The 61,820-nt window shown below is 41.8% G+C and overlaps 7 protein-coding genes across 9 annotated transcripts; 3 read left to right on the top strand and 4 right to left on the bottom strand.

Annotated features, from left to right (window-relative positions):
• Positions 1-11,346: 11,346 nt before the first annotated feature.
• Positions 11,347-13,798, top strand: LOC125288779 (C3a anaphylatoxin chemotactic receptor). Its single transcript, XM_048235410.1, has 2 exons — positions 11,347-11,438; positions 12,372-13,798. The coding sequence occupies exon 2, from the start codon at positions 12,381-12,383 to the stop codon at positions 13,503-13,505; it is 1,125 nt and encodes a 374-aa protein (XP_048091367.1). The 5' UTR covers positions 11,347-11,438; positions 12,372-12,380; the 3' UTR covers positions 13,506-13,798.
• Positions 13,799-13,890: 92 nt separating this feature from the next.
• LOC125288780 (centromere protein Q) lies at positions 13,891-23,448 on the bottom strand. The gene is made up of 9 exons (XM_048235411.1): positions 23,362-23,448; positions 22,808-22,955; positions 21,959-22,013; positions 20,899-21,007; positions 20,677-20,745; positions 18,718-18,847; positions 18,317-18,436; positions 17,184-17,261; positions 13,891-14,431 (listed from the first exon to the last, which is right to left on the bottom strand). The coding sequence occupies exons 2-9, from the start codon at positions 22,907-22,909 to the stop codon at positions 14,285-14,287; spliced, it is 810 nt and encodes a 269-aa protein (XP_048091368.1). The 5' UTR covers positions 22,910-22,955; positions 23,362-23,448; the 3' UTR covers positions 13,891-14,284.
• A 116-nt stretch (positions 23,449-23,564) lies between these two features.
• Positions 23,565-25,934, bottom strand: mrpl16 (mitochondrial ribosomal protein L16). Its single transcript, XM_048235412.1, has 5 exons — positions 25,721-25,934; positions 25,489-25,560; positions 25,186-25,337; positions 24,755-25,048; positions 23,565-24,074 (listed from the first exon to the last, which is right to left on the bottom strand). The coding sequence occupies exons 1-5, from the start codon at positions 25,782-25,784 to the stop codon at positions 23,883-23,885; spliced, it is 774 nt and encodes a 257-aa protein (XP_048091369.1). The 5' UTR covers positions 25,785-25,934; the 3' UTR covers positions 23,565-23,882.
• Positions 25,935-33,465: 7,531 nt separating this feature from the next.
• Positions 33,466-36,067, top strand: si:ch73-41e3.7 (uncharacterized protein LOC572312 homolog). 2 transcript variants are annotated; one of them, XM_048235046.1, is made up of 3 exons: positions 33,466-33,505; positions 33,702-34,228; positions 35,453-36,066. In XM_048235046.1, exons 2-3 carry the CDS (start codon positions 33,725-33,727, stop codon positions 35,888-35,890), a joined length of 942 nt encoding a protein of 313 aa, XP_048091003.1. In that variant the 5' UTR covers positions 33,466-33,505; positions 33,702-33,724; the 3' UTR covers positions 35,891-36,066. The 2 variants fall into 2 exon arrangements, with proteins under 2 accessions (XP_048091003.1, XP_048091004.1); XM_048235047.1 differs by having other exon boundaries at positions 33,495-33,505; positions 33,707-34,228; positions 35,453-36,067.
• A 12-nt stretch (positions 36,068-36,079) lies between these two features.
• On the bottom strand, positions 36,080-37,086 carry txnl4b (thioredoxin-like 4B). The gene is made up of 3 exons (XM_048235048.1): positions 36,915-37,086; positions 36,599-36,750; positions 36,080-36,458 (listed from the first exon to the last, which is right to left on the bottom strand). Exons 1-3 carry the CDS (start codon positions 37,044-37,046, stop codon positions 36,293-36,295), a joined length of 450 nt encoding a protein of 149 aa, XP_048091005.1. The 5' UTR covers positions 37,047-37,086; the 3' UTR covers positions 36,080-36,292.
• A 205-nt stretch (positions 37,087-37,291) lies between these two features.
• Positions 37,292-39,368, top strand: trmt10c (tRNA methyltransferase 10C, mitochondrial RNase P subunit). Its single transcript, XM_048234875.1, has one exon. The coding sequence runs from the start codon at positions 37,601-37,603 to the stop codon at positions 39,053-39,055; it is 1,455 nt and encodes a 484-aa protein (XP_048090832.1). The 5' UTR covers positions 37,292-37,600; the 3' UTR covers positions 39,056-39,368.
• A 2,279-nt stretch (positions 39,369-41,647) lies between these two features.
• On the bottom strand, positions 41,648-47,766 carry blzf1 (basic leucine zipper nuclear factor 1). Of its 2 annotated transcripts, none has more exons than XM_048235573.1 (7): positions 47,240-47,766; positions 46,632-46,739; positions 46,038-46,492; positions 44,621-44,820; positions 44,126-44,254; positions 43,442-43,667; positions 41,648-43,027 (listed from the first exon to the last, which is right to left on the bottom strand). In XM_048235573.1, the coding sequence occupies exons 2-7, from the start codon at positions 46,654-46,656 to the stop codon at positions 42,842-42,844; spliced, it is 1,221 nt and encodes a 406-aa protein (XP_048091530.1). In that variant the 5' UTR covers positions 46,657-46,739; positions 47,240-47,766; the 3' UTR covers positions 41,648-42,841. The 2 variants fall into 2 exon arrangements, with proteins under 2 accessions (XP_048091530.1, XP_048091531.1); XM_048235574.1 differs by lacking the exon at positions 47,240-47,766 and adding an exon at positions 46,913-47,156.
• Between the last annotated feature and the right edge of the window lie 14,054 nt (positions 47,767-61,820).

Genomic DNA, 61,820 nt, shown 5'->3' with positions numbered 1-61,820 from the left:
AAACCGGCAACCCTCTAGTTACAAGTCCAAAGCGCTAACAGCCACAGCCACGTTGCCTCACCAAAAATTGGAGCGGAGCAAGATATTTCATTGGAGCGGAGCAAGATATTTCATCAGGAGCCTCTTCCGGGAACCCGGATCGCACGAGGGGGGGTCATAATCCCCCTTTATGCAGAGCAGAGGCAGCGACTATGGGCATAGCTCAGTCTATGGGCATATGGGCATAGCTCAGAATTTTACCACATATGCTAAGGTCTTGGTTCTATAGTTAAGAATGTGAATTTCGGGCACGTTTTCATGATCCTCAACCCCTTCTGAACATTTCAGGTACATTTTTAGCATTTTTGAGCATTCCAGTCTGGAGAAAATCGACTTTATTTTGGATTGGAATTTATGGATTGTATTGAATGCACTGGAAAAGTAAAAAAAAAACTCTACTCTCCAAAAACAAAACAGTACTCTCCAGGTGAGAGAGAGAACGGTGGAGGAGAAAGTCTATTGCATCCTCCACAGGGTCCAGCTCACTGCCCACCAGGCAACGGAGGTGATCAGGACAATCCTGTCCATGCTCTTCATCAGGTGTGATGTCAGCCTGAAGTGATTGGGCTCCCTGGGTGTGCTATCTTGGGGACAGGAACCACACAGGAATTCTTCCACAGGATTGGGACTCTCCCCAGAATGAGGCTGATGTTAAAGATGTGCAGAAAGACATCTGCTCTGAGTCCCTGAGCAGTCTGGGGCTGATTCCGTCAGGACTGATTGTAAACAAAAGCAAATAATAGTAAATAAAACATAAAATAATTAAATAATAATACAATACACTACAACAATTAAAAGACATAAAAACAGGAAATGCATTTGAGTTAGCAGAGCAATTTGGTCTTAATGGAGAATTCCGGTGTGATATTGACCTAAAGTGTATTGAAACATGATACCGAGTGTGAACGTATGTCTCATAGCCCATCTCGGCTTGTCCCCTGCACTCCAAAATCTGGCGCTAGTTAGCCGATGCTACCAACAGCTTTTTCAATAGTGATGCTTCGGCATCGGGCTAGCCATGCAAATAAATCACTGTTTTACACCCATTTACGAGGCTCAATGTATCTCCACACTTCATTGGTAGACTTCCGAGGGCCCTGCCATTTAAAACGAGACACTGAGAACTTTGAAAAGCACTGGTAGTTTACTTACAAGACGATTTATACAGACAGTATCTTCAACGGTTTAGCGTTTGTAGCCATCTTGAATTTAGTCATAATAAGTCGAAATAACGAGTAAGAATGAACAGGTACAGTATGATAAGGGATCAGATTCCAAAAATAATTCAGTGGAAATGCATGGATTCCAGTTGCTGCTACTGGAAGAAACTGAAATCCATGCATTTCCACTGAATTATTAATTAAAAACTTACATAAATTATGAATCAGCTTATAACAAACAGAGGACTTTTAGGGTGTGGAAGGAGGTTACAGATCATGGGAGAATAAAAATAACAACAGTAGAAAGACTGACATCATCTACTATAGAAACAGCTAAGAAAATGCAACCAAAGCCAGTTTCCATTCTTCTTGTGGTGCACAATGCAATAGAATAAAATCACAGGTGGGTTGCTTTCATGTGGTGCACAATGTTTAGAATGTGTATGTGTGTGCAAAATGTGCTTTGGGCGGCGCTTGGCTCTATTAATAGGAGGCGTTCCCCCACACCCTGTGTTCCTCTTCTTTTCTTCAATCTTTCCTTCTCCAGTTAAGGTATACCAACAAATAAAATTCTCTAGTCTGAAGGTCAGGGTCGACTACCTGGAACCTTCGGATCCTTGCTGTTTTTGGGGGTTATTCTGCCCACAGCAGGTCCACTATTCTAAATTGATCCAATTTTTCTCGTGATGTTCTGACCAAGGTCCTTTTGTGGGATGGTACACAAATACACTTTTGTGGGATGGTACTCCAAATGCTGCTCTCCCAGGAACACTGTGCTGCTGGGGTCTTCAGGGGTGGTGTTGGATATCAGATCAAAGGGCTGTCCCCCTTTCGATAAGCTGTGTCTTCCACCATCACACTTCTGTCCCATCCATCACACTTCTGTCCCATGAGAAGCCAGCGGGGGAAGTGAGACATGCGTCATTAGGATGTTTCTTGGGTCTGCGACTTCAGAGTCTGTAAACAGATCTTGAAAATACATGTAGTCTTGGAGCAAGAAGTTTTAGCTGTCATTCCAGTACTAATAAGCAAATGATCATTCAGTGGAGTTAAACATTTTTCAAAGATGACGTCAGCTGCAGTCAGGTCTGTCTTGACCTCTCAGTTATACCTCCAAACACGCAAACAATACGGTACAAGAACTTCGAGGCTTGTGAACAGAACAGAACAGAATTACTAGTAATAATGTAAACATTTCTAATGACAGTGGTAACAAAACATCTCGTCCAAATCTATTAAACAGTGTTCTTGAGAAGTAAAGTTTCTTGAGGAGCCCAAGTCCTCAACCTATAATGTAACAGGCTATCTACACACATCACCATCACCATTGTTGTCAACCATCCATTGTTATCAACCATCCCCCTTCGGATCGGTGGCACACCCTTGTCCACCAGATCCGCCTCCGAAACTGATAACAAAACAAACTACAGGAAGACGTCATTGTATGAAATAACATGGTAAGGTTCTGCTTGTAGACATCAAATATCATCCGGTGATGGGTGGCTAGGAGCAAAGCTTGTAAATGTATGAAATAAATCATTACAAAACAACAAACAAACAAACAACATAAAAAAAAATGAAATCTCAACCCATAGGTTTTCTAATGAAATTAAAATATATCAGCAGTTAAGCAAGCAAACAGACCATCAGAAATGTTTATAAACCAATGAGAACAAGGAAAAAAATAAAAAATAAAATAAAAATAAAATAACAACACAGCCAGGAAAGGCTCAAATGGGGATTATATAAAAACGATCCTCCTGTTATCTTAGCACCTATAATGGAATTGGGAAATCTTTAACCATATCATCTGAGCAACAAGTATTCCTAGTCAGGACAAACTGAAAAGGAAATCAAATGAAATAAACCGTAACATAAAGAAATAAAGGTGCAACAGAATAACAAAAATAAAATTCAAAGTCAAAGAGAATCAAATCAAAGAAATAGAAATGATATTTGTTACTACCAGCATCTGTATAGCCTAGGTGCTTTAAAGCCACAAAAAAACTTACAGAGTCTATGCTCTTAGACCAGAGCATACAACCAAAAAAAACAGTACATAACTTATTATCTTCAGCTTTAAGTGACTAGAGTAAAAATAAACTAAGTAATCATGAGTCAAACTTAGTATTACAGAGGGGGAAAGGAAGTGTGTAAAGGAACAGACAATAACACTAGATACATGCTCATTGCAAATGTTTACCATTGTGTTCCCCATATAAACCATAGAAATAAAATACAGTAAGATAAGGAAAGTAACAGTAATCTGGACTTGCCCTGGTCAGAATGCCAGACATGAAAATGAATAAATAAAAACAAAACAAAACAACAACAACAACAAATAGAACAAACAAAAATAACAACAATTGTCAGTCTTGATTGCATTAAACATTGGCTCACCATTAAAGAAATCACCAGCCAACCTGGAAATCAATTTGTCTTATAAGCATATTATAAGAAAGCAAAGAGTAAGAGACTTGCAATCATGTTGTGTGGAAGACAAAGGTAAAAAAAAGCAAACAACAAAGCCACTCTGACATGGCAGAAATTCATAAAACAATATTCAAAACATTATAAAAACAGGAACGTGATTGTAGATCACCAAAGAAATTAAATCTGTGTTACGTTTATAAAAAGTTCCCTTTGGTACAAAGCTATTACCATTGGAATTAAGTTTCCACATTCACACATGCTGGCCAGCACATACACTCACACATTCATTCATTCATTCAGGGCCCATGTTGACAATAGCAGTGACAAGACAAGACCAGACAAACTCATCATGTTAGTTACACTGAACATAGAAAACTCCATCTTTGCAGATGGGCAAATATTACTTGGATCCTGATCATCCATCATAAGTCTCCATAATTTAAAAGTTGCATTATCAATACAATTTCAAACTAGTTGCACATTTATCAATTTGAAGAACACAGTATCATACCAACTCCAATGTCTTTACTTTAAACGGTGGAAAACGTCATTCGACGCCCAACTATTAACATTACGCTTTCAGTTCAACATCTTTATAGGCTACTTCAAACTGTAATCTTAGTTACACAATCTAAAGATGGTTTCGTACATCTGTTATGACCAGCAACACTCTTATGCAATTTCATTTTCAGGTGAGAGATTCTTAGGCGAGCAGTCCCCCTTTTTGGTAGACTTTTACAGGAGATTGGTCATTTTTCCCAACTACCCCAGAATTTCGACCCCAAAATTCTGAATAGTGTCCATAGGACCGACTGCATTTTAGTCTTAAATGCATAGGCTATTTCCAGAAACACAACTGTTTCTAACGCCGAAAGCTTAGATTCATGGAACCGATATGGTATTTATTTCAATACCTAGAGCCATTTCCAGAAACAAAGACTGTTTCTAACGCCCGACCAGTCTGACTAGAACTGTTTAGGAGCTCCCTAGATCTCACCACCAGAAAAAATCAATTACCTTACTTTAAGAGTGTGCCGTCAAACACGATGTTGAAGATCTCTCAGCAAAATTTTAATCCAATTTAAATCCAAAAATTTAATCTCGGTGGAACCTCCATAACTGATAGTATATTTTTACTACCATATTTCTCTTAAGACTCAATCAGGACGATGCAAGATCAGGATCCAGGCTTTATTCTTTTCAATGAGGGGCCAGTGGCCCTCAAGGGAGAGAAGTACATGTTTGTTTCACCCCATCATGGATTTCACCAGATTCTCAGTATTCTCTGACTTCTCAGAAACAGTCTACCAAATTTAAGTTACACACAAAGAGAAGGAGTGACTTACTAGTATGAATATGCAAGGTAAAGGTGTGGTGTGTGGGGGATGTGGCATTTTGGGTGACGTCAAGTCTGGCCAGCTTCTATTGTCTTTTAATTAAAAACTACCCCCTTTCCTGGGAAGTCCTTCAGAGGCCTGGACACATGCTGTTCTACAAACACTAACATTTCACACCTGGTGATAGGCAAAAGGCTATAGACAGGCAAAAGACAAGCTTTCATTGAATTCAAGGATAAACAAAGGATGCTTGCATAGGACAAGGACAGGAGAAATACAGTAGACTATGAAGCTTATTCACAATTCTTTCACAGCTCACATAAACTTACAACTTACATACAGTAAAACAGTACCCACATACCCAAAGTCCAACATAAGCAAACTAGGTTATTTCTCCCTAATGTGGTTTGTATTCACCTGAATAAAAACTAGATGTACAGCATAGCGCACAGTCCTGTACATTCTCTTGCAACTCATGTGTATGTAAATGATTGTGCGCATGTGTGTGTTTGCTTTTGTTTATGTGTGTGCGCATGTGTGTGTGTGTGTGTGTGTGCGCGCACGTGTGTCTGTGTGTGTGCGTACGCTTGTGAGTGTGTGTGTGTGGGGGGGGTTGTGTGTGTGTGTGTGTGTGCATGTGTGCATGCGTGCATGCATGCATGGAGGGTTGGGTGCAAATCACTTGACTAATGTTATTTTGGATGGATGGAATTAAATGGATGGATTATATTTTTCATAAACATGACCCCATGGCCATTTTTGACCTTGGTATTTGAGAAATCGTGGCTACGGCTCTGTTTGCGACCTGATGTCTGGAGGATGTGTAGGCTACTGAAGCATGTCTGCTAGGTAATTAGGCCATGTTCCATTTAATGAACAATAAATGAATACACAAGCAGTAGTGCTTTAAAGTCAATTATATGAATTACATGTAAGCAAGTGCAGGGACTTAAGGGAGAAATCCGGCGAGATTTCACAGATCTCCATTTCTCGAGGCCACTGTACAAAAAATCACAAAAACAATCATGTCCATGAGGTCCCTTTTACATGCCCACAGAGTGTTGCACTATAGCTGCCTGGCTGCATTAGCTGCTGACTGTAGCAACTCGAGCTAGGTTAAACTGATTGTTTTTGGGGTTTTTTCTGTACCGACAGTACTTGGTGACCTCAAGAAGTGGAGATCTATGTGAGAAGTCGCCGGATTTCTCTAAGTATCAGAGTAATGTGATTACTCTTTTATTTACATTTTCTGTGAGCACCCATCTGCTACATTTTGTATCACCTGAAGCTGTTTTGTGGTCTTTTTAGGAAGGCCTGTGAAAAGCCCACTGCAGTAATCAACCCTGCTAGAGATGCATGAATGAGTTTTTCTAAATCATTTCATTTCACATTTCTAATTCAATGTTTTGATACAAGACCTCTATGTTTGGCTTGTAGAGTGCACATCGGTATTCAGATTATTCAAATTAAGTCACCAAATGATGGAGAAGAGTGCACATCAGTATTCAAATGATTCAAATGAAGTCACCAAATGATGACTCTTTGCCCGGAAATCATTTTTGAAATATCGTGGCTATCCCCCCTCCTCTTTCATAAAAATTACATTTGGGGGAGCTGATTTGATGAAAGTACTGTTTGCTTGATCTAACCATGTTTCACTTTAAAGTAAAAAATGAAAGTTGTGTGTGCAAAAAAGATCATTAATTGAAAATGTTTTGAAAGAGATCTAATATTCAGAATTGTCCAGTGTTACTGTAGAAGTAATATGATCCGCTGGGGAATTCTGATGTTTTTGTGGTGAAGGTAGCAGGAGATTTGACTAGTTTACTCTGTAAGCTGTTCACTCGATCTCTTCTATTTCTTGTCAATATGACAGGAATAGAAAATGCCACAGGCCTACTGAGTTCCAGCTTGTTCTCAAAACTACTATCAGTGCCATACCTATTGCAGGAACCCGGACAATATCCTATAATCATACCAAGGCTGTAGTCTTGTAGTCTATATGAACATAAATATGTGCATTGGTATAGAAAATAAGTCCAGATATCGTGGCTAAAGTAGCAAGTGCGTAAAAGAATAATTCTCAGAAACAATGACCAATCTGTACACCTTTATATATGCTTCCTTTTTCTCACAGTCTGAATTTGACTACTGAAGTCGTGGGCAGTTTAGATAGATAGATAGATACATAGATAGATACTTTTTTGAAATCTTGAGTTTGCCACAGATCAGTTCCAGCAGTGACTTCGTTGTCACCTTCTTGCTGGTATTTCCCAGTATTTGGGCCTACAGTGCATTTCTGTCCACATGGTGTAATTCTATTAAAACACATTACATCTAATAATGTTTAGCACCACTAATTATATAAACAAGCCTAGACTTTTTTTTTATGGCTACTCTTACTCATGATTTTGAAACATTTTATTAGGGTTTTGTGTTAGTGCCGTACCACATTCGGGTCCAAGTGCCTGAGTCCAGCCCAGGTCATTTCCCGATCCCACCCCATCTCTCTCTCCCACTCGCTTCCTGTCACTATCCTATTTGAATAAAGACAAAAAACCCAAAAGCTTGCCCCTTCCTCCTGTGCAACTGAAACTCTCCTGAACGCACATCTCATTGGTGAATGGCTGGGAAAGTTTGTTATGTTTCATGGTCTAGGCTGCACCAGGCTGTTTTTGTGGCCGTTTTTTTGAGCCTGGGCTGTCTACAGAGATCACATTTTTTTTTACAGTGTATTTAGGGGACATGCAGCTAGTCGATTGTAAGGAGATGTTTGCTAGCCTATGTGATAAAAAAAAAAATGTTTTAGCTTAGAAACTGTGTAATATCGCTTAGAGCACCTTTGTCAGAGTTGTTTGAAAGTAAGGTGTGCCTCTCTTGGTGTTGAGAATGCTTCCGTTGTGTTGGGGTCATTTTCCTGCATTGTGGGAACTTGCAACAGACATCGTTGCATGTGCTATAGGCTGTTTGTATGTGTCATGTGTTGTCGAATTGATGCAAGTGTTCTCTGTTTTTGCAAGGGTTGTCTGCATTTGTTATGTTGACTTAATTTGAAAGTGTTTTCAGGCCACTGTAACACCAATACCTCTAAACAGGATATCAGGATCAGGATATTCATTGGCCATACACAAGTGAACACACAACAAGGAGGAAGGAAATGTCACCGCATCAGTATCACACAAAGGGAAAGCAGACAAATTGCTTACTCTGTCTGCTATTTGGGGGCAGCCGTGGCCACTGGTTAGCACTTTGGACTTGTAACCGAAGGGTTGACGGTTCAAACCCTGACCAGTAGGAACGGCTGAAGTGCCCTTGAGCAAAGCACCTAACCTCTCATTGCTCCCCAAGCGCCGCTGTAGCAGGCAGCTCACTGCGTCGGGATTAGTGTGTGCTACACCTCACTGTATGTTCACTGTGTGCTGAGTGTGTTTCACTAATTCACGGATTTGGATAAATGCAGAGACCAAATTTCCCTCATGGGATCAAAAGAGTAAATACTTATACTTATATGATTCCTCACTAAGTAGAGCTGAATTGCACATTAATATTCAATCAATGATTGCACTTTTTTTAGCAGAGAAAGTTAACTGGATGCAGATCCCAAATCTTTAGGAGTAGAGTTTAAATTAGGAATAACACCTGTGTGTGTCAGTGATATTTTAGTAGCAGACAATACTGATGAGACATATGAGATTCTCGAGAAAGGAAAAAGGAAGTGACACTGGGGCATTAGGAAACATGGTGTACACACACACACACACTCTTATCACATCATACTATGGTACATACGACAATGATAAGATCAGTCATTTCAGTAGCATTTATTTTGAGATACCCAAGCCCCTTGCATACTTGCATACCCCAATAATACACACACACACACTTGAATGCTTTTATGATTTGAAAGGCATTGCAAGGAAAACAGTCATTAGAGTCATGAACAAGGTGACAGGTCTACATGGCTCACATACTTTTACAGGTCCTTCCATTTATAATACTCAGCACATTAAGGATTATCAAAACATCTCCGTCTCCATATTTGCATGCTCCCTATGATGGCTGAAACAGAGCAGAATTCTTATTGCCTCCTTTTTTTGCAGCCCCCTAACTGCATCCCCCTGATCACATTCTTATCACATTCTTATAAAATTCCAAAATACCAGAGTTATTAGTTTACAGTTGTATCCAAGTTGGTGAATGAGATCTGCCAGTGGTTGATATTTCAATAGTTTGGAATAGTAGCAAGTGTCCATATACAGGTCAAAACAGCAGCCCACCTAAAAAATAAATACAGATTTCATAGCCTCATTTACAATTGCAATGCCAGGAGTGTTTGGAATGTTTTTGAAGTAGTCACTGTCAGATTTTACAGTGATGTGCTTGTAAATCTTGCTGTCAAGTCCATAGTTTATCTTTTGCCAGTCCTTTGCAACCAGATCAACCACATGGTCATGTCTGGCCACATACAGTCCTGTATAATTGTAGCATCCATTTTGATGGGTACAATGTTGCCAGATGTACCTAGTTGGGCAGCCGTGGCCACTGGTTAGCACTTTGACCTGTAACCGGAGGGGTTGGCGGTTTGAACCCCACCAGTAGGCATGGCTGAAGTGCTCTTGAGCAAGGGACCTAACTCCTCACTGCTCCCCGAGTGCCGCTGTTGTTGCAGGCAGCTCACTGCGCCGGGATTAGTGTTTGCTTCACCTCACTGTGTGTTCACTGTGTGCTGAGTGTGTTTCACTAATTCAGGGATTTGGATAAATGCAGAGACCAAATTTCCCACATGGATCAAAAGAGTAAATACTTATACTTATATGATTCCTCACTAAGTAGAGCTGAATTGCACATTAATATTCAATCAATGATTGCACTTTTTTTAGCAGAGAAAGTTAACTGGATGCAGATCCCAAATCTTTAGGAGTAGAGTTTAAATTAGGAATAACACCTGTGTGTGTCAGTGATATTTTAGTAGCAGACAATACTGATGAGACATATGAGATTCTCGAGAAAGGAAAAAGGAAGTGACACTGGGGCATTAGGGAAACATGGTGTACACACACACACACACTCTTATCACATCATACTATGGTACATACGACAATGATAAGATCAGTCATTTCAGTAGCATTTATTTTGAGATACCCAAGCCCCTTGCATACTTGCATACCCCCCCACACACACACACACACACTTGAATGCTTTTATGATTTGAAAGGCATTGCAAGGAAAACAGTCATTAGAGTCATGAACAAGGTGACAGGTCTACATGGCTCACATACTTTTACAGGTCCTTCCATTTATAATACTCAGCACATTAAGGATTATCAAAACATCTCCTGCTCCATATTTGCATGCTCCCTATGATGGCTGAAACAGAGCAGAATTTTATTGCCTCCTTTTTGCAGCCCCTAACTGCATCCCCCTGATCACATTCTTTATCACATTCTTATAAAATTCCAAAATACCAGAGTTATTAGTTTACAGTTGTATCCAAGTTGGTGAATGAGATCTGCCAGTGGTTGATATTTCAATAGTTTGGAATAGTAGCAAGTGTCCATATACAGGTCAAAACAGCAGCCCACCTAAAAAATAAATACAGATTTCATAGCCTCATTTACAATTGCAATGCCAGGAGTGTTTGGAATGTTTTTGAAGTAGTCACTGTCAGATTTTACAGTGATGTGCTTGTAAATCTTGCTGTCAAGTCCATAGTTTATCTTTTGCCAGTCCTTTGCAACCAGATCAACCACATGGTCATGTCTGGCCACATACAGTCCTGTATAATTGTAGCATCCATTTTGATGGGTACAATGTTGCCAGATGTACCTAGTTGGGCAGCCGTGGCCTACTGGTTAGCACTTCGGACCTGTAACCGGAGGGTTGGCGGTTTGAACCCCGACCAGTAGGCATGGCTGAAGTGCTCTTGAGCAAGGGACCTAACTCCTCACTGCTCCCCGAGTGCCGCTGTTGTTGCAGGCAGCTCACTGCGCCGGGATTAGTGTTTGCTTCACCTCACTGTGTGTTCACTGTGTGCTGAGTGTGTTTCACTAATTCAGGGATTGGGATAAATGCAGAGACCAAATTTCCCTCACGGGATCAAGAGTATATATACTTATAGTTGGGAGACACTGTAGTCTTGCTCTCTCTCTCACACACACACACCTCTTTTTGATAGGCTGAACATGCTTTGCCATGACCATATCTATACATTTCCTTTGGTTCCAAGTGTTGCAATCAAAAGAGGAAGCACTAGCAAGCAAGAACACACACACACACACACTAATGCACACTCCTCTTACAAAAAGTCAAATGTAATCACACCCACTATGATTCTACTGATAAGTCAAGACCTGAAACACTCCCTCTGTGCTTGCCAGTGTCTTAGTCTCTCACCACGCGGCCCAACACCATCTCGGGCTCACAGGGGAGGAAAAAAACAAAACATCTATATCCTCTTCTGCTTTCCAAGGTAAGTTGATATTCTTCCTCAGAGCCATTTGATCTGTTTTAGTGCTCTTTTCTTTTCTGTTTATTTTTGTTTAAACACTGTATCATTTCCAACTGAACTGAGCACACTTTAGCACTGATAGGACTTTCTTTTTAAAGGTGTGTTCTCATACCATACACGCATATTGGGTAGGCGGACACTTGTGTGGAAACGTACAGTGTACTTAGCACTCAACAGAGCCCAGAGGCGAGAGAGAAAATTCCTTTCACCTGACTCCACATTTACTCAACTGTAACAATGCCAGGCCAACAGACGCACATGATCTACAGTGCTTGAGAGAGAGATTCATATTGGAGAAATCAAGACATTGTGTCTATTCTTAATTATCAGAATGCATTAAAACACCCCTGTAAGGTCCTGAGAAAATACTTGAAAATAATGTTTTTTCTTTTCTTAAATAGGCTACACTGTTTTTCCCCCTCATAGTTAGAAGACAAGAGCCAGATGCAGAACTAGTTGATGTAGTTGTGTGGTTTATCTGTTCTGCATTCATAATGTTATTTTAGAGCTTTCCCATCCATTCGTCTCATACAAAAGCTATATTTCTACATGCCTCCAAAGTAAACATCAGAAATGTTTGGCCTGAGCATTTAATCACATCAAATAAAATATTGCCATGTAAACCACCACAGTAGTTGTGTTTCCATTGGAATAGGTTTTAAAGGCTTAATATGAATACAAAGCGACTACACAAGTGACTTCATAGATATTCACTGGATAAAACTAGGATTTCCATTTTTTCCTGTTGGCTGTAGCCTACTGCACCAGCCAACCCACTTTGTTATTTTGACATGGTGAATTGAATTTCATTATAAACCCTGATGAAATTATAAGACACAAGCACCAACTTGTGCCCTGTGTGCTTGCCTGGGCACTTTTCTCCTTCCTCCTCAGAGCCTCCCCATGTCTACCCTGGCGCCGCCTCTCAATGGCAGCAATATCACCATTACGGCAGACCCCTGGATGTCGGAGACGTCGCGCGTGCTGCAGATCATTGTGACATTGGTCATTATTTTGGTGGGCGTGCCGCTGAACGCGCTGGTGGTGTGGGTGTTGGGCGTGCGCCGCTGGTTCTCCAGGTCCAAACATCAAAGCGGAGAGACGCGGGGCGCCAGCAGCTTCCGCGTGTACGTGGTCAACCTGGCGCTTGCCGACCTCGTGCTGTTGCTGCGCACGCCCCTCATGTTGGGCTACCTGGCACACCACTTCTCCTGGCCGATGGGGCTGCACGCGTGCCGCCTGGTCATGTTCCTGCGCGCCCTGGGGCTGTACGCCGCCTCGTGCCTGCTGTGCGCCGTGGCGCTGGAGCGCTGCCTGTGCCTGCTGAGGCCCGTCTGGGCCAGTCTGAAGCGCCCGCGCTGGGCCGTGCCCCTCGCATGCGGCCTGCTCTGGCTGCTGGCGTTCTGCCTGGCCGCTCCGTACCTGAAGACCGCCGAACTGAAGAACTGGGGCGGCAAGTGGCAGTGCCTGGAGAGCGACCCCAAGTCCACTACGGGCCACGGCTTCTTCATCACAGAGACCATCTTCGGCTTCCTGCTACCCGTGGTCATCTTCTTGTCCTGCAACCTGGCGGTGCTGGTCAGCGCCAAGCGTGCCGAGACCAGCATGATGTCGCCAACTGCGTCGGCGACGAAGCCGCCACTGGGCTCTGTCTCGACCTCGATGTCGGCCAGTCAGAGCTACACAGCACGCCGCCTGGTGCGCCTCTACCGGGTTCTGCTGCTCACCATGCTCCTCTTCCTAATCTGCTGGGTGCCGTACTTCACCTTCCGCTTCCTGCGCTGGCTCACGGCCATTCGGGCGGACCTGAAGTCCATGAACAATGTGGCTGTGAAGGGTTACTACGTGTCGCTCTTCATGGTCTACGTGAAGAGTGTGTTTAACCCCATCCTGTACGTGTTTGCTGCGAGAGGCCTCGGACGGACAATGCGCGCCTCCCTGTTGTCTGCGGTGGAACGAGTCTTCAACGAGGATAACTCAGAGTCACTACGCAGGAAATCGATGCGTCGTAAAGACTCCCAGATTTAACACTGTGAGTAAGAGATTAGGGTAACTATAAGGACTGTATAGAAGGGCACTGAAACTGTTTGTTTTGTGAGTTTGCATGGACTGGATTTTTAAATAACCCATTAAATATATAGTGCTTTATCTAGATACCCAAAGTGTTTCACCAAGCACGACCAATGCGTAGCACCCACCTGGCTGATGCACGGCAGCCATTTGGCAGAAAGCTCCAGCTCGAGAGAATGTATGAGAATGTATATAATGAACGTAATGTCGTCTTTGTATTCTATATATGTTCTTTCTGTGAATTGTCTGTTCTCATGTTTTGTTTTGTACTTATGTCTACAGTTGAACAAGAAAACAAGAGCAGTGTTTTATTTTTGCTAATGATTTATATTTTGCATTTTGTATTAAAACTAAAAATGCACAGACAAACGAAAAACAACAGTTTCTGGTGTTGTGAACATTGATTCAGCTCTGATCATGCACTACACAGGTGACGTGACAAACACAGTGGTGAGATATCTGATAAAGAAGATCCTGTTTGAAAGTGACAAACACTTTGATGCAAATAGAGCAAAAATGCCCCAGAGTAGGATGGGGCAGTACAGCAGGGTTTCAGAACTACACTCAATGCATATGGGGCAGTTAGAGCAGGGTTTTAGAGCTACACTCAATGCATATGGGTGCTTAAAAAAGGGGTTAGGGGTAAGTGCAGAAGCCCAGTCTTGATTAGAAGGAGACCACAAGGAGCATAGTTGGTGTAAAGGCACTATTGAGAGGCAGACCACAGGGTGGTTGAATCATTTATGGCTGTTGAGGGCGGCTAGGCGCTGGTCGGTGTGTTCATGCGCAAGCTCCATAAAAGTATTCAGCTGCTGGATTTCTGGCATGTTCTGCAGCGATTTCACCATAGCATCCCTGTTTGGCAATAACTTCATCAGCCTCTCCTGAGTGACAGATAGAGACAATGTTAATGCAATCATAGCCCCTGAAGCTAAAAAACAAAAACAAATCTAACCAATGAGGGGGAGCCTGACTGTAGCATTCATACATAAAAGATACAGCATACATCAGATTATCAGTTTACATGATTTAATTTGTCTAATGGAATTGTATTTCATTTGTCTAATGTCTTGAATTTCCCCTGGGGATCAATAAAGTATCTATCTATCTATCTATCTATCTATCTGGACACAAATGTAATTTATAACAAGCCACTGAACTTATTGGATGATGACGTTTCCCAGGCAACTGACACAACCTTGTCTTGACCTTGTCTGATACGACCCAATTGTTGCTATGAGTTTTACTGGCGAGACAGCAAAATCTGTAGGTGCCATATTGTTAATCACACATCCAGTTGAAAACACTTGATTAATTTGAGTTTACAACTGCGCACTGAGTGCTACAATAGTTGCATTAGGAACTTCCTGTGATTGTACATTAGATTTCCTTTTTCTACAGAGAGAGAGCAGTACCCACTGACCACAGAACTTCCTGTTTCTTGGAACCATTTTTTCACTGTTGTGTTATCACCTCACTGAAGTCCTTAAGGTCTTTCTGGTAATACTGCGATGGAGGCCTCTTTTTGCTGAACCGTGTAAAATTCTCTATAGAGTGTAGTAATACAAGTTCTGCTTTTAAATCCTATCTGTCAAAGAGAACCATGGTGTTGACCACTCCAGACTGTTTATGCAAGAGCGCAAGACTGTGGTATTTTCTTTCCTCACTAGTGCACATGACTGGTGAAAAGTAGTTATCCAATTCCGAGGGCCCCTGAAAAAACATGCAATACAGCCAACTAACAAACACAGAGAACTGTGCCTAAAGGGGCACAGGATCATTACAGTTTTGCTGAACTAGATAAAACCTTCTGCTTAGGCATGGGCGACTGATTCGGTCAGAAAGAACGAATCCCGAAGGTGAACGACGAGAACTGATTCCCAAAACAAGAGAACTGGTTATTTTTTAACATACAAAAATATGGTCAGGTAATAAAAGATACAAACGAATAGAGCTTCATCTCCCTCGACCGTATATCGCGATTGAGTGTAAAACGTGAATGAGAGTACTACAGCAGGTAGCAACCGCGTTGCCATGGGTAAACAAATGATAGGCCTGGCTTTACTTACGTGCCTGCCTGCCAGCGCTAGAACTTGGAAGACGCCATTTGATTCTTACTGCATTCCATTCAGTATATTTATGAAAAGAGGCATGTATGTGCTTAATATTATGCTTGATATTTACATAAATGATGTAACAGACCATATGACAACCAGAGACGGTGTTCTAAGGATATTTGACTTAAGACAACCGAGATGGTGTTCTAAAGCATATACTGACTTAAGGAACTGAAGGAATGGAAAGAACGATTTGTGAAGGTGAAGGGAACTGAAAGAACTGAATAGAATCATTTGGCCCATGCCTGTTCTGCTCCCTTATGTGACAACAAGATGCGGTTTCAACTCATACATTGTGAAGGAACCATTTTAAATTCAAAGTTTGTACTGTCACCTACCTTTTTTTCCATCGGTCGCTTCACCGAAAGCCTAGCCCTCAAAAAAGGTAATTGAGCACTTTAGTGGTTATGACCATATTGAGCACAGTAGTGGCTATGACCATATCAGTGACTATGTAACTACATGGAAACGGTCCAAATGATGCCTGTGGCTTGCACAGTAATAGCGTTACTGAAGGCTATCTCTAGTCTCACGCTGAAGTCCTGTGGGAATTCAGTTGTTGCAGGAAATGGTACACAGTAGTGTGCAGATCGGAGCGTAGTGTGTGAAGAGTGAAGATCGGAGGTGTTCACAAGGGAAGAAGCTTGGAGTAATTTTTTTGCCGATCCAATGGAAAACCTAACTATGGAGACTATAGCTGATATAGAACACACGGAAGAGGCTTTCGAGTTTGATCGTCATCCTTATTTATTCAAACCAGAGTATACTGACGAAGAACTAGCCTCACAAGAGTTGGAAAGAACAAGACAGACAGAGGGGCAACAGGCAGATGAAGCAGCTGCTCCAAGAACACAGAGTTCGGGCAAATGGAAGTGTTCGTGTGGGTGCTGTGACCCAATGCCTTCATTAACGCTATTTGGACCGTTTCCATGTAGTTACATAGTCACTGATATGGTCATAACCACTACAGTGCTCAATTGCCTATATTTGAGAGGGAAATAAACTTTTCATTGCGAAGGCATTAGCTCTGTGATCGAGTCTTCTAGGCTTTCGGTGAAGTGACCGATGGAAAAAGAGGTAGGTGACAGTACAAACTTTAAATTTAAATGTTTTCTTCACAATGTATGAGTTGAAAATGCATTTTTTTGTCACGTAAGGGCCCTGTTCATGTTGCCTGGCATTGTAGCTAACTGGGGGCTCTGGCCATTAGCTGCAGCAACTCCAGTTTGCTAGCACTGATTTTTGACATTTTTTCCCCCTACAGACAGTACTCGGTGACATCTAGCGATCAAGATGCAGGTAAAATTAGTTATCAGAAATTTAAGGCCATTATATAATATCATCCATGAATCATTCTGAATTCCAGCACAGTGCCTGAGAACTTTAACCCCTGCAGTAGACAAGGAGACAATTTATTCAACACTCTTCATGGACATAAACCTATACATTTACAGCTCTCCATAGAGCCACTGATCACCTCATGGAACATTACAAAGCATAGCCACACGGCAGTTCTAACCTGCAGCGGCTGTTCCGTTTCAGAGCGAGGAGGCAGGGGAGGAAGATGGAGAACCGTCTGCTCTCTCCTCTGTAGAACCTGAAAGTAAGTAATAAGAAAGTGAAAGAAAGAAAGAAAATGAATTGACATGCCGATGCCCTGCAGCAAAGCAATTTCAGGTATCAGGATGGCCATGAAAGTTTTCTAATGAGTGGGTTGCATGGAGTGACAGTATATGTGCTTGTTTGTTTGTTTGTATGTGTGATGGTGTTATTTCAGTTAGCCTATTAGCTGGTTTGATTTGCATTGAGCTCAATGAGCATTAAACCAGCTAATAGGCTAACTGAAATAACACCATGCCAATCTCTAGGTATGGTGAAGTGTATGTGATGATATGGGGCTATTTTAATTCCAAAGGCCAAAGGAAAATTTATCAGGATGCATTGTATCCTGGATCCATGAAATAACTGGCCTTTAAAAATAAAAATCTGCCTGCCTCTATGGGAATTTAATATAGGGGTCGAATACTTATGACCCCTGTATTTTAAGGAAGAACATTTGTGGGGCAGCCGTGGCCTACCGGTTAGCGCTTCGGACTTATAACCGGAGGGTTGCCGGTTCGAACCCCGACCAGTAGGCACGGCTGAAGTGCCCTTGAGCAAGGCACCTAACCCCTCACTGCTCCCCAAGCGCCGCTGTTGTTGCAGGCAGCTCACTGCGCAGGGATTAGTGTGTGCTTCACCTCACTGTGTGTTCACTGTGTGCTGAGTGTGTTTCACTAATTCACGGATTGGGATAAATGCAGAGACCAAATTTCCCTCACAGGATCAAAAGAGTATATATACTTATACTTATTTATTTACGATACATTATTCATTCACAAAGAGAATTGGATTTTAAAGGTTGGATATTTCCTCATTTTTTTACTTGAGGCATTAAGATCAATTTCCAAAAGATAATTTTATAATCCTCTTTTTTAGTCAACTTTAGCATGGGTTCAAAAACGTATGAGCCTAACTGTATGTATGTATGTGTGTGTGTGTGTGTGTGTGTATGTATGATTCATAGACTGTATAGAACAGTCTATGGTATGTACCGTGTGTACAGTGTGTGTGTGTGTGTGTGTGTGAGTGTGTGTCTGTCTCTCTGTTTACCTCGTGTGATTTCTCCTCCTGCTCCTCCATCCTGGATCTCAGAAGCCTGCATTCCTCGTCCATTCTGTCTCTCGTCACCTCCAACTCTTCCAGGGTGCTGACCACAGACCTGTGGTTCTCCTGAGTGTGCAAACACACACACACACACACACGAACACACACACACACAGAAAGAGACACAGACACACACACACACACATCAAAACGCACCCAAAGAGTTTAACTCACATTTGGATATACTGTACATGTGTACAAACACTCAACATATCAATAAATCCAACCGCAGATGGAAAACTCACACTATTAAACACACTCTGCCTGCAGCACATTTCAGACATGCCATCTCTTCTGATATGTCACCTCTACTGATATGTCACCTCTACTTCCTCTGCCTTCCTCACCGTCAGTGCCCCGAGTCTCTTTTCCCCCTCTTCCGCCTTCAAGCTCTCTGCCTGGTACTGCCGTGACACGTGCCCCAGGTCCACTTGTTTCCGTGGGGGCACTGTGAGCTGGACACAGCGGTCCAGGAATCTGTCCAAAGGGGAGTGAAAGCATGTGATATCCATGGCCCTATGGACATATCACTGTATGCTCCAGGTGCGACTGCAGCTGCGGCTTGTTGTGACAGGTCTATGAAACATTAACACAAATTGACTGCGGACATAATTCTAGGTGAGCCTTGGACGAAAGTATACAGTGTATAGTGTTGATATTTGAGTAAAACAGCCAAACAATCAAACCCTCCGTTCCATACTAAAGAAGGAACATGCTGTTTGGCTGGAAAAGTGTATGGATGTGTCCGTGCCAATTTGTTTGCCATATTTTTGACCACTTTTTTTTCCCACAAACCAGATGGATTGCGGCACGAGGAGAATTTTGCTGAATCTGACTGCAATCTTCAAGCTGCCAAGTGATGGGAGGAAACTGGCCCCGGACCCATGATGAGTGTTGCTTGCTGAAACTTTGGTTAACAAATAATTTAAAAGACAAAGGAGTGTGCGGCCACTCCTTATTTATAGGGCTGGGTATCGTTCAAAATGTTTCGATGCGGTGCCAATTTCAATACCTTGATTTCGATGCCGGTTCCTACACGATACTTTTTCCGATACCATATGTTTGTAAATGAAATTCAACAACAAAAATAATACATTCTCCTTTAGCAGTGAAACATCTGTACATCTGTAAAAATATTACAAATAAACAATATATAAGATATTATTGCTACTTAACATCTGCAGCATTAAAGTGAAGAAATGTAAATGCAGCCTAACAGATTAGTGCAAAATGTTTTAAGTACAAGTACCATTTTGTTTTGTTGGCATCCATCTTAATGAAGTAGAGCCACACTTTGATTTCTTTGACATTTATTACACTACGTGAAAAACAATACACCTCTCCGGACACACACCCCTTTGAATACAATGTCTCCATGCTTTTTTTCCTATGGCAAAATAACGCAGATTTTAGATAATCACGCCTTCCAAACTGTCAATATAGAGATCTGAAATGCAGTCAGATGTTTTGCTCTACACACATTTGTCATCTGACATGTAGTGGCTTTTTTGTTAAGAGAGTTAAGTTCTCCTCAGCACCAAACTCCTTAGCACCATAGACAGAAGCATGTCACATTTTAAAAGGAGTTTACCCACAATTAGCAACTTTAGCATAACAATGCAGCTGCCACGAAACAGAGCGTGATGTCTGTGGATAAAGCCACACTGTCACACTGTCTTCATACTATGTGGAGAAGAGATATTTGTTCTAATGCAAGCCAGCATTGTGAATAATGCTTGTCACTTGAGGGAAACCATAAACCTTTAAATAGCTAGCATAATTAGCTAATCAATGCTAATCGGTGGCCAGCTATTTAGAGACAAAAGGACACAATTTAGCCCAGAAACCATTCATTGTGGTGTGGATGATGTCGTAGCTGGTGAGAGAGAGTTCTCAAAAACAAAGGGGAGAAGTCTTATATCTTGGTAATTATGCTAGCACCACAGATGGCATACCTTTCTGTTTCTGAAGTAATGTTCAAAGATCGTTCATTTCAACCCTCCTTCTGTGTGACCTGTGTAACTTTACGTGAGGCAGCCAATCACCAGCCACTTTAGATCTCTTCACACAATTGTTAATTGGCTAACAGACGCTAAGATTTATTTCTTTGGGTATCGGAATTTGGCACCGAAACAAAATATTTTTTTCGATATACGATAGGATCGGAGTGTTTCAGTCGGTGCCATAAAAGCATTGACATTCGGTGCCCAGCCCTACTTATATAGTTCATGATATCATCCTTATCAGCACCTCTGTTTGGCTATGCGCTTCCTCATTTAGTCTTTCATCTAAATTAGTCCTCTTACCTTTCTTTCAAAATATTCAGATGTTTCTGAGTCTCCTCTTTCTCCTTTATTCTCATTGACAGGACAGAGCTAAACAAGGTGAAGAATGAGAAAACAAGAGCGAGACAGAGAGAGAAAGAGAGACAGAAAGAGAGAGAAAGAGAGGACAGTATGAGTAACACATCAACACAGCGGTGACCACAGTAGACCAATGATCAAAGAAATTCTCATGGTAGCACTCACAGCACTGACAGCCCTAGCATCTTATCTAGGGCCGCAATGATAGGCTGGGCCAACGCTTTCCATTTCTCTCGGCCTCTGAACTTGTTTATGTCAGCTGATGATGGAGGCCCTGATTAAAAAATATGAATACAGTGATTAACAAATGCTGCATCTGACGCACTTCAAAGTATGAATGCAGTAGTGATCTTTGGTTGGCATGGAGGGAATGCACTTAGGGTGGCAAGGCTTTGGTGACAGAACTAGATACCATTTACTGTAGATAGACTGATAGTACAAAAGGTTGCTAGTGTGGTGATTTTATCTAGACATAATAACTTGTGTAACTTGTGTGGATAGGAACGCCTCCCAGGCCCCTGAGAGCATAAAAGAAAGAGCTCAAGCACACTCAGATCAGATCTCATCGGGGTAGCAGCTGCCACTCATCACTCTATTGCCTGACGGTTCAGTCCTGACGCTGTTTGGATTGTATTATCACTGCAATACGGTGAATAAAGGATCAACAGTCTTCAGCTTCTCTCGTCTTGGTGTTCTCCTTCGGGTCTTTGACATCAGAGTGCTAGTTGGATTGGAGGTTCGGGAAAGTGGATAGTTTTTCCACGACACTAGCTAGCAAGCTTGCGAGATAACTATTCATCCAGCTATAACTATTTAGCTGCAGCACATTATTTACACAGAACAGAGACAAGGCAGACACAAAAGCACTGTACAAAAATATAAATATACAAACTATACTTCCACATGAAAAATAAATCTAATAAAAAATAATTTAAGATACCCTGATAATATGTTAATAATATTGAGTAAGGCAGGGTGAATGGGTATATGCCTATCAAACGATTTTGGTTTTCCGTCATTTAGGATTTTTGCGATTTGCAATATGGATATCATAACATATGACTCAAAATATTTGAAAAATGATTTAATAGCAAAAATGAAAGTAAAAAGACTGTGACAGCATACAACTATGGATTTGCATATTATTTCGAGGATATTTTAACCCAAGACCCCTTCCATCCCACCAATGTTCTTAAACATGTTCTTAATTTCATAGGCTACTTACTTTTCCTTTTCTTCACCTGCTGTTGCTTCACTCCTTCACTGCTGGTACCAGGCTCCTGAAACATTTCATGGTGTGAGGTATTATCATACCATTATTATAAGGTGGTAAATTCAAATACAGTAGCCATGCCATGTATCAAAATAAAATACTGTATTTTTGCAATTTAAAAATACTAAAAAATTAGGATGGATGATCATGCCACTGATCCTGTTACATGCTTACAGATGATTACATTTCTCAAGAAAAAGCAGTTGCTCAATATCAAAGGGAATGAACCAGAACAACAATACCCAGGAACATTGCCTAGCAACATTGCTCAGAAAGGTGCCTTGTGTATCATCAGCTTTGGAGGACACATACACTTCACAGTCAAAGTTGCTCCAAAGTTCTAAAAAAAATCTACCAAAAACAGGCAAACCTATAAATGTGGGTGAACAAGTAATCAAAGTAATGTGGCTGGCTGAGTGAGTGGGTTGGTGTGAGAGAGGGAGTGTATTGTGTGTGTGTGCGCGTGTGTGTGAGCAATCTACACCTTAGGCTACTCATCTACACTGGATCATATTCCTGAGTCAATACTCTGATCTGGGCAAATTAATAAGTCAGCACCAGTCAGAAGCTAGCTACATTCATTGCTTTGCACTTTTATGATGTCATCACATGATCAAAAGTATAGGTTTTACCAAAATATTTGGCAGTATTTTTAAACTACACTAAAAAAATACACGCCTATAAAGTGTGTTGAATGATAGTCATTTTCTTCAATCCAGTACAAGTGACAAAATACTACTTTGTATTTGAAAAACATGTAGGCCTATCATACTGCCCCCACCATAAAAAATTGCCCCCCACCTCAGAGGTTGTCGGAACATTTTTTGTACTCCGTCCTCTGCCTTGCGGGGCTTTGGTAGATTTTCTTCCAGATCCTCTAACCGGCTTCATAATGATTGGCATCAAATCATCAAAGCCACTCCATGGAAACAGGCAAGTTTATGATTTGCTGATGAAGCATAGCATAATGTTAGGTTTGATAACAGACTGACCGTATTCAACAACGCTAAACAAATGTAACGTTAACTTATTTCCAGAGTTAACATGTTGTTACCCAATTACATTTGGGATACGAAGGATTTTCATGATATCTGATATATCTAGGCTACTAGCCGACTGTTACCAATGGCAAAAAGTTCATCTTTACGTTAGCATAAAGGGCTAACGCCACTGCAGACAGTACACAAACTTCGCGAAACTGAAGTTCTTTAATGGTTCGCGGTCGAATATACGTCTACGCGATTAAAACACATGTGATACAATGTTGTCATAGAAAAGTAAGAAATGAAGTTGTTAATTGTAAATGGCGATAACGTTATACACCATTTAACCAGACATTCTCTGATTCAACTCACCCCTTCGCGGGAAATTCTTCAAACTGCTGTGTTCTGCGCATGCGTACATAGCTAACTAGCACTGACACTCGGCCAACACTCATGCGTCACTGTTTACGTCAACATTTGCAGATCCGTGTTTCACAGTGGCAAATAATGTATATCTTGTCAATGAACATAATAAAACATCGTTAAAAACACAGTGATGGTCATGCACAGAAACGAACTTTGTATATCTTTTATTGGTGAGACATCTTTTATTGGTAAGTCATCATCTGTGGTGAATGAAAATGATATCACAACAATGATAGATGTTAGATAAAATCTTTCTCTCCACATGGGTCCTAGAGACAGAGGATCTAGTCCAGTCCAGTCGGCAGCGGTATTTGTTCATGTATCACCATCTGACGGTTTATGACTTCATGTACATTTACATTACCACACTGGAGGTAAATCACAAATGAAAGAGTGTTTCAAGTCCATTGCAATCTGCCTTTGGTTGCCTCTCTCCCTTGGGTTTACACAAGTGCAAGGTCAGCAGTTCAGACCCTGTCTGGGTAATAGAACTTTCCAGCATAGCGGCCATGGTTGTGCAGATCGGAGGGGCTTAGGACCTTCCGAATCCCCATCATGTTTCCCTTGGCAATCTGTTCAAAGGTCCAGGGATTCTGATTATTCGTTGCCCTGTCCTCCTGCTCCTTGTGCAAGGCAGCCAAACTTTCCCTGCTCACAACCTACAGGAACAGAATTCACAGGCTAGGTCAGTGGGATATTCAGCATTTAAGTGATGCAAAGATGGTTTCTGAATTAGCTTGGTTACTATATTTGGTACAATCACTTGCCTCAATATTGAGCTAGTATTAACCAAGCTAATTCAGAAACCATCTTTGCATCACTTATATATACGGTATATATATAATACCATTCAAAAGTTTGGTGTCACTTAGAACTGTTTTCATCATTAATGTTGAGTCTGAATGTAATTAGTGTCTACACGGACCCGGTTGGGTGTGGCACCTAGTGAAGCACGCTACGATAAAGGACGTGTAGACACAAACTACATTCAGGTTCAAACACCTGGCTCCACAGGAAACAAACGAGCCCACCGAGAGCCTTTCGTGCAACTAGTCAATAAGGAGAATGGAGTCTATGACATTGTTGTTGTAGGTAGGAGCGTAACCATTTTCATTGATTTTAGACTAAGTAGAAACCCCCTTAGTGCTAAATGGGTACTCCGGTACATTTAAAATTGACAAAAAGGGGAATTTCTACATTATGTTACTCTAAACACCCTTCTTTTCTTTAGCTTTTTGAAGATCACTAAATGTTTTTTAAGCGCAGACATGGAAAGGGCAGACAACCAAGATAAGATCATGCTTCATTGCCACAAATTGATATCAGACAGTCAACCAACCTTGGCAGGGAACGGTAGCTTCTTGGCCACTTCCTTGAGCACAGGTTCCACCTCCCCAAGCTCGATTCTACCTCCCATCTCCAGCACCAGGCGGCCAGCACGCACTGGCGAGACATAGTGGTCAATGGCACCTTTGCCCCCTCCCATTCGCTGGCCAAGGCCCTTGCGAGTGATTGGTTTATATGGGGCGTTGATACGCCAGTTGGCGAAGGTTGTTCGTGGATCCATACGCCGGTTTATGCTCAACCTCATCATTTCTATATGACCCCAGTGCAGGAAGCCTCCTCCAAGGGCCTAAAAAAGAGCAGCTGTGTCAATTTATGACCCATTTCATACCTATAAAACTTTGAAATGCATGTAAATCTGATTATGTTCATATTCGTACTTTGCATCAAAAACACTTAGTTGCACAATCTATGTATAGGACTCACAACAATGCCATATTGACCCTTCCCAGTGAATTTGTCAGCTCCCTTTGTAGGGCCCTGGATGTCCTTCATTCTCTTCATCTCTTTCTTTGCCTTTTTGAGATTGGGCACTTTATTGATGAATTTCAATTTCGGTTTCTCAGGTAACACCACATCTGTAGGAGTGGAGCATCAAATCACATTCATGATTATGATTCATGACACATCATGATGATTTCAGGTTAACCACAGAAAGTAGAAATGTGTAACCATATAGAATACTTAAGTTAGGGTAAGAAAATACATGTAATTGAAATGATAGATTACCAGCATAGTCTGGAGGTACTTCATAAGTCTTCAGTCCCACAGATAGCACTTTCATATGGGTCAACGCTCCACCTGCAAATACGTAACACTTGCGCATGACACTGTTACATTGTTGCACGTTTACAGAATGATTCTGAATTTGTAATCAAGTTGCTTAATTTGGCAGCGAAAAATACTAACATACGTGAGGTACTGGGTAACGTTAACTTAGCGGGCTAACGTTATAACTTACCTGAACATCCTGTTGTCCTGCCAATTGCCAATCCACAGAACGCAGTTCTGAGGCTGGCAAACATGGCTACAACAACTAAACAATGTGTAGAATTAATTTAAAAATGATAAAGTATAAATGCACGTTACAATGTATTTGAACGGTTTACAGTATTCATTTTCATGCTTTCAACAAGGTCGCCATCGCCGTACTTCCGGTTCGTATGTAAAAGGACTCGATCTGAAACACAAGCCTGATTTTTTTTGTTCCCGACTTGTAAACGTATTTTGGTTGGAGATATTCAAGATTTTTTTTTATGCAGAAGTCTGTAATGCATCATTAGCAGTGGTGGAGGAAGTACTGAAACTCAGTACTTACAGGTGCCATGTGTAAGAATTGAAGTAAAAATATCCAAAAAATGAGCTGCATCAAACGAATGAGAAGAAATAAGGGCGATGATGTCATTAAAAAAATGCCAAGGTATAGAGCTGCAGAGATATCAACCAGAATTAGCATGCTAAATTACTAGCCACAACCTGACAGGTGTCTTAATACCAGTTTCGGCCATGGGAGGCGGTATGCGGGCAACATAACCGCCAGCTAAACTGCAATACACGTTTCTCGGTTGTTACTCTAGGGTAGACCAACTCACTTTCTGGAGGTATACTGCCCCCATCTTTTATGGAATGTGGAGTATGAATTGATTTTTGGCAGATATTACACATGGCATCTTTAAGTAAAAGTACAAATAACCAGAAAAATATTTACTCTAGTAAAAGTACCACAATTACAACCCTACTTAAGTAAAAGTAAAAAGTGCCTGCTTTAAAATGTACTTTAAGTATTAAAGGTAAAATTATTTGCATAACGATGCATTTTCTTAATCTAATAAAAGCAATAGGCCTATGGGCTGTAGGCTAGTTAGTTTTAGGCTAATGTTATTGTGTGTTATTACTATCTGTGGCCCATGTTTACATTCTGACTTATAATTCTGGGGACTGTAATTCTGGTTATCTACTAGGGTGATCTGCAGAGTTAAATGTCTTTAAGCAAAACACGAGAGTACAAAGTTTAACAGGGTTTAACCAGCACCTAGCTTAGCTACCCAGCCATACAGCACTCAGCCACCCAGCTACCCAGCACCCCTGCCATCCAGCTGCCCAGCCACCCAGCTGTCCAGTTACCCAGCTACCCAGCCACCAGTTGCCCAGCTATCCAGCACCCAGCTACCCAGCCATCCAGCAACCCAGCCACCCAGCACCCCATCTACCAAAACATATAATAAAGCTCCTTAAAACATAACAACCTGTTCCAGCAGATCACAGACTAGATGCGCGTTTAGGAGTTTCAATTGCACAGGAGCAGGAGGGAGGGGGAGGAATTAGCGAGTTAGCTCTCTGTTTTGTTTGAAAGTCAACAGAAGTGACGTTACCCAGCATCACTTAGAGCACCTTTAAGTATATAGTGAACCTAGACTATAACCATTAAATCAGCAATAAAGTCACAATTACCAGCAATATACGCATACAGATGCTTGTATAAATTAAATAAATAAATAATTTCTATGTAAAAGCAAACATGTGGCACAATTATGGTATCATTTAGGGTCAGTTATGGGGCAGCCGTGGCCTACTGGCCACCTAACCCCTCACTGCTCCCCGAGCGCCGCTGTTGTAGCAGGCAGCTCACTGCGCCAGGATTAGTGTGTGCTTCACCTCACTGTGTTCACTGTGCTGAGTGTGTTTCACAAATTCATGGATTGGGATAAATGCAGAGACCAAATTTCCCTCACAGGATCAAAAGAGTATATACTTATACTACAGTTTAGCTGGATTATGGGGATTTAGGATTCTTTTTGGGACCTGGCTATAGTTTGGAAATCCAAAATTGGTTTTGGGTGAGCTTTGGCCTACTTTTGGTTGATTTTGGCATGCCCAATTTGGGCCATTTAGGGCCCATACATCCACCCAGAGCTTTACCAAAACGGCAAGCCAGTTTTGGGCCAAATCTGAGCCATAATAATTGTGCTGTCTGGGTACTGCTCTATGGTGCTTTCTGCCTCTTGCAGAAATCCATGTATAGATTCTACTTAATCAAAGTACAGATACGTGGAAAATGTACTTAAAGGAGAATTCCGGTGTGATATTGACCTAAAGTGTGTTGAAAGATGATACCGAGTGTGAACGTATGTCTCATAGCCCATCTCGGCTTGTCCCCTGCACTCCAAAATCTGGCTAGTTAGCCCGATGCTACCAACAGCTTTTGAATGGTGGTGCTTCGGCATTAGGCCTAGCCATGCAAATAAATCACTGTTTTACACCATTTACGACGCTCAATGTATCTCCACACTTCATTGGTAGACTTCCGAGGGCCCTGACATTTAAAACGAGACATTGAGAACTTTGAAAAAGCACTGGTCGTTTACTTACAAGACGATTTATACAGACAGTATCTTCACGAAGTTTAGTGTTTGCAGCCATCTTGAATTTAGTCCGCGATAAATCGGCGACGACAGTAAGAATGAACAGGTATGATAAGAGATCAGATTCCAAAAATAATTCTGTGGAAATGCATGGATTCCAGTTGCTGCTACTGGAAGAAGGTACTGGTCTACCAATGAAGTGTGGAGATACATTGAGCGTCGTAAATGGTGTAAAACAGTGATTTATTTGCATGGCTAGCCCGATGCCGAAGCACCACCATTGAAAAAGCTGTTGGTAGCATCGGCTAACTAGCGCCAGATTTTGGAGTGCAGGGGACAAGCCGAGATGGGCTATGAGACATACGTTCACAGTTGGTATCATGTTTCAATACACTTTAGGTTAATATCACACCGGAATTCTCCTTTAAGTAGGCTACAGTAACAAAGTATTTGTACTTCGTTACATTCCACCACTGATCATTAGGGACGGTGATTTGAATGATTACCACTTACTACTGCACTGCACTGTTTCTGTTCACTATAATAATGATAATGATCCATCTTCTCTTGGGAGTTCAGTCGTCTGAGCAGTCGTTTTAGCCTGTATGAAATTCTGAGAGCAGTGCCAAGACCCACATGTTCATACATGGTCATTGTGGAAGTGTATTGTAGGGCGCAGGATGATTTCATCATAACCTCATAACCTGCCAAATGCATCTCCACATAGCCTATACAAGCACAATACATTTAGCAGTAATAAGAAAGAAATAAAGTTTCTCAATTATCTACACTCTCGCAGAATTGAACTGTAGGCCTATGTCTTATTACTTCTAAACTCATTGTTGTGTTTTAGTACGCTATGTGGAGATGCATGTTTCTTTAGCTCTACTCTGGAGAGTTACTTTTTTGAGAAACAAGAGTGCTCACTCAGTCACTCCTGGCAACATCCAGGAAATTTGACAGCTTCTAAAACAATTCCAAAAAGCATCATGAGCATGCCAAGAACTGCCTGGTCTCATTCATGTAGTGTGTTTTTCAAGAGAAATAGCTGATCTAATAATTCCTTGCTCATGAAAGAAATATGCTTTATGTGGACACATCCTCGTTGAACATGCATAGTCCTGATTTGGGTGTGTTTATAATGACTGTTAACACTTGAATGGCTTCCAAGATAGATAGAAAGGTTCTGATGAAATCATCCTGCCCCCTACAACACACTTCCACAATGACCATAGATGGTCAAGATGTTGTAAAATACAACAAATAACAATTTTCCCTGGGTTAGAGTATTAAAAAATGTGTCCTTTTGGATCTGTAAGTTGTTTACATCAAAAGTTATCATATTTAGATTTTTCAGGTTTGGTGCAAAGGGTTAAAAATAATCTTAAAATAGACACTTGAATGATGAAGAAATAACAGGTTGTGAAAGAAAAAATCACCCTATGCGCTTAGGAAAACAAAAAAATAGTTGATTACACATCTTTGGTATCATTTTTTGCTATTTTTGTCCAGAAATAGGGTCAATATATTGTCAAATGTCAAAAATAACCATTCCATAAAATTCCTGGTCAGAATTGTATGGGAAATGTGTTAATTTGTCTCTGTATGTTGTTTACTTCAAATGTTATATACTTTCTATATATTTTCTTTATATAGAAAGTATATATACTTTCTATATATTTTCTATATATTTTTCCTTCTATATATTTTTTTAACCCTTTGCTGCACCCGGTCGGGTGCAGCAAAGGGTTAAAAATGAAGCCTTTGGGACATTTCAGCTTGGTACTGGCAGATTAAGATTAAGGCACTTTAAGGATTTAAAAAAAATCAGGTGGCATAAAAAAAAGCCAGGGACCCCTATTTCCATCTAGACTAATAGCATTCTGTGAGACATCATAGTGTCTATAATTGAGAAAGAAACATAAGTTTTAAGGAAACTTGCCAGCCTTTTCCAGTACATCGCAAAAGTTGTGAAATATAACCACATATTCTGTTTTTGTCGTTTGATCTCCCAGGTTATGTCGGCGACTGGCTACATAAAGAAACGCATCTGTAAATGCGTTCATACCTGCATGCTTGAGATGAAACCAGCAGTTTTTCAGCAGACCTGTCTCTTAATTAATGGGGGAGAATTACATTTAGGTTATGACTTCTGGCAAGTTTTGTGCAAAGAAATGGACAGATTGAGACAAATAAAACCATCAACATATTTAAGGCATCTTGTTGTGAAAAAAGATGCCAATTACAAAGCATGATTATCACACTTAGCGTGACGTGTTATTTGACTGAGGGGCTCCATTTAGATATCAGGGTGAATAATATAACCAATGTTATTTGAATGAGGGTCCCTATTCAGATATCAGGGGTGAAAAACATAGTAGCGATTTCACACAGAGGCTTGGGCTTTAAGGCTCCCTGAACACTTTGGCCCCTCGGCCCATTAGGCCCGTACAGTAATTCATCCCTGCTCATAAGTTTGCCTGTTTAGAACTTTTAAACTGTTTTGGAATTTCTGGTGTGTGATATTCCATAATTATGTAGCCTTATGACGGCCTTTTCTTCAGTAATTTTGTGTCAACGATTCCCGGCACCTGCCAGACTGGACCCCCTGAAAGGAGGGTAGGGCGGACACAGTTTTCTGTGAATATCTCGAGAACCGTAGGGCCTAGGATGATCATTTTTTTATATGTTGGCCTCCAGGGGCCATGTCAACCCATCCCATATCCACTCATTTGATTGTACCACTCAGTTAAAAATGACAAAATGAGGCATTGTAATCGCAGGTATCTTTGTCTGACAGGTTCAAAACGGCACGGAATGTGAAGGATCATTAAGACACCCTCTGAATGCATGCCAAGTTTTGTGGATTTTTTTTCATGGGGGACCATACAATAAATGAATATATGTGTACACTTAGTGACTGTACACTATGCATGCATGCACACACACACACGCACTCATGAACACATGCAAACACACACATAAAGATACATTCACACACATGCAGGCACACACACACACACACACACACATGCATAAACACACACAGACACAAAGGTACGCACACACTCACACACATGCATGCATGCACACACACACACACACACTAACACACACATAAAGACACATGCACACACATACACATACAGTAGACATGCAGGCATACGCACACACACAGGCACGCACGCACAGACTCACACGCATGCACACACACAGGCATGCACACAAGCACACGCACGTACACACACACACATAAACACAAACACATACACGCACACATACACAAATGCACACACGCACACCCACAAACAAACAAGCACACACATGTAAAAACACACACATGGCATGCAGGCAAGCAGGCACACACACACACACCCCCCACACACACACACTCACAAGTGAACATACACATACACAGACACATAAAACACACACACACATGCAGGCAAGCAGACACACGCACACACACACTTGCACAACAGACAGACTGAGGAAGTCATTTGTCCCCAGGGCCATTGAACTGTTCAATGCTTCACTTAAGAGAAGAGGAGAGAGAGACTTCTCTGCATAGTCTGTCTGCCTCTTCACCCCCTCCATGTTTGGATACTGTCTGTCCACTAGCCACTTTTTACCACTGTCTTTCTGCCTCACTGTTTGCGTGCTATATTAGCACATTAGCACATAGGCTATGCATAACCCCTCCCTCCATGCCACAGCCGAACTGTGGCCACACTGTATACCTTTTCTTAAAATAGTTATATATATAGATATATAGACTTTATTCTTGCACTGTTGATCTGTTGGACTTACTCATTTGTACTATCACCATGACACTCACTCAAACAGAGCACCTTACCTTACCTTACTATGCACAGAGAATCGCAGGCTCAGTCCCTGCCTCAGTCATTGCAAGCACCTCTTGATTGATTAATCATCACTATGTGGACACTGTTTTTAGAATTGATTTAGATTAAGTGTTAGTTAGTATAATTTGTATTTTAGTATATTTAGTATATTCTTTTAGCCTGACGAGCCAGACCCACATTAAAATGTAGGGTCTGGAAACTCACCGTTCGCAGTGCTCAGTCCAAGGGGCGGGATAATCAGTTGTCTTTCAAATTCCCTCTGCATGCAATAGGACAGCGGCAGCGCTATGAGTCCCATGCGTTTCCCACCAGCAGAGCTAGTTGGCTAGTTCAAACGTTTGCCAACTTAACAAAAGCTTAACTCGTGTCACACTGTTCGCCAGCAGCAACATCCATCTTATTTGTTTTCAAGTAGCAGGGAATTCAAGCCAAACCGTTGCAACTCTGCCATCAATCATTATGTTAAGCCCACCTAACGACTCTATACACAATTTCATTGGCCTGATTTAGTTTCGATTTCTGGAGCTCACAAGCCAACGGAGAGTTGCTAGACTAGCCCTGGCAGCAAATGTAATTTGCTTCCGCTAGGGGCGCGTCTAGATTTCTAGGCTAATATTCTTTATCTTCTACTGTCCTTATTGCTTAGTTGTGTTTTTATATTGTATACTTTTAATTACTTTTTCTGCTGTTAGTGAATGTGTGTATGTTGTCTGTATGCTACTGAGACCTTGAATTTCCCCTGGGGATCAATAAAGTATCTATCTATCTATCTATCTATCTATCTATCTATCTATCTATCTATCTATCTATCTATCTATCTATACACACACACACACACACACACACACACACACACACCATTACCCTCACACAAACACTCACAAGTCAAAACTCACACACAGAGAAGCACACATATACCCAAAAGCAAACACACACATGCACATACTCATTCAGATACACAAAAGTTGCAAGAGTAGGGGATGGAGTAGGAGACATTGATAAGCGTGATTTATTTTTGCAGAGAGAATGTGCAGGACTGAGTGGCGGTCATATTTTGTACCGCTTTGTGGTACATCTAGTTAGTTTTAATAGGCTAAATGTTTGGGATACAAAAGCTGATTTACAAAGTGATTCCATGCTCCCTCTAAAGAATTATTTTGAGTATTTTTAAAATACAAAAATACAGTATTTTATTTTGATATGTAATATGGCTACAGTATTTTGTAGTCTATTTTGATACATTTCAAATGAGGGTATTTGGTATTTTATTTTAAGACACATTCTGATGTATTTTGCCCATCCCTGACTATACTACCCCCTCATTTAACAAATAATTTAATCCAGAGACCCTTAATCTTTCCCTTGCTCTTCATAACTAGCTGTGTTCTATGCCACTTAAATTTAGTGGAACACACCCAGTTTCGAGCACACCTGATTAAAGTCGTGTAATTATCATAGTCTTGATTAGCCACATCAGGTGTTCTCACACAATAGAGTGCCACTGACAAGTCCAGTCAGGTATGCATAGCAGGAAAGGACTAAAAAAAACACACATACCAGAGGAGGGCTTAGGCCTGTGGTTTTGGCACATTATAGCACTGTGACAAATTTGATTATAGAACATCTTACATTTTCCTTCTACAACTGCACTTAAATTGCAAGTTAAATTGTTTGCCCAGTTCTTGGAGACCTATTAACTCTTGATTTCTCATAGTTCAGGTGTTCCAGCAAAGCAGAATGGAGTTTGGATCTAACATCGACCACAACAACCAGAGTCTGTCTGGATTCCCTTATTGCTTCACAAAGGATGGCCTTCTGTGCCATAAGGTCACAGGAGAATTGTATGTTTTCCGCTTTAACTGCCACGACGTCCAGAGCACCCAAAGAGAGCAGGCAACTCTTTGCAGCTTCATCACCACATATGTCTACAACATCCTCGAGCACCACCTGCAGCTGCAAAGGGCCTTTCTGCCCCACAACGAGGGCTTTGTGTACATGAGTCCTGGAGCGCTGCAGAACAAGAGGGCCCTGTTGGTGCTGGTTCAGGACACAGGCACCATACGCTGCGGAGTGTGGAGCTGGAGGATGGTGGTCCGTGAGGGCCTTAGGAGAGGCGGTCAGATTCTCTACGTGCTCTGGGCCATAAGCGAGAGCTGGGGTGTGCTGCTCATGAATCCAAACGAGGGAGGGCTGTCATCTGAGGAGCATGTCTGCCGTGTCTGGGACTGCCTGATCTCCCAGGTTAATCACACTTTCTTTTTTAACACCTTGTTTTCCACATTCCACACAACATATGAGCGCCGCTGTAGCAAGGCAGCTCACTGCTCTGGGTTAGTGTGTGCTTCACCTCACTGTGTGTTCACTGTGTGCTCTGTGTGTTCACTAATTCACGGATGGGATAAATGCAGAGACCAAATTTCTTGTATACGCAAGTATACTTGGCCTAGAAACCTTATTTATATTACAACACAAAGGGCCCTAATTGAAATGACAGGCAACCAACAAAGTCTAATAGTAATTATATTTAATGAGACAAAATCGATTTGCTAAGTTAAAGGCACACTATGCAGGTTTTTTAGCTTAATATGCAAGTTTTTTTTTAGCTTAATTTACCTTCATTTAACAGCTTCAGAGTCCTTGGAATGGTTATATGACTTTTTTCGGGTTGAATGGTGGCCGTCTCGCTTCCCCCTAGCGCCTGTAAGCGGAAAAAACACCCTTGCAACTGTGGGCCGGCGGGCCGACGGCCTCAGTGTCAGGAAGTATAACGAGTGTAGCGAATTGCAGGCACCGGCTAGAAAAAGGTAGTGATGGAGTTTCTCAGACATTCGTCATGACAGAGCCAGCGAAAAAGAAGCAAAAACTGAGAAAACAGTAAGGAAATTGCCAATACTGCATAGTTTACCTTTAATGCCATGAGCCAGATCCCAAAGCTGGTGGGTCAGTTGAATGCTCCCACATGGTCATGCTCAAGACACTTTGCACTCAGTCTGTCAATTTAATTATGACCCAAAGTGTTTGTTGCACATTTGATATTTGCAGAGACCCTTAATCTTTCCCTTGCTCTTCATAACTAGCTGTGTTCTATGCCACTTAAATTTAGTGGAACACACCCAGTTTCGAGCACACCTGATTAAAGTCGTGTAATTATCATAGTCTTGATTAGCCACATCAGGTGTTCTCACACAATAGAGTGCCACTGACAAGTCCAGTCAGGTATGCATAGCAGGAAAGGACTAAAAAAAATACACATACCAGATAGTAAAGTAAAGAAAGCTGGTGGGTCAGTTGAATGCTCCCACATGGTCATGCTCAAGACACTTTGCACTCAGTCTGTCAATTTAATTATGACCCAAAGTGTTTGTTGCACATTTGATATTTGCAGTTGTAACTCACACACACACACACACAGCATTGTATATAACTGTGGCAATGTATTGCTTTGACTTTTAACAAATCTTCCAGAGTGCTGCTGAACATATAGTGATGGTTGCTCATGGTTACGGTGGACTGGCGTTTGTGGACCTGCTGTGTCGGCGAGCAGAGGCAGTAGAGAGCCGTGTGTCAGCAGTTGCCTTCATAGACTCCTCCCACAACGTGTGGCACCAGCCCCTGAGGGCGGATGGGCGCGGGTGGCTGCGTGCCCACTCTAGGAGGTGGGTGCTTAGCAGTAAACCCCTGAACGGACCCGTGGGCACCCTAAGAGCTGGCATGCAGCTCTCTGCCGGCACTCTATGCCACGACAGCGCACCTGCTACCTGCATGGAGTCAGTGTTTCGGTTCTTTACCAAGGCGATAAGACCCAGAGCACCACCCACTCCCTTCAGCATCGTCACCAGGAGCAGGAGTATGTGCCTGGCCCAGGAAAGGGACATCAGAGCTGGCAACCACCCCAGTAAATAAGACACTAATATTTAAAAAGAAATATGTTTGGGCTATTATCAAATATGCAGTACATCAACAGATGAAATCCTGTCTTAAGGAGTATAAAATTATTTTCTTTCACTTTTGCATTATTATGCATCTGGAAGTAAATTGGTGATATTTGTTGTGTGTGGGGATGCCACATCAACAATCATGAATAAAAGAATAGTAATGCAAACCTTTTATTTCATTAGTATATCAACACAACCAAAAAATGCAAGTAAAAAAACTCAATCCTTGATTAGAGCCATAAATATTTGGCCACTTATTCTGACACAAGAAGAAACTCAAACATCATGTCATATTTTGTTGTTTCCATGGGAAACAAAACTCTCACCACCAGCATCAAATTGACCCGTTTGTCCATTCTGTTACCCTACCCTAGATGCCATGGTAGAGTAGATTGTACTTGGGGATATTTCTGGGGTCTATCGGGCTCTGAACAATTAGCTTTCCTCTCATGGCTCCACGATAGATCACCTCGATGAGATCCATGAAGTCTTGCTTGGTTTTGAAGCTCCCCACAAACTTCGTGTGATCTGGAGACCTTTGGAAAGAGTACGAAAGAGATCAGGGTAACGCTACAACCTGACCCAACACATCGTCAGGAGTTGGATCAACACGTGTCGAAAACCATTGTCTATAAAAACGTCCATCAAATTTGCCCGCTTTGTCTCCATGTCTCACCCGTAGTCAACTTTCATATGTTGTCCGTTGAAGAAGAACACCGTTGAGGGGATGAAACTGATGTCAAAATAGCGAGAATAGATAGGTGCCTTGTCCACATCCACAATATAGATAGCAGCCATGTTGCTTAAATCATGGGATGTTTTTGACAGCTAGTGACAGAAAATGGAACGCGTTATCAGCATAGGCTACCGAAATAATCAGATTCGACTGAGCTGGTAAGGCTTTTACGTAGTCTAAGACAAACACATATTGTGGGTAAGATTAGCATTCATGCATTACAGTAGTTTGCAAACGTTAGGCTACGTTTACTTACAATTTCATCTAGTTGCATGCATATCACATCATCATCTCTTCCAAAACGTAGAACCAGAACCTTTTCAGCAACAGTTTTAATGACTGTATCGATGTCTTTCTTGCAAGACAACTTAGGAAGAAATAAACTCATAACTGCAAAATGATACACTGTCTGTCATAACATCCGATGCGCGTTTTCTTCTGTGCAACAATATCAAGTTTCCGTGTACAAATTGGGATCTTTTTAAAGTAGGCTTACAGATATTTTCTGTATGTGGCATTACGTGTTGTAGAAATATATTTATATTACAGGTATCACAAGTTACATCCTGTATCTAAACAAATCGGATTTGATCACATATATATGAAGTGCATGTAAGAGAATATGATGTGTACGTAAGCAAGTTGTTTCCCCACGGTTAGAGAAACCAGATGCACTGATGACCAACGTGACCTTCCATGGAAGCATGAGCACAACGGGACACAGTGCATCATATTAGCGGTGAATCTTTTGAGTTTTCTTTATGTACTATTACACAACTGCTTGCACCCAAGTCTTACACACGAGGTCACCACACCAAACTAAAGTTGGATGTACAAGTTTCTAAATCAAAGATAACTAGCTTCTTTGCTAGCAGTAGAAGTCGGAACCAATTTGCTGCCTACCTTTACTTCACAGGCTGTTAATCACGTACATGTTCAGTCATGAGCATGAGATTCGCGAAGTTATCTCTGCTGAATGAATTGCGACAGTGTTGTCATTCTTTGCCTCCAAGATTAGTTTTAAAGAAAAGGTATCTGTCGCCATCTGCAAACTTCGCGTCTTCACTCAACCACCTCCAAAACCCTACACGGTCTCTCAGCACAAGTTGGCCGAAGTGGAAAGATGTGCATCAGCCCAAAGACGAAGAAAAAGAGAAGTTGGACTTGGACATCTGGAAATCCGTAATGAGGTCTCAGGTGGCAGAAGAAGAGACGTCAAGGACCAGTGACGATGATACCGTCCAAGGAGAGGCCAGGGAGATGAGCCAGGATCCCCCACTGGAAGCTACCCGTGAAATGGTGGAGATGTGGCGTCAGGCAGGAAAGAAAGTGCCAGAGGACATTACGAACGAACAGCTAGAGATTGTAGCTGATCTCACCTCCAAGTCTGCAAAGAAAAAGTACTTAAAATTCCTGTCCATCAAAGAAGGTTACAAGAAGGCCAACAAGGAGAAACAAGAAAAGAAGAAGATGGAGTGGTTGGCCAAAAAGGAGGAGATGAGCAAAGAAGAGGGTGATGATGAAGAAGGCAGCAGCAAGCTAAAGAACACTTTTATTCTCCACTACTGGCAGCGGTCTCTTGACCGACTAATTGGCTGGCAGGGTGCGCAGGCTATGCGGTTTGGCCAGCCGCTGGTGTTTGACATGAGCTATGAACCGCAGATGACACGGCGTGAGATAGAAAACACAATCAACCAACTATTGGAGACTGAAGGCTGTAACCGACGTTCTGTAGAACCATTTCACTTGCACTTCTGCAACCTCAATCCCGAAGGTGCCTACCACAAGGAACTACTCAAACGCTACAGTACTGAAGCATGGGAGAACCTCCTAATTACCACCTCCCCCCAGCAACACATTGACATGTTCCCTCGTGAACAGCTGGTGTACTTGACAGCTGATTCGCCCAACGTGCTCCGCACCTTTGATCACAACAAGGTGTACATCATCGGGGCCTTGGTGGACCGCTCTAACCTGCCCGGAGTCTCTTTGGCCAATGCCAAGCGTCTGAAGCTGACCACTGCGCGTTTGCCACTGGATGAGCATTTGCACTGGGAATGTGGTACCAAGAACCTGAGCTTAGATCGGATATTCCGCATTCTGATGGCCGTCAAGGAGACCGGAAGTTGGATGGAGGCCTTGAAGTTTGTGCCCCAGAGGAAGCACGCCGGCTTCTACTCTGCCAAGAAGGGCAGTACTGACTTCAAGGGTGCAGAGGGGAGAGACACAATACAGGCAAATAGAGAGTTAAAAAACTTGTTCATCAGCAAACAACGCTCTAAAGGTAGAGCGGAAGGTAAAGCTCCTCTTCAGAGCCCAATAATAAATGTACTGAAAAGTAAGGGGGCTGCACGCTCTGACACTCAGAAGGCCAGAAAGAACTGGTGGGAAGAGTAACCATTGAATGGTATTGCTATCAGGAACTTGTGTACAAGTGTCATCCATATACTTACACAAAAACAAAGCAATGCACTGGAACTAAGATCTCAACCCATGGACCTTCATAAGTCATCATCGATGTTAAATCACTTTGTTAGGATATCAGTCATCTGGATATTATTGTGTGGGGAAATCTTGATTGATTTCTGAAAACCTCATGGAAAGGGTGGGACATTGTCTATGCTATTAGTGCTGCACTAACTAAAATGTTTATGCCAACATTCAAGAAATGTGTTAGACCAGTGAAAGCCCATTAAAAGGATATTGCTGATGTCTTCTGTCTGTATTGCATCATTGTAATAGCAGTACTTTGCACAGACCCTCTTATGCAGTGTTGCATGTTGTAGAGAACATAGATAGATAGATAGATAGATAGACTTTATTGATCCCCAGGGGAAATTCAAGGTCTCAGCAGCATACATACAAGACAAACACATTCTTTAACAGCAGAAGAGTAATTAAAGTATATAATATAAAAACACAACTAAGTAGTAAGGACAGTAGAAGATAAAGAATATGCTAAATATACTAAAATACAAATTATACTAACACTTAATACAATATATAAAAATATACTAAAATACAAATAACAAAATTACAAATTATACTAACACTTAATCTAAATCAATTCTAAAAACAGTATCCACATAGTGGTGATTAATAAATCAGAGGCTTGCAATGACTGAGGCAGGGACTGAGCCTGTGATTCTCTGTGCATAGTAAGGTATGGTAAGGTGCTCTAAGGTGCTCTGTGTGAATGAGTGTCATGGTGGTAGTGCAATGGTGATAGTGGTCATGGTGATAGTGCAAATGAGTAAGTCAACAGTGCAACAATGCAGAAATAAAGTAAAAGGAAGTCTATATATTTAACTATTTAAGAAAATGTATAAGTGTGGCCACAGTTCGGCTGTGGCATGGAGGGGGGGGGGGGGGTTATGCATATGTGCTAATGTGCTAATATAGCACGCAGTGAGGCATAAAGACAGTGGTACAAGTGGCTAGTGGACAGACAGTACCAAACATGGAGGGGATGAAGAGGCAGACAGACTATGCAGAGAAGTCTATCTCTCCTCTTCCCTTAAGTGAGGCATTGAACAGTTCAATGGCCCTGGGGACAAATGACTTTCTCAGTCTGTCAGTTGTGCAAGGCAGTGAGCGAAGTCTCCAGCTGATCAGGCTCTTCTGTTTAACAATAGTGCTGTGGAGTGGGTGACCCTCATTGTCCAAGATGTTAATCAGTTTGTTCAGGGTCCTTTTGTCAGATAGTGAAGTGATACACTCCAGTTCAGCTCCCACTACAGAGCCAGCTTTCCTTACCAGCCTGTCAATTCACCCCACATCCTTCTTCCTTGTGCTTCCACCCCAGCATACTACTGCATAGAAGAGGACGCTGGCAACAACAGACTGGTAGAACATCCTGAGGAGCTTACTGCACACATTGAAGGACCGCAGCCTCAGGAAGTACAGCCTGCTCTGCCCTTTCTTGTAGAGTGCATCAGTGTTGGCTGACCAGTCCAGTTTATTGTCCAGGTGGAGACCCAGATACTTGTAGGTGCTAACCACCTCCACATTGACCCCATCAATGTGAACTGGTAGTAGAGTGGGCTTAGACCTGCGGAAATCCACCACCATCTCCTTGGTCTTTGAAGTGTTAAGTTGAAGATGATTGAGTTTGCACCATTGCACAAAGTCCTCCACCAGGCTCCTGTACTCCTCCTCCTGCCCGTTCCTGATACACCCCACAATTGCAGTATCATCAGAAAACTTCTGCATGTGGCATGACTCAGTGTTGTAGCAAAGTCAGATGTGTACAGGGTGAACAGGACTGGAGAGAGCACAGTTCCCTGTGGCGCTCCGGTGCTGCAGATCACAGTGTCAGAGAGACAGTTCTTCAGTCTGACGAACTGTGGTCGCTCGGTCAGGTAATCTGTAATCCAGGTTACCATGAATTACTAATTATGAATTAAAATGTAACTCCGGAGTAAAAACAACCTAGGGTCTTTTTATGGTAGTTAACAACTTCAAACTTTTGATTGAGAGCAAAATGACGTTAATTGATGCCGTTTTTGGTTTGATCTTGCAACTCTGCGCAGATCTGGCAGAATCTTTCAATACAACCATGCCAGATTTGCGCAGCGCTGATTCGATCAAACGCGCCCGCTGATTTGACGATACCGGACCAGGAAGTCATGGAATTTTCTTCCTACAGAAACAGGCCTTGTTATAATCTCTCTGTACACATTCAAAGTTTACAATACTTCGGTTTGTCTGTAGAAACCCTCACCACAGAAGTATAATTATATTTTGAGCATTAGTGGCATAAGATAGCTACATGGCACCTTGCCCTGTTAGCATCACTGTAAGCCCATTCAGTGACAATGCAAATACGGTCTTGCTCAAAACGTCACCAATTCATGTAATTTTGCTCTCAATCAAAAGTTTGAAGTTGTTAACTACTGTAAAAGGACCCTAGGTTGTTTCTACTCCGGAGTTACACTTTAATCCAGAGAAGTGGGATTTGTATTATATTAAGTATAAGACAAACAACTATTTACCACAATCAATTTATTTTGGTCTCAAAGATAACACAAAATCCGAGATTTGAGATTATGCTGTATTAAACTGTTTCAATACAGCTCACACATCAAGGCATCACAAAGTGTGACATCACTTCCTCCAATAATGATAGACTCCTGTTAAGAATCCTCACTCTTGTGTGGTCTTATTTGTGCAAATGATCACTTTATACTTTTATCAAACTGAAAAAAAAAAAATTCTTGCACCATAAAATGTCAAAACCATTACCCAAAGTATTAGAAATATGAAATGACAAGTGATAATCACTTTGGGATTCAATTCAGTGTAAAAGCATTAGGGAAAAAAATAAAAACACAGCTGTGCATCATATCGTACAGCAAATACCACTTCTATTATTATACCCAAATAAAATGCTTGATAAAAGTGACAAATGTAGTTCCACTGATATATGTCTTAATAAATACAGCCATTGTCATATTAAATTCACACAGATCACTTAAAAACATAATATAATAATAAATTGTAAAACAGTTTACAATTTTGCAGCCATAATACAAACTTTTTAGACATTTCAAGTAAAACGTGTTAATCTAAAATCAATCTCTCTACAGCAGCACCCCTTTTCAAGTATGCCTTTTTCATATTGCAATAAGGTTCATGTTGACCTGGGCAGTACAACTAATCAAACATCAGCCTCGCTACACCCAGGAATGCTTGAGTTTTTCCACTAATAACGCTCTTTGGTTACAAACAGGAACCAAGTAGTGATCCAATGGATAGTACGGTAATTTGGGAATTGTTCAGAGTTTTGGTGTAGTATCTGAGAGTTCACACTCTTGAAGCCTGGCAACATACACACTCACCCTGAAATTTTTACAAGAACTGGTTCAAATTACACTAATGAAATACAAATGTTTTTTCCCCAAATCAAATTTGTGAGTATTCTGCACTCGTCCAATTACTACCCTATCCTATTTCATGTCGCACAAAAATTCCATCAACACCATGAAAAGCAATGGATGTAATGTGTATAGGCTTTGATTTTTCTCGAGCGAAACTAGTGCTGAGAAGAAAATGAAGCCAAGAATCAATGTACCTTTGAGTCTCTTGAGCACATGGTATGACACTAGCACTCTACATACCTCCAACAACAGTCTGTCTGCAACCTATTCCTTTAGCGGGGAAAGCAAACTGTCTGGGCCCCCTCTATAGCACCAGCAGTTCTCCACTGCAGCGCTCACAGCAGTTGAAAGTGATGTTCTCGTATCGTGTGTACGGGTGGAACCGTCCTATGCTTTTCTTATTAGGCAGGAAGGATGAAGGCGGCGAGTCAGGCGAGTCGTCTTCACCCTTGATTTCCACGCCAGATATAGGGTCCAGAGTCCGAAGCACCTGTAACGAGGCAAGGAAAGATGAACTTCAGGGCTCCCACTCTAAATCAAATGTAAAATTCCATGACTTTTCCCAGACCTGAATTTTCATAGCTGCTTTAAATGCCTTTTCAAAACAAAGCTGCGTTTTTCACCCAAAGCAACAACCAGTGCAGAGACAGTGACTGACTTATGTAAACCTGAATTTCAACAGATAAAATCATAAGCCATTCTACAGTTAACCAATACTGTGAGCTATACACACATAATTTGGCTTAGTACAGGATAATATTTGGCACCAGCTAAGTCATTTGCCAGTAATGTCGCACCTTCTCAGCCATCTCACTACAGGTTATACTGGACCTTAAAAGCTTACCAATAGCAGTGCCAACTTTTTATCAGAAGCAAAATAAACAAAAAGAAAAGTCTATTGTACCTTTTCAGCCATCTTCTCTGCGGGCGTGTTGCACAGCTCCGAACTCGGGTTGCTCTTGGGGCTACTGCTTCTGCCGCCTCCCACATTGCCCAGTAAGTGGGAGTTGATGGCATCGGCCAGCTTGCGGTTGGTCACAGCCAGCTCCCCCGTGCTCAGCGGCTGAGCACTGGGGTAGTAGGTCTGCTGACGACCCCACTGTAGTGATACCAGCAGCTGCTCTAGAGATCTGTCAATCATAGCGTCATGAAGTCATCAACACCAATGTGAGCATGTCAGTCAACACCCATCTAATCAGGGGCCCACCTGTGTTCGAGCCTAGTCGACACATCCAACCAAAAAATCCTCACTATCGCTCCTAGTCAAACAGATGTTATTCTAAAGTCAATCAGTCAAATAAATAATCTGTCATTCAATCAGTCATCAACAGTCAGTCAATCAGTCATCAACATTAGTGGCATCAGTCATTAGCTAAATTACATTTTCTCAGTCTTTATCAGTGGCAGCCATAACAAAAACACAACAGGGTTTTTGTAATCATTGTACATTGCAAACATCAGTCAAAACAAAAAAATCTAACCACAAGACCATTATCCTTGCTAGTGTCCATCAAAACACATCTATCCACAAGATCACACTATAAATGATGTTACACAGTTAAATTATGGCATAAAATATATGATATACCTGTGTGTGTGCACCATGTCCCTGGAGAACTCCTCTCTCTCATTCAGGAGGTCCTGGATGGCGCTCTGAGCGTCTCTGGTCTGTCTCTGAAGAGCAGCTCTAGCATTGGTCAGTTCTTCAGCCATCACTCTACATCAAAACCAAGACATCATGAGAACTATGAATTTCTGTAATTGGGAAACCTGCAAAAAACAAACTGACAGCCAATTTGGCAAATCAGGATGATCCAACATAAGCCACATAAAACAGACGAAGCATCACTGATACTGTATGGTTTTGTTATAAGAATGTTATGAGAACAACTACAACTACTGGCCTTCATGGGAGCTTTGTCTCAGATACTCATGAAAACACAGATAGATTATAACATTTTCTCTGTCCAGTGTACAAAAACTTGAATATCTGGTGCCACATGTTATGTACCTGAACTCACACTCCCACACATGAATACAAACACACACGAGTACGAGTACAACCACACCCACACCCACACACCTGCTGGCGAGGAACTTGCTCCTCCAGACGTCACACTGGATGCTCATCCTCTCCAGCTGCTCTGCCGTGTGCGCCAGGTTGCGGCCCAGGGCCTCGTTCTCCAGGATCAGCTGGTTCTTCTCCCGCGCCAGCCGCTCAAAGTGATACTGCAGGTCGTCCCCCACCGACGCCACCAACAGCTTCTTCAGCTCTCTGTTCACCTACAGATAAAGGCACAGTTAGTTTATTAGACCTATATAGCAGTAGCCACTCTGACACAAAGTAGTAGGCAAGAACAGACATTGCTAATGAATTAATGAAATTTCTGTTAAATTTAAGCAGAGTAGAATCAGAATCTTAGTAAATGTCATTACACAAACACCTGTACATGCCCTACTGTTCCTGTGGAAAAAGGCCCATTGCTCTAATTGCCGGGCATATTTCATTTCTATTCAAGGCACAAGCCGAATAATGAGAGTTCAACAATTATTACTATAACACTGATGATACACAGGGGAACTTGTTGAGCAATGTTGTTGGCCTATATTCTAATGAGTTCCATGAGTATTGTTTAGGTACATTCCCATTGATATTGACATTGATATATTGGCTGGAGTGAGTAAGCAAATTATCATGATCATCCAATCAGAGCACATATGCAACTGGTTATGTGGTTGCCCAGCAACATTCCTCAAAAAGTTGCCCCATGCATCATCCCCCTAGGTTTATGAGTTTAGCAGATGCTTTTAACCAATGCATAACACAGAATAGGAAATCGACAATAACAAAACAATGCATAATTTAAGCATATGATTGTGCGTGTGTCAATGATTAATGAATTAATGATAGTCCACTGCAATAAATATAACCATTATCATAATATAATGATTATAACTGACCCACTTAACCATTAAGACCTAGAACGCCCCTTAAAAAGGCTCTCTAAAACCTAAGCATTTTCTGAAAACCACCTGCTAAAACCTGAAACACCTGATCAGAAACACTCCGACGGCACATCCGGCCTTAAAGGGAGAAACACTTGTAAGGTGCATCCGGTCTTAATGGGTTAATAGTGAAGCTGAAGTTTAACAGTTACTATAAGTATAAGTATATATACTCTTTTGATCCCGTGAGGGAAATTTGGTCTCTGCATTTATCCCAATCCGTGAATTAGTGAAACACACACAGCACACAGTGTACACACAGTGAGGTGAAGCACACACTAATCCTGGCGCAGTGAGCTGCCTGCATCAACAGCAGCGCTCGGGGAGCAGTGAGGGGTTAGGTGCCTTGCTCAAGGGCACTTCAGCCATACCTACTGGTCGGGGTACGAACCGGCAACCCTCCGGTTACAGGTCCAAAGTGCTAACCAGTAGGCCATCTCCGTACTATTCAGAAGAATTTCCATGTATGTAATGAGCCCAATCCACTTCCTCACCTCAGTTTGCACCCGTAACTGGTTGGACAGACCCTCTTTATCCTGCAGCAGCCTGCGCTCTGAGTTCTGCAGCTTCTCCATGGCATTCTTCCACTCCAGCAGGTCGGAGGAGTGGTCCTCCCCATGCAGGGGCGACCCCTTCTCACCTCTCCCATAGTCTCCCCTCCCCTCCTCATGGGGTCCGGCCCGTGTGCTCCTGCTGATGGCGGCTCGCGGAACCACAATACGGATGGCTTCCACCTCTGTGCAAGCCTCGCGGCTCACTTTGCCAAGGTGCAACACGCCAGGAGCCTGAGGCGGTGTTGGTGCTGGTGCCAGCAGGGCAGCCCGCCGAGGACTCACTCTCGGGGTGGCCACTTTCAGCAGTGGTATCTCCGTGGAGATCTCCGGGGCCAGCACCGGCTTGTCCATCTCCATACCATCTCCGGGTCCACGGATGGACACAGTGGAAGAGGCTGAAAAGAGGCCATGTTATCAGGGTTGGGATCAAGGAATGGGATTGGATGAGACACAGTCTCTCAAGTGATTGGCTACCGTCAGGTCTGGTATACAAGTTTGTTTACAGTCTACTGAGAGATACAGGAGACTTCCTACCTTTCATGATGACTTCTGTAGACATAACTGTGATGAATCGGGTACTTCGCAGATAGGGGAGAGGGGTGTACGTTGTCGACACACAGTTGGTTTCAGTTTAAATAATCCCTGACAAAGATAAAAAATAAAAAAAAAGGCAACGTTAACCAAAACAATTTATGGTACAGTGTCTGAATATGTCCAATGTCATCTATCGCCACCAATCCATTTAAACGAATATGCCAAGAAAGCTGCCAAAATCATTAAAGCCTAGCTTGCTAGTTAGGTAACGTTAACTCCACCTTCTAGAAAAACATTGTCATGTTAGTGTTCTTCATGCCACATCAACAGGAAATGGCATCTATTAGCCCTGAGTCCGGTTCCCTCTTGGCTAGGTATTCCATTAAGTATTTGTTTTCTTTCGCCGTTATGTTTAGAGAGCTAGTTCTAAAGTTAACGATACGTCGGCTAGCTAGCAACACATGATCTTTTATGTTACTTTATACGATATAACGATACCATAACCAACATTTGCCATGCTGGGATGGCTGCTATGATGTACCATATCTGCGAAAATATAGCACTAAGCACATGTTTTACCAAAGGGAATAAACAATAACCCAACTTACATGATAACTACGACAATCTGTTGAAGTTAGCAGTCGCCATCTTTGTTTACCGGATATTGTTGGCGTCCAACTCACTCGCGCACTCACGCACATCTCCACGGCTCTGCACATCTCAGAGCAGTATCGCCACCTAGTGTCCTAGTCCTAGTGCCTGCACACTGCAGCCAGGGTTAGACTACTTGTCCATTCAGTTTCAAGTTTATGGGATTCAACAAACGTACAAATTCAATTTCAAAATAAAATAATTTGTCACAGGATGCTTCCTAAAATGCAGTAGCATACCATGTAATATGGCATTACTGCTGGGAAAGGCAGCATAATATATTTGATATTTGCATGCCTAATATTATGGCCCCAATTTCCATCTCTGACCTCATACTGCCCCATTCAGCCCCCAGGTCTTTTGGCAACAAAGACCTTCTCCATATCCTCTGCTTTCAGCTAAGGCAAAAAGGCGATAAAGCCTTTGCAGTCGCTGCTCCACGCTTGTGGAATCAGCTGCCACCTTATATAAGGATTACCCTCTCCATCACTTTAAATCTAGCCTGGAGATTCCCCAAATCCGAAAGATTAAGGGTCTGGCTACTAATAATGTAATGGCCCAACTTGAGGGGCGGCACCAAGCATGCATTTGAAAATCTGACTGCACGCAATTGGATAACGCTAAACAACCAATGTTAACTGACTGATTCCGGACTTCGATGCAATTGGATAATACTACGACTGTCATCTCTTTAGCTCGCCTCTGGTCCGCCTATATCAGATACAGATGTGATTGGTTTCCCGCAATGCAAGGGGCAAAAGTAACGTGCATTATTACTCATTGCCAGAGTCTCTCGCTGAGCAAATTTATGTTGTGCTCCTGCAAGAAATCTGGATTCGAAGGGTACTTTAAATCCAGGCCCACCTGTTCTCTCTGGCCTTCTCTGCCCGAACATGCTATGCTCGTTTTCTGTGTCCTACTGTTCCTTGTTTAATGTGTAGAAGTATGTGTATTTTATTTTGATTTACTTTTATTTTATTTTATTTTTCTTTCTGTTTTGAAAAAAGAGCTTTGGTCTGTGTAAGCTGTGTAAATGTGCTATAAAATAATTATTTACTTATACTTATTTATATTTACTTATTATGACCGCCGCGCAGCGAAGCGGCGAACATATAGGTTTAGTCAGAATTTTTTTCTTTTTTTTTTTTTCGCGATGCCCAAATTTCCGTCAATGATTCCCGGGACACTGAAAGACCGGGTACACGAAACTTGGTGGACATGTAACCCCACATGGATAGCATGGAACCATCGTTTTTTCGTTTTGATCTGTAGCCCCCCGCTGAATTGGACCCCGAAAGGAGGGTAGGGCAGACACAGTTTTCTGTGAATATCTCGAAAACCGTAGGGTTTAGGAGGACCATTTTTTTTTTTTGTATGTTGATCTCAAGGGGCCATGTCAACCCATTCCATAACCACTCATTTCATGTATAGCGCCACCTAGTTAAACACAAAAAGTAAAAATGAGGTGGTGTAATTGAAGGTATCTGTGACCTAACATAGTCAAAACTGCACGAAATTGGAAGTGTAGGATCATTATGACACCCTCTGTATGCACGCCAAGTTTTGTGGAATTCCGTTCATGGGGGCCACACAATAAATTAATTTATGTTACTATACACCAACTGGCCTGTAGGTGGCCGGAGACAGTTTTCTGTGAATATCTCGAGAACCGTAGGGCCTAGGAGGTCCACCTTTTTTTTGTATGTTGGTCTTAAGGGGCATGTCAACCCATCCCATTACCACTTATTTCATGTATAGCGCCACCTAGTTAAAAATTAAAAGCAAAAATTAGGTGTTTTCATCTCAATATCTCTGGCTGACAAGGTCAAAACTGCACGAAATTAAAAGTGTAGGATCATTATGACACCCTCTGAATGCATGCCAAGTTTTGTGTACTTTCGTTCATGGGGGCCTTACAATAAAATAATTTATGTGCACATTTAGTGACGACGCCAACAAGGATTCCCCGGACACTGAAAGACCGGGTACACAAAACTTGGTGAGCATGTACCCCCACATGGATAGCATGGAACCGTCATTTTTTCGTTTTCATCTGCAGCCCCCGCTGGACTGGACCCCGAAAGGAGGGTAGGGCAGACACAGTTCTCTGTGAATCTTTTATGGTATGTTGGTCTCAAGGGCCCACATCAACCTGGCTCATAATCACTCATTTGTGATTTGCCCCCGGTAAAAATGAAAATCAGTAGGATTAAAAGAAAGCCAAAATAAATATTCATCATCATCATCATGGCTGCATTTTCAGTATTGGCGAGAAGTAGTCGCTTTATCCACTAGATGGCGATCATTGCAGTGAGACGTAATTTTGTTGGAAGTTAAAAGTGGGTTGAAAAAACAATGGACGCTTCATACAAGGACTGTAATTTACCGCAGCTTAACATCTAATAAGGATAGGGGCGATGTTCACATGAAGTGTAATTCCCATTTCTTCTTGAAGCGAAATAAATCTGAGGATGTTTATCGGACATGCTTGGTTTTACTGCAGGTAATGTTAATCTTGTAATATCAATAAGGACCTAGGTAATGTTACCGTTAGCGTTGGTTGAGTGATGGAGGCATTTGATTTATTGCATTTGTAGAAAACTATAAATGCGGTTATACCAAGCAAATGTATAGCAGCACTGTTTGTATCTTTCGACTGTCATTTATTGCACGTGCTACAAAAAAATCATTCTGTGCAATGGAAGATTTACCAACGTTACACCGGTCTGATACAGTTTTGCCTATACATGCGGAGACTGAGACGCCTGTTTATTTTGTTTTAAGTGCGTGCAGGGTGTGAGAGGGGAATCGATGTGCTTTGATTACAGCTTGGTAGTTGTAGTCTGTGAAATTAAAAAAGCACGCGGTGTGTGAAGTATCCAAACAATGACACCTTCATTTCATTATGGCTGCTTTAGCAAAACACCTTAAGCTACTGTGTAGTGGGTCCCATTTAGAAGTGGCTACTTCATTCGCGCTTTCCTTGACTCATGGAGCTGCGTGAATGTTATTACAACTTTTCGCCACGATATGACAGTTTAAGTCCGCTTGATACTGTAAGGCGTAAGCCATTGGTTTCCAAAGGAGATTTTATTTGTGTCGCCAGCATAGCCTATTGACAATTTATGTTGTAAATAGGCCTACCTTATAATCCTACCTGTAGTGTAGGGAAGCTAACAGCTTTCTATTAGGATCTAGTTTGTTAGTTACTGTTTTGTCATAACTCCCTGATGCATTTTTGCATTTAGAATAGCCAGAGCGTGTATATCTCAATCGGAAAATTAAACAATATCGGGTGCCTATGGACTAGGCTGGGTGAACCCAGCCTGATCTGCCCGCTATTTATTTTTTGATTTCTTAAAAGATTGAGCTTGGTCTGATGAAAGCCAGACTAGCCATGGACCTCAGTTAAACAATGCAAGGGAACACGAATCAGCCTATATTTGCACTAACAATAACGGACAAAAGCTCTTCAACTTTGGCCCGTTAAAATGTGTATGAACAGTCTAGCGACGCATTTCATCAAGGCCCATTTGGACATGTCAGTTATTTGCACCACTGGTTAGATGTAAAACAGCATTTCGTTTCAGACTAGGCTACTGTTACTTAATTTGTGCATTAACAATAACGTTTCAGACTACTGTTACTTAATTTGTGCATTGACAATAAAGTATTACATGAACTAAAGATGACTAAAATCTTATGTAGAAGAAGAAACATTCACAAAAAATACATCCCATCCAAAAATGACCTTTGTTTTTGATAGCTGTTGAAAACGCATGGAACTGACAGAGATGTTTTTGTTTAAAAATACATAATAAATAAATAAATAAATAAATAAATAAATAACATTATGCTGATACCTTTTGCTTTTCCCAAATACAATGTAGCCTACAGGTGTAAGTGACCTTTCATCAATCCAGTTGCAATGGATGAACTGTGATGAACTGCCCTACTTGTGATTGTTTAGAGATTTTAAAGGTTTTATAACAATTCTACATCTTCTTTGGCTATTCTACGATCTATTCACCTTTTCAGCACCAGTAGGGTACTTTCTGTGCAGCCGCACACACACACTCAGGCATGCCAAACAAGCATACACAAAAGTTTCAAGAGTGGGGGATGGAGTAAAATATGGAGACAAATTGAAGTGTGATTTATTTTCGCGGAACGGATGCACAGGACTGGGCGGCGGTCATATTTTGTACCGCTATGCGGTACATCTAGTTTACTTAATTGCTACTTACCCATCCTCCTGCCATGCTGGCTACAGGTCAAGGATGGTTGGTAGCTCAGTCCTTGTGATGCTTTGAGCTGAACTGACCATCATCTGCAAAGCTTGGTCATGCAGTGCTGTTGCCGTACCATGCTGTGATGCTATAATCAGGAGGTGTTTCTTTAATTTATATTGACTTTATATGATTTATACTTTTATTTCCTTTGTTTTATATTTTTCTCTATGTCTACACTAATACACACTTAGTCAGAATTCTAACCATTTCATTTTTTTATAGGCCTATTGTGATTGTTTGATAGTTGCATGTGCATTTTATTTGCATTTGATTTGATTTACAGTAATTTCAGTATAATCTGAAACTGCGGGTTATTCACGGTCCATGGTTCAGACTGGGAGACTGGCTGGGTTCAATGCGCAACGTCATAGGATCAAATTAGTTTTGTGAACTATACTGAGATTTTTGATATATTATTTCAGTATATTGTCATGTAACATTATTTTAGAAGTTACCAGTTAATTGTCAAGCATCAAAGACATCAAAGGCAAGTGGGCTGCAGGTTTGTAACAGAGTTGTAGCTCACGCACCTTTCAGTACACCATGCAATCCAAGCCAAATGCTGCCATCAGGGGGCACAAGAGAGCAAGACGGGCACAAGAGCGCAAGACAAGCACCCTGAGGGTTTGTCTTCAAACTGGGGGCGAGTTCGACGGCGATATAAATGGACTCTGAAATGGGTGAGGCCTTGACCTTGTGAAGTGAAATTAAATAAACCAATCACATGCAACCAGTGTTACAGTTTTTCTCAGTGGTTTTTCCATATTTCTCAGATCAGAATTGAAATCATCAAAACTGACTCCATAGTCCATCCACTCCATCACTTGTGCACATCATTCAAGCAGTTCCTCACCATCTTGTACAAACAGCAATACTTTAGTATGTCCATGCAACTGATTTTGTACAAATGTCTGCGTTTTTTTTTTTTTTTTTTTAATTTTCAATTGCTAATGTCATGTTGGTCAAAATGCACAATACTGGTCCCCTGCTGAATAGTCCTAGTACCTATAAAACAAATTGGCCTTATTTCATCGTTTGTATCATTACATGCAAATGTGTTCAACTAGTTGTCATAATTTGTTGTCACAATTTGTTGTCTGTCTGCATATATACATATTATACGTCAGGATGAAATGTACAGTGAGATGTACAGTGGTGCAAAGCTCTTACCAAGGGGTGTTTTACTGTATTCTGGCACTTTTGCACAACAGTAAAAATATATCCACTCTCTTGCAATCATCCCCCTCCAAACATGTTGTTCATTAGAAAATACGGAGTAAATTGTCATATTGACAACAAGACAAACAGTTTGACTGTCTTGACATAAACAATGGCATTTCTAAGAGTCAGTTTGATTGCCCTGACAGTTTCATTGTTCTAAAACAAAGCATTTTGAGCAAAATACATGTTTTTGCAGGTAATACACTATGTGGTGCAAATAACTTTCGTTCTGACTCTGCCCAGTTCATGCATCTGCGTCTGTTGGCAAAACACGCTGTCAAACTCGCACCCTTAAGATGGTAAATAAGCATTTGTGACATGTGAAAACAAAACATAAAACCACTTGACGACTTTGCTTAGATTGACTAGTTCCTCTGAAAACAGTTTGTCCGTTGAAAGGCACTTTATACTATCTGTGACATCTGTATGGCAAAGGAGGAAACCACACTCAGAGGCTGATGCTTCAAACGTGTTGTATAAAACTTTAAGCCGAAACCAACATTTCTATCATTAAAGCTGTTAAGGCCTTAGAACAGAGACTGGGAAGTTTAGCATCTTCAGTGTTCTCAGTGTGAAAAGTCTTCAGTATGTAAATCTTCACACACACACACACACACCAGCAGAGTGGCTTTAATTTAGCCAGTAATTAAACACCAAGAGATGTAGTCAGTTGTTTTTACATGTTAGAACTGATTCTATGAAGAAAATTTTTTTTTTATATGTTTTAATGTTTACAAATGATCTGCTCTGCTCTCTACATCTGAAGAGGTAAAACAATGATTGAGTGAAACAATGCAATAATGGCAATAAATAAATGGTTTACTTCTCTTTTCATCAAGGAAGTCAACAGTTTAAGATTACCAAAATGTCAAATTAAATACAGTGGAAAAATTAATAATTTTACCCTTAATGGTGGAAATATTTTTGCTTTGGAGGATGCAGTGAGAGAAGTATGTTTAGTGCTTCGAACGGCTAGTCATGTCACACATCAAAGCCACCCTACCCCCCCACCCTGGACCCCTTCCAGTTTGCATACCGAGCCAAACGATCCACGGAGGATGCAATCTGCTCTGCCCTCCATCCAGCTCTCACCCACTTGGACAATAAAGACTCATATGTGAGAATGCTGTTCATAGACTTCAGTTCAGCATTCAATACCATAATACCACAACAACTCATCAGCAAACTGGACAAGCTAGGATTCAGCACCTCCCTCTGCAACTGGCTGCTGGACTTCCTGTTGCAGAGACCACAAGCAGTACGTGTCGGGAACAACACCTCAAGCACTCTGATCCTGAGCACGGGGGCCCCGCAAGGATGTGTGCTCAGCCCCCTGCTCTTCACACTGCTAACACATGACTGTACAACCACTCACAGCTCCAACCATCTGGTGAAGTTTGCGGACGACACAACACTGGTGGGCCTCATCACTAAGGGCGATGAGGCTCACTACAGAGAAGAAGTAGACCTGCTGGCCAAATGGTGCACAGACAACAACCTCCTGCTGAATATCAGCAAGACCAAGGAGATTGTTGTCAACTTTCAGAAAGGCCACAAACAACTGCCACCACTGTCCATCGACGGAGATGCTGTGGAGAGAGTGAGCAGCACAAAATTCCTGGGGGTGCACATCAGCGACGACCTCTCCTGGACCACCAACACAGCATCACTGGCGAAGAAAGCCCAGCAGCGCCTCTACTTCTTGCGCAAATTTAAGAAGGCAAGTGCCACACCTCCCATCATGACCACATTCTACAGAGCATCACAGTGTGGGGCGGAAGCTGCACAGATCAGAACAGGAAGACCCTCCAGCGCATTGTTAACACAGCTAAGAGGATCATTGGAGCACCACTCCCCTCCCTGCAGGACATTTACACCACCCGCCTTACCCGCAAAGCACTAATGATTGTCAAGGACACAACCCACCCTGCACACGAACTGTTCAGCCTCCTGCCCTCTGGAAAGAGGTACAGGAGCCTCAAAGTCAAAGTCAAAGTCAAAGTCAGCTTTATTGTCAATTTCTTCACATGTTCCAGACATACAAAGAGATCGAAATTACGTTTCTTACTATCCCACGGTGAAGACAAGACATATTTTACCAATTTAAGTCCACAGACAAACATAACATTCAAGTAAAACAAAAAAGTAAGTAAATAAGTAAATAAGAGGGCACATATGATAATGAAAAAAATAAGAGCAGCAAAATTTGGTTGAAATTGTGCATAGACAGTCAATAAAATACTAGTGCAAAGTCAGGCCAATAAAAGGCTTGGGTAGTTCTGTTTGACCTAAGTAAGAAAGAAAGTGGCATAGTGGTGCAAGTTATGTAAGAGCAGCAGAAGTGTTGGTTTTCAGGACAACAACAACAAGTTGTAAAGTGTACAAGTGTGCAAGTGGAGTAGTGCAGGCGGCCATTGTGGGTCCAATGTCCAGGATGTTATGTAGCTGAGGGTGGAGGGGAGAGGAGGGAGAGAGTTCAGCATCCTTACAGCTTGGTGTATGAAGCTGTTGGTGAGTCTGGTAGTGCGGGAGCGCAGGCTTCTGTACCTCTTCCCAGAGGGCAGTAGATCAAACAGATTGTGAGCGGGGTGACTTGCATCACTCACAATTTTGGTCGCCTTGCGGGTGAGGTGGGTGGTGTAAATGTCCTTCAGGGAGGGGAGTGAAGCACCAATAATCCTTCCAGCTGTGTTCACTATGCGCTGCAGGGCTTTCCTGTTGTATTCAGTGCAGCTTCCGCCCCACACGGCGATACAGCTGGAGAGGATGCTCTCAATGGTGCCTCGGTAGAATGTGGTCATGATGGCTGGTGGAGCACTTGCTCGCCTGAGTTTCCGCAGGAAATACAGGCGGCGCTGAGCTCTCTTCGCCAGTGATGCAGTGTTGGTGGTCCAGGAGAGGTCTTCACTGATGTGCACCCCCAGGAATTTGGTGCTGCTCGCTCTCTCCACCACAGCACCGTCGATGGTCAGTGGCAGGTGTTGGGTGTGACCTCTCCGGAAGTCAACAACAATCTCTTTGGTCTTGCTGACGTTCAGCAGGAGGTTGTTGTCCCTGCACCACGTGGTCAGATGGTCGACCTCCAGCCTGTATTGAGTCTCGTCGCCCTTGGTGATGAGACCCACCAGAGTTGTGTCGTCAGCAAATTTCACTATGTGATTGTTGCTGTAGGTTGCAGTGCAGTCATGCGTCAGCAGGGTGAAGAGCAGCGGACTGAGCACGCAGCCTTTGGGGCCCCTGTGCTCAGTGTGATGCTGCTTGAGGTATTGTTGCCAACACGCATTACTACTTGGGGCCTCTGACAGAGGAAGTCCAGTAGCCAGTTGCAGAGGTAGGTACTGAGTCCCAGTTTGTCAAGTTTGCAGATGAGTTGTTGTGGTATTATGGTGTTGAATGCAGAACTGAAGTCTATAAACAGCAATCTCACATATGAGTCTCTTTTTTCCAGGTGGGTGAGGGCTGGGTGGAGGGCAGAGCAGATTGCATCCTCTGTAGACCGCTTGGCTCGGTATGCAAACTGGAAGGGGTCCAGGGTGGGGGGGGAGAATGGATTTGATATGTGACATGACAAGCCGCTCAAAGCACTTCATGATGATGGGTGTCAGTGCCACAGGGCGGTAGTCATTGAAGCAGGATGGAGCAATTTTCTTCGCACAGGTATGATGGTGGCAGCTTTGAAACATGATGGGACGATGGCTTGCTTCAGGGAAGTGTTAAAGATGTCTGTGAAGACATCCTTAAGCTCCCCTGGCGCAGTCCTTCAGCCCGCGACCTGGGATGTTGTCTGGACCTGTTGCCTTCACGGGTGTTGATAGCAGCAAGTGTCCTCTTCACGCCTGTCGGCAGAGAGGCACAGGGGCTGCTCATGTAGAGGGGGATGGGTCTTCTGTGGGCAGGTGCTGTTTTGTGCTTCAAAGCGAGCAAAGAAGCGGTTCAGGTTGTTGAGCAGAGGGATGTTGCTCTCACAGCTCTGTGGCGCGGGCTTGTAGTCCGTGAGGGCCTGAATGCCCTGCCATAGGCTTTGTGCGTTCCTGCTGTCTTTGAAGTGGGTGGTTATCTTGTGAGTGTATTCCTTTTTTGCTTCCTTGATGCCACGGGACAGGTTGGCTCTCGCTGTTCTCATGCCAGCTTCATCCCCAGCTCTGTAGGCTTTGTCTCTGGCCCTCAGCAGCCTGAGGACATCCCCTGTCAGCCATGGCTTCCAGTTAGCCCGAGTGATGATGTCTTTTGTGTGGGTCACATCATCGATGCACTTGGTGATGTAAGAGGTTACAGTGTCTGTATACTCCTCTATGTCTGTCCGCTCCTGCACCACCAGACTTGCAAGTAGCTTCATCGACCAAGCAATCAGGATGCTGAACACTCTACCCGCTCTCCCATCACTGACAGCCCCCCCCCCACCCAACACCTCCCCAGGACCGCCCTGTGGAACTGCACTGTGACTGCGCAGCCTAACATGTTGCTGCTTCATATCAAGCCTGATATACTTGAAATGACTGCATATCAATGTAAATATACAGTACACACAAGCACAAGTTTAAACTTCATGTAAATGCTATCAATGTTATTTATCACTCTGCCACAATGCTGCTATGTAAATATACAACACAACTACATCTATTTTTTTGATATATATTCTATATTTCTATATTCTAATATATGTTCTATATTTCAGTCTCACACTTTAATGTCTGTATGTGGTATGTCTGTATATTTTTATTTTTTATTGTCTATGTCTATGTCTATGTCTAAAGTATGTCTATGTCTGTATTTAAAGTATGTCTATGTCTGCATGGGAAAGTAAGAAACGAAATTTCAATTCTTTGTATGACCAGTGCATGTAAAGAAATTGACAATAAAGCTGACTTGACTTGATGTTCTTCAGATGACTCAAATAAAGAGTGAGAGATTTGTATTATTTTCTTGACCAAAGAATTTGCGGTACTTGTTGAGACTTGATTATAGAGCCCACATTAGCGGGGCGTATGCACTTGCTAAAGACGTGCCTATTCTTGTGGCTTACAAAGACGGGTTCTTTTGTTGGACATGCTGGCTACTAGCCAGATGTTAGTGGTCTTCTCCTGAACATGTGGTCTCCTCAGTCCAAAGGGCATTTCTCCAGATGGATTGTGACTTGACATTAACATTTTAGCCAATTCCAGCCTATAGATTTTTATGTTTTTCCATTAACACTAGAATTCTCCAAGGAGCCTTTTTTTGTCCAAAAAGTGACCAATGGTTTGATCAGACACTGATGTACCTTGACCTTGGAGTTCACCTTGGAGGTTTTATTTTCTCTGTCTTTCAGTCTGTCCTTCTGTCCAGCACGGGCAGCCACACCCAGTGAGATTGGTTGTTCTATGCACCTTAAACTTGCGGATGTTCGCATACCCTTTACCTCGCACATGTTTGGATACCCTTTACCTTTAACATGCATGTCTATAATTTTCTCAGGCAGAACGCTTTCCTTTGATTTGTCTGGTTCATGTTCATTTATGTGCACACAATGATGCCAAACTTTAAGTAGGCTGAATGACTGAATACAATATGAAATACATACTACTAATTACTAACAAATCTATCTGGACCATTTTAGAATATCCTAAATAAACAAAAAATGGTGTCTTACAAACTTTCCTTAGCTGTACTCTATTAAAAAAGGCATGAAGCTATACATGCGAAAATTGCTTTGAAATGTATCACTTTTAAGGAAGAAATTCTTTCAATTCGGTGTGGTTTATGTACAGAAGGCATACACATTCTTTAGAACATCCGCAACAATAAGCCTGCTCATACATTTCCTGTGGAACGTCAGCTGTGTTGTGTTGTTTTGACCACAGGTACAGCAGTAATCAGAGAAATAAGTGATCGAGAAGATGACAAAATCATTTAAATTTCAGCATTGTGAACGGACAACAGTTGAACAGTGCTGTTTCCCTAGTTCCCTAGTCATTGGCTAAATTCAATTCGACCACAAGTTCTCATACTTACCCTCTGATGACCAATGATTGGTATCAACAAATTCAGCTACGACTGCTTGATTTCAGTTTAAAAATGCCCTCCTACTTGACAAATTGGTGCTTTAAAGATGAGTATGTGGAAGCTTTTTGAGGAAGGAAACGGCAAGTTGATGATGTTATCAGTGTCAGCAGATTTGTATAACCTTACTTCTATTTAGAGTTTTCACAGTAACCCATGTCTATTTGCCAAAGTGTCAATCACAAGTTTAAGCACATTTTCTTTCTGAAGCTTTCTGTTGCTGGTTCCTTTAGTTTAATTTAAAGATTTTAATTTGTAACTTTAAAGCAACACCAAAGAGTTTTTTGTACCTTAAAATAATGTTTCCAAAATCGTTTCAGTGGTTCATCAACTCGTAACAGGGTGAACGGCACTTCTGCATTTGCTTCGCGACCCTCTATCGGCTATAACCTCACTATGCAAGTTTGCGAGATCGGGTAGCGGATCTGTAGTTCGATGGAATGAGACATAAGAAACTACATGTCGCAATACATCATACTTTCATAAAATCATGCAACATACTCTACCTTGTCTGTAGACATTGTTATTTCCAAAGACAGTGCTGGATAAACAAATGCCATGCATGCGACAGGAAAAGTGCTTTGATGTTGCTTTAATATATATTGACTGCAGACTTCAGACTGTTAATGAACACTGCATGAGTATCACCTACTAATAAGAGGATTCATATGAGGATCATACACATTGTAAAGACACACTGCATATTTAAATGCAAGTGGCATTTGAACTTGAAGTTTTCGTTCCCATTTGAAAGGGGAAACAAATTGTTGTTAGACTTTTATTCCAAGTTTGTGGGCCTCAACCTCATTATAGTAGGCTATACTTGTTTCCTCACAGAGTTGTAAGACATTTAAGTGAAGTTGCCCAATGACTGTCATATGTTTGTGGACATTGTCACAAGCCCAAAATGTATGATGCTTTTCAGGTTTTTTTGAAAGATTTAGTCATCACTCTTTAAACAAATGTGTTAAAAACAACACCAACGGTGTAGTCCCTATCTGGACACAGAGATGTGTGAAAAACAACTTAAGTTGTGTTATTTTCAACACATCCGTTTTAAGTGTTAGGGTGAGTTGACTGCTGTGATGACACCAGCTCAGTCAGAGTCAGTCTATGTGTAAAAGGCATGCACTTACTTACCATACTTGCCTTGCAAAAGGATGAGCAGATGCATGCCTTCTCCCCATTTTTTTTCAACACAGGAAAAGACACGACTGAAGCAAAGCACAACAGAGCTGACAATGTGTGACACACAAAACAACACGTTAAACCACATCCCTTTGGCAGATAAGTCACCATGTGTCACAGCCATACATCACTTCCTTTAAGCATACAATTAGGTGAGAAAAGTCGCCACTCTTCTTGTGTCTTCTCAGATTCGTTTTACAGCACTATAAAGGACTAAAATGGACACTGTGGTAACAGTGTTGGCGTTGAGCGTAATGGAATGACACAGACACATTTAGAACTGAAGGAGCAGTCACATGCAGCAAAGCTTGTAAGTTTGTACTTTCGACAGCTGACCACATCAAACGTGTTTGACTTCAGGCCTAGTATTTAGTTTGAGCAAGGTCAGTTGCCTGTGTGGTAACACAGTGTGCAAAAAGCTTTCAGTAGCCATGTGAAAGTACTGGGTGTTGAGACAGGACCTGCAGTACATCAATGGCCACTGTAATGTATGTCTATACAGTTTGTTCTTACTTTTTACAATTAGCTTAGCTTAACTTTAGATAACCTTAAACCATGGTAATAGAGATCATGTACATTGATCTGCTTATCGAAGTGAGCTTGTCAGGCTCAGTGTCTTACATTTTTTGATATGCTTTTGCATAAATACTATTTTTATTATTGATTGCACTGAATAAAGCTGAATAAGTTCACCTTAATCCTTGTAACATGTTCAGGTCACGTTTTCAATGTCTGCCAAAAGAAAAATTATGCTTGGCTCATTTTCTGTGAAGTGTGAAGAACATAAAAGATAACTGATTTTCATTGACCCCCCCCACACACACACACATACTGTAACTATTACATATGTGGTGTTTGGATGTGTGTGTGTGTGTGTGCGTGTCTGAATGTAGGTGTCTGTGTGCGGGAATGTTGTCTTTCTGCACCTGCTATTCCCACACTAAGTTACAAAATGTTTATATTTCAAGCCCTCGCACCTGTTCTGAATAAGTTCTAAGAAATAAGCATAATGATCAAAAATCTTATTTCTAATTTTTATCCCACCCATACCCTATTTATAATTAAATTCTGAATTCATTCTGAAAATCAGTCATATGATCAGAAATGTGATCTCACAGATATAAATGGCAAATATGAATGATAAATGATGTCTATATCATTGGTATTTGAGCTATAGTAAACACCTTATTTTACATAAATTGTTATGGCTGTATTGATTTAAAAACCTAATAATGTGGTGGGTCCACCAGACCCGGGAACATTGGCTGAGTAACAAAAATATGAACACCTTACAAGGGTTAACCACAATGATGGAAGATTATGTGCCTCCAAGTTTTGTAATGTTAGAAATATTAGGAAAATATTATGGCAGGTGTTGTTAATAAGATTGTTATAAATATTAAAAATAAGACCATACATTCAAGTCATCAATAACAAATGAGAGTTTTTATAATTGATGCATGATATTTATTTTTCAAATATTTATAAACAAATTCACACTCTTCCTATTCACACATTTCCAATAAAAAAATACTGTTGTGGGTGGGGTACACAAAGTAAACATTCTGAGCACGTGTCAGCACTGGCAGAGACACCATTCTGTCTATTAAAACAACACCATGGAGTTTTTCAACCTTCATAATATATTTCCAAGACCCTTGTGATGGTACATCGACTTACAATAGGTTGAATGACACGTCTGCCATAGCCTGACGGGGTCTGTATCGCTTTTACTGGCACTACGGAACTTCGGGGTTCTGGTAGTAACCCGAGCACAAAAAGAACTTAAAAATTCGAC

Source organism: Alosa alosa, chromosome 23, assembly GCF_017589495.1.
Source record: "Alosa alosa isolate M-15738 ecotype Scorff River chromosome 23, AALO_Geno_1.1, whole genome shotgun sequence".
Taxonomy (NCBI): Eukaryota; Metazoa; Chordata; class Actinopteri; order Clupeiformes; family Clupeidae; genus Alosa; species Alosa alosa.
Note: the sequence above shows the minus strand (reverse complement) of the source record. Positions and strands in the feature narration are given on the sequence as shown.

Bases quoted from the DNA above. Each gene is read 5' to 3' on its own strand.
- blzf1 (XM_048235573.1), bottom strand. From the start codon at position 46,656: ATGTCTACAGAAGTCATCATGAAAG. The intron at 44,821-46,037 runs GTGAGGAAGTGG...CTTTATCTGTAG, and splicing joins AGTTACGGGTGCAAACTGAG to GTGAACAGAGAGCTGAAGAA. The intron at 43,028-43,441 runs GTACAATAGACT...GCCTCGTTACAG, and splicing joins CAGAGAAGATGGCTGAAAAG to GTGCTTCGGACTCTGGACCC.
- txnl4b (XM_048235048.1), bottom strand. From the start codon at position 37,046: ATGAGTTTATTTCTTCCTAAGTTGTCTTGCAAGAAAGACATCGATACA. The intron at 36,751-36,914 runs GTAAGTAAACGT...TTCTGTCACTAG, and splicing joins GCATGCAACTAGATGAAATT to CTGTCAAAAACATCCCATGA. The intron at 36,459-36,598 runs GTGAGACATGGA...CTCTTTCCAAAG, and splicing joins CATATGAAAGTTGACTACGG to GTCTCCAGATCACACGAAGT.
- si:ch73-41e3.7 (XM_048235047.1), top strand. From the start codon at position 33,725: ATGGAGTTTGGATCTAACATCGACCACAACAACCAGAGTCTGTCTGGA. The intron at 34,229-35,452 runs GTTAATCACACT...CAAATCTTCCAG, and splicing joins GGGACTGCCTGATCTCCCAG to AGTGCTGCTGAACATATAGT.
- LOC125288779 (XM_048235410.1), top strand. From the start codon at position 12,381: ATGTCTACCCTGGCGCCGCCTCTCAATGGCAGCAATATCACCATTACG.
- LOC125288780 (XM_048235411.1), bottom strand. From the start codon at position 22,909: ATGCCAATCATTATGAAGCCGGTTAGAGGATCTGGAAGAAAATCTACC. The intron at 21,008-21,958 runs GTAAGTAGCCTA...TTTTTTAATCAG, and splicing joins GCAGGTGAAGAAAAGGAAAA to GGCCTCCATCATCAGCTGAC. The intron at 18,848-20,676 runs GTAAGAGGACTA...CCCTTTGGACAG, and splicing joins CTGAATATTTTGAAAGAAAG to ATTCCTGGACCGCTGTGTCC.
- trmt10c (XM_048234875.1), top strand. From the start codon at position 37,601: ATGAGCATGAGATTCGCGAAGTTATCTCTGCTGAATGAATTGCGACAG.
- mrpl16 (XM_048235412.1), bottom strand. From the start codon at position 25,784: ATGTTTGCCAGCCTCAGAACTGCGTTCTGTGGATTGGCAATTGGCAGG. The intron at 25,561-25,720 runs GTAAGTTATAAC...ACGTATTTGCAG, and splicing joins CAGGACAACAGGATGTTCAG to GTGGAGCGTTGACCCATATG. The intron at 25,049-25,185 runs GTGAGTCCTATA...GCTCTTTTTTAG, and splicing joins AGGGTCAATATGGCATTGTT to GCCCTTGGAGGAGGCTTCCT.